General features: G+C 41.7%; 4 protein-coding genes across 4 annotated transcripts; 3 read left to right on the forward strand and 1 right to left on the reverse strand.

Moving 5' to 3' along the window:
- Positions 1-2,799: 2,799 nt before the first annotated feature.
- LOC137272324 (scavenger receptor class F member 2-like) lies at positions 2,800-12,666 on the forward strand. Its single transcript, XM_067804690.1, has 2 exons — positions 2,800-2,903; positions 7,777-12,666. The coding sequence occupies exons 1-2, from the start codon at positions 2,834-2,836 to the stop codon at positions 8,946-8,948; spliced, it is 1,242 nt and encodes a 413-aa protein (XP_067660791.1). The 5' UTR covers positions 2,800-2,833; the 3' UTR covers positions 8,949-12,666.
- A 5,862-nt stretch (positions 12,667-18,528) lies between these two features.
- LOC137272325 (uncharacterized) lies at positions 18,529-28,274 on the forward strand. Its single transcript, XM_067804691.1, has 4 exons — positions 18,529-18,632; positions 21,618-21,725; positions 24,375-24,491; positions 27,389-28,274. The coding sequence occupies exons 1-4, from the start codon at positions 18,585-18,587 to the stop codon at positions 27,878-27,880; spliced, it is 765 nt and encodes a 254-aa protein (XP_067660792.1). The 5' UTR covers positions 18,529-18,584; the 3' UTR covers positions 27,881-28,274.
- A 4,354-nt stretch (positions 28,275-32,628) lies between these two features.
- LOC137273363 (phenylethanolamine N-methyltransferase-like) lies at positions 32,629-41,453 on the forward strand. Its single transcript, XM_067805977.1, has 4 exons — positions 32,629-32,808; positions 37,102-37,266; positions 38,313-38,517; positions 38,743-41,453. Exons 2-4 carry the CDS (start codon positions 37,107-37,109, stop codon positions 39,167-39,169), a joined length of 792 nt encoding a protein of 263 aa, XP_067662078.1. The 5' UTR covers positions 32,629-32,808; positions 37,102-37,106; the 3' UTR covers positions 39,170-41,453.
- LOC137271620 (A disintegrin and metalloproteinase with thrombospondin motifs adt-1-like) lies at positions 39,897-53,185 on the reverse strand. The gene is made up of 15 exons (XM_067804058.1): positions 53,126-53,185; positions 52,537-52,672; positions 51,611-51,758; positions 51,273-51,366; positions 50,773-50,838; positions 49,953-50,104; positions 48,560-48,606; positions 47,490-47,604; positions 46,726-46,896; positions 45,878-46,013; positions 45,042-45,158; positions 44,622-44,673; positions 43,374-43,523; positions 41,083-41,235; positions 39,897-40,090 (listed from the first exon to the last, which is right to left on the reverse strand). The coding sequence occupies exons 1-15, from the start codon at positions 53,183-53,185 to the stop codon at positions 39,897-39,899; spliced, it is 1,791 nt and encodes a 596-aa protein (XP_067660159.1).
- Between the last annotated feature and the right edge of the window lie 2,390 nt (positions 53,186-55,575).

Below are 55,575 nucleotides of genomic sequence, written 5' to 3' on the forward strand. Positions count from 1 at the left end.
CGTATCAGGATTCAAACTTTAATATAACCAACATGTTAAAAATCTGATTTCTCCTTCATTAGCAATATCTAATCTATCTTGGGATTTCTTTTATGACAAACAAAATGACCAAATACTTTTTATTTTATCCCTTTTTGTAACAAAGGATATGCAATTTGTCATGTATCCGGGTTCTGAAACCTAACATCAGGTATCTGCTGTGCACGAAATTTCATTTAAGAAAGAGTTGAAAAGAATAAACCTTTGTCCCATTTCTGGCAGATGTTTGTGATTTTCAACTGAATTTTGAAGTAAAAACTCTTTTTCTCTTGTATACAAGAAAAATGTCTTTCCTGTAACAGTTCCATAAAAGTATGAAATAATCAGTGACCTCTCATCTTGTGAAAGTGGAACTCTCTATCATCCTCATTAACAACTTCTGGTTGAGAGTGATAAACATGCGGCGTTAAGTTCAAGACAAAATTTTTAAGAAAACAAAAAATCAGTGAACCATTCATTTCTGTATGTTTTTCAGAACTGACAAAATGGGTATGGCAAATACAGATATTAATTTTGTTGATTATTTGTTATTTTGACAGCTTGAGGCAGATGATCAAAACTTTGATACTTTATTAGAAGAAAACCTGTTTACCAGTTTGAGGCAGATGGTCAAAACTTGGATTCTTTTGTTAGTTGTAAACCTGTTTGACAGTTTGAGGATGGTGATCTAAACTTTGATGCTTTTGTTACTTGTAAACCTGTTTGACAGTTTCATAAATTCATGACAAATACTGTCAAACTTGTCATTAATTTTTTTCTGAGTTCCTAAAAGAAACAAATTTCAAGATGGTAACTGCTACTTCAATTGTTGTTTATTTAAAGCACGAAGTCTAATTTTTTAAAATTCGTCTTTGTCTTTCATTAACTTGTTCTGAAATGTCTTTCCAGTAACACTGACATGCCTTTAGGCTAACAAATAGACAAAGTTCTAAAATATAGGCTATATATTTTGGTCTACAAGTATGGTAAAAGCAATACTTTTACAAACTGATTGATATGAACCTAGCTTATCATCAATGTCACTGATGTATTCTTATCCTAACTAAATATACAATTGTCTTCTCTGTAACAAACATGTCATTGTTAGCCACCTTATTTTGGAAATATGGATATAACATGTATAAACTTACTATACTTCTGAGGGTAACACGCAAAGAACCCTTTCTTTCATCACAGATAGATCAAAGATTTTCGTTACAATAAAATAGTTTTTCAAATTTATTTCACATATTTTCTTTCCAATAACATAGAGTGTCTTTGGCATAACGATACTGTCTTTCATGTAACAGGACTTGAAAGTAAATGTTTTATGATCTAAAGAGTAAGACATTGTCAGAAATCAATCAGAAATATCAAAATATTCTCTTCAAATTGCCTTCAGTGCAATATTTGTTTATGACAGACAGTTGAGGGGATATCAAGAACATTGAAAAGTACCAGCAGATTTCACTTTTTCATCTGACACAGTATAAGTCAGGTTTATTTCATAAACATTCAATCATATAGAACTGAATTTTTAAGTGTGTGTAACAAAATAACAGGTAAAGTGGAATTTACAATGCAATATATTTAGGTATCAATGTATTTTAAAGAAAAAACATCTATTACTGTCGTTACAGGGAAGACATTGTGGCTTTGGCCTAATTAGTTTTCTTCATGACAATACTGAACATAATCAAGCCTCAAATATTATTGATATGTGAACCTTGACAGTGTTGTTTGCCATTTGTGAAAATAGTGATTGATTATTTTGTATTTGAATTATGTTGTCTTTTGTACACCAAATAGCTGCACCTTTTGAGAATGACTCGTATATGTGACGTATATTGTGCGTATGTGATGCATGTGGTGCGCATGTGATGTATGTGGTGCGTATGTGGCGTATGCGGTGCGTATGTGATGCATGTGGTGCGTATGTTATGTGGTGCGTATGTGATGTATGTGGTGCGTATGTGATGTATGTGGTCCGTATGTGATGTATGTGGTGCGTATGTGATGTACATGGCGTGGTGTGTGTGTTGTTTATATGTTTCAAATATGTTGTATAAACTGTGTATGTGACGTTGTCATGTTGCAAATGTCTTGTATATGGTGCGTGTGTGTTTTTCATATCTGTTTCAAATGTCCTCTATATTCTTATATTGTAAATCATAATACACTCCGGGGCTTTCTTTGAAGTTGACTTCGGAAATCAGTGGAGTCCATGAATAGCAGTTACACTCCAACCTGTCACGTGATTAACGCTTTGGAGACACTTCCATAGTGATAAACTGTGAGAGTATGTTCAAGTTAGACTCGCATCTCAACACCAACCTATGCCATTCCACGGCTGTACAGACCCGAAAGCACTCTGTGTACACTATGTATTTCAGGGACAATACTGAGTCAGTTTACTTATACTCCGCACTCAGCAATTTCCAGCTACATTGCAGCGGTCTGTATAATCGGACTGTGATCACACAATCCAGTGATCAACGGTATGTGTAAGGATGGGTTACTGAAGATCAGTTCTAACGTGGCTCATCACGGGTTATCAAATGAGAATTCTGCCGACGTTGCAGTTAAAGGTTAAAAAATTATAATTCGATATGTAAGACATTTCACTGCAGTCCTTTGCCATATTGTGCAGTGATTACACTGTTCCCCGATAACACTGATATTACTACATTCATGTCACATTGTTATAAGCGTCCACGAGCGTGATATTACTTCATCATGTGACATAGTTACCGCCATCCTACCACATTGCCTTACCTTGCAGGTTGTCATCAGTCATCGATCGTTTCCCGGAACAATGAACAGCGGACAGATGATGTTGCTTGTGGTGCTGATCCCTGCTCTGCTGGTGCTGACATACTCTCTAGGTAAGTACACATACGGAGTGATGAAATAGAATCATATTCAGCATAGGAATGTATTTTTTAAAAAAGAAAAAAGAAACTGAAATTTGTGGAAATTCATTTTGTTTCATTCATATACATTCTCAAATCAATGCCGGGTAGTTTTGTTCTGACACTTTGAATTTACCATAAAACATCAGCAATGTGTTTTCTATGGAATCCGAGAAGGGACATTGTCGCGTTGTCGCGTTGTCGCATTGTCGCGTTGTCGCCCTATCAAAAAACAAGCAATTCCTCGCCCATTTGTCGCATTGTCGCATTGTCGCGATGTCGCGTGTCGCGTTTCGAAAAAAATTTTCTCTGTTCCTCCAAAGTGCGACACACGACATAGCGATACTTTTCAAGGTCAAAATATGTCGCGTTGTCGCATTGTCGCCCTATCTAACATATGTAAGAATTCACTTAAACGCGACAAGCGACAAGCGACAATGCGATGTCGCACTGTCGCGTGTCGCGCTTTATTAAAATATTGACCATAGTATGCATTTAACAAATTGACTAAAACGCGACACGCGACACGCGACACGCGACAATGCGACAAAATATATGTTGCATTGTCGCGTTGTCGCCCTTTTCTGTTACCGGTGCGCATGTGTAGAAAGTCAATTAATCTACGCATGCGCAAAAATGTTATACTCTATTCCAGACTTCACTGGACTTTCGTTACCTCCAACGGTTTTTAAAATGAAGTAGTGCTCGAAATGGCAATGGGCCTTCTCTTCTTGAACTTAATGCAAATCTTTCTTTTTTGCTGTATTGTTTTACACATTGCAAATGTATTTAGGCAGTCAAGTGTGTTCTAGCAGCAAAATGGATTATTAGCGCAACTTTTCATTGTAATCACGGCACACTATGCCTCTGTCATTTAAAGCGGGGCAATTTGCTGTTCAGGGTTAGTCTTTTAGTCACCAGATAGCTAATTTCATAAGTTCGAATCCCAGTACCATACACATTAATTACTTTAGACATTTCGATGACAGGTTGTGATGGCAGGTTGTGATAAACTGAAATATTGTAAAATTCAAGCCGCATCGACAGAAACATCAGGTGATGTCCTCGAATGGGTCACTATGTTCCATAGTGTAGCTGTTGACAGTTTCATGGTACAGTCCTATCCGACGCTCCCTCATTCCTCTCACTCCACGACGCTCCACTACACTCCACTCCACTCGGCTCCTCTCACTCTTCTTCCACCGATCCACGACACTCACCCAAGGTGTATTGGTAAATAGCAAGGTATTTCATTACAATAATGTACTGTGATGCCCGATTTCCTTTCTGTTTGAATCCTATATTATTAATCCTGCACATAGTCTGATTCACAATATACTTCATAATTTTCTCATACGGATACTATATCCAGCCATACACATGTACTTGTATCGTTTCAAACCTACGGCTGCTATATCATAATAATTTTCAGCAAATAGTCAGTCTGAATAGAACCATTCCGTTAAGCAACGACACTCAACCACTCTGGACTTCACGGCTATATATACATTCATTAAAAATATCGAAAAATAATCATGCTTGTGATAGTTTTACATTCCGCCATGACTAATAAAATTTTGATGAAATGTCGCGTTGTCGCATTGTCGCGTGTCGCGTTTTGTTAAAATATTGACTACGGCATGTATTATAAGATATTAACCAAAACGCGACGCGCGACAATGCGACAACGCGACATTTCGTCAAAATGTCGCGTTGTCGCATTGTCGCGTGTCGCGCTTTAGTCATTAAGCTACAATACATACATTGGTCAATATTTTAACAAAGCGCGACACGCGACAAAATGTCGCGTTGTCGCATTGTCGCGCGTCGCGTTTTAGTCATTAAGCTACAATACATACATTGGTCAATATTTTAACAAAGCGCGACACGCGACACGCGACAAAATGTCGCGTTGTCGCATTGTCGCGCGTCGCGTTTTATTAGTTACGGCGGAATCTAAAAAGTATCGAAAACATGATTATTTTTATGTGCTTTTTAAGAGCTGAGACACCCGTGAATGGAACTCAGAACAATGATAAATGAACGTCCATGTTGCCGTGTACTGTGTGGGTTAAGAGTGCGTGGTTAATGGAATGGCGTATTCAAACTGTCCATTTTGCTGAAGAATATTATGATTGAGTAGGTGCATGTTTGAAACGATACAAGTATAAAGGTATCGCTGGATATAGTATCCATATGAGAAAAGTATGAGATATATTGTGAATTATCTCATGTGCAGGGTTAATAAGAGTGAGTAAGTGAGTTTGGTTTTACGCCGCTTTTAGCAATATTCCAGCGATATCACGGCGGGGGACAGCAGAAAATGGGCCTCACACATTGTGCCCATGTGGGGAATCGAACCCTGGTCTTCGGCGTGACGAGCGAACACTTTAACCACTAGGCTACCCCAACGCCCCAGGGTTAATAAGACAGGATTCAAATAGAACTAAAACAGACATCGTAACACATTATTGTAATGCAATACCTCGCTAATTTCCGAAGCTTCCTAAACCTTGAGAGAGTGGAGCGGCGAGGGAGTGAGGAGTGGTGTGGAGCGAAGCGCAGAGGAGTCGGCTAGGGTGGAGTGGAGTAGAACGGAGCAACGGAAGGAGTGAAGGGGGACGATGGGAGAGGAGAGGTGTGGTGTGGAATGGAGTGGAGCATCGCAGAGTAGGAGGGAGGGAGAGTTGGTTTCTGGCACTTCAAGGGTACGCAACACTACCAAGCGATTTCATCGTTTCTAATAAACCACCCCTCCAAAAGAAACGCATAGGCGATTTGTATTTTTACAACTCTAGTAATTACCTATTGTGTTCACACAATCGTCAAAATATGTAACAAAAGTGTTGAAAACATGATTTTACACAACTTACTTACTGGCAATAAAAATCCAGATTACTTTCCGAAATTGGCATTCGTTTTAAAGGCGTTTCAAGGTCAAATCACTACGTGATCACTACACTTGACTCGACACGGAACACTGCCATTGAGAGATGCTGGAGATTACCAATCTTCTGTTGCCAGGTGTCTGAATATTAGTCAGAGCAAGATATAATGACTTGCAGCTCGTTGCAGCCAAACAGGTATAAGAAATCACCGGTCCCGTGCAGGCAGAGTGAGTGAGTGAGTTTAGTTTTACGCCGCACGCAGCAATATTCCAGCTATATGGCGGCGGTCTGTAAATAATCGAGTCTGGACCAGACAATCCAGTACATCGATCTGCGCAATTGGGAACCGATGACGTGTCAACCAAGTCAGCAAGCCTGACCACCCGATCCCGTTAGTCGCCTCTTACGACAAGCACAGTCGCCTTTTATGGCAAGCATGGGTTGCTGAAGGCCTATTCTACCCCGGAACCTTCACGAGTCCCGTGCAGGCAGACCTCGAGTTACCACTGTAGCTCAAGATTTGTACATAAGGTACTACAGTTGAGTGATCGTATTCCCATGGGTGAGAGCACAACAGCCAGGGCACCTGGACTTCAGAGGATGTCAGGTCAAACTTACGGGACAGCTTGAAAAAGATTCGTTTGAGAGACAGAAAACCCGACGTCAGGGTCGTGCTACGTCGTCATCATCGTGCTCAACGTCTTCGCTATCTAGAACTATAATATTTGTTTTATAGACATTGCCTTCTTCTAAGCTCATGCACTCATTACTCATGTAAAATTTCATGCACTGAAGTTTATTTATGGACGAGTTATACATGTTTGAAAATTTTAGCTACAGATTTCCCGTCTATGCGTTTATTTATTGGGATAGTATATCACAATGATAACAGTCCATTTGTATGGCGTTTCCCTATTATCACGTTCAAAGCCGACCTAAGGTGTCATTGAGGTGTCGGGTGGTTAAGTGATATCTCATTCTACTTGGTATCCATCCACTGCTGGCTGAACAGAGGTAGACCTCAAACAAATTCATCAGCGTCGGATAGGACTGTACCATGAACTGTCAAGAGCCTCACTATGGAACATAGTGACCCATTCGAGGGCATCACCTGATGTTTCTGTCGATTCTCACAACCTGTCATCTTGATATGGGCGAAATGTCCAAAGTGATTAAATGTGTATGGTGCTGGGATTCGAACTTATGATAATAGTTGTCTGGTGTGACTAAAAAGACTAATCCTACACAGCAAATTGCCCCGCCTTGAATGACAGGGCAACCCTGCGCCGTGATTACAATGAAAAGTTGCGCAAATAATTGTCTTGCTGCTAAAACACACTTCACTGGGTAAATACATTTATATATGAACTAATTTTCAAACCAACCATGAAGATTTGCAGTAAGTTCAAGAAAAGCAGCCCAACTGCCATTTCGAGCACTACTTCATTTTAAAAACCATTGGAAGCAGCAAAAAGACCATTGAAGTATGAAATAGAGTTTAACTTTTCCTGCGCATGCGTACTATAATTGACTTTCTACGCATGCGCACCGGTAATCGAAAAGGGCGACAACGCGACAATGCGACATTTCAATATGTCGCATTGTCGCGTGTCGCGTTTTAGTAAATGTTTAGTTTTTTCTTTACACATCTTAAATAGGGCGACAATGCGACAACGCGACATATTTTGACCTTGAAAGTGTCGCTATGTCGCGTGTCGCACTTTGGAGGAACAGAGAAAATGTTACTCAAAACGCGACACGCGACATCGCGACAATGCGACAAATGGGCGAAATGTCGAGTTGTCGCGTTGTCGCATTGTCGCGCTTTGGTTAATTTTCACCTCATTTTGCTTGGTTTTGAGAGGGCGACAACGCGACAATGCGACAATGTCCCTTCTCGGATTCCATAGTTTTCAGAGCACCCAAGTTACGACTTATGTAACATTATTTTTTTTCAGAGCACCCAAGTGAGGAGTTATGTAAAACAAGTGGGTGCAGACATGGAAACGGTCATCTTAGATGCCAGTCATGTGAAGTCGGGTGTCACGGATCAAACTGCAGTTCTACTTGTCAAGGACATTGTGATGGAGGCGGATGTGACAGGTGCACCGGAGAATGTTTCAGATGTAGGCCGGGTTTCTACGGACGACACTGCGACACACACTGTCCACCACGATGTTCCAGAAGTACGGTAAGTGGCGCTGTCTACTGTGACCAACATACGGGTGCTTGTTCTGAATCTTGTGGTTCGGGACGGACTGGGTCACACTGTGATGAACGATGTCCTGACAACTGCAAAGCATCAGTCTGTCACAAATATACAGGACAATGTCTTGATGGGTGTGATGGAAGATGGGCAGGGGACTTCTGTAACATGTCATGTGACAGCTGTCTGATGGGAAGGTGCAGCAACACCGGGTACTGTCTACTTGGATGTGAAGCAGGTTTCTATGGACAGAAGTGTGAGATCAGATGTCCAAATTGCTATACTACGGGTTGTGACAGACGAACTGGGGTATGTGAACAGTGTCAACCTGGTTACCATGGACACCGCTGCAATAGCACGTGCCCCGACAAGTGCTACACAGGAAGAGATGGACACAGGCGCTGTAACAGGGATACTGCAGCTTGTCTAGAAGGATGTGCGACTGGGTGGCACGGGTCACACTGTAAGACCCCGTGTAGTGCTTCCTGCCACTCATCCCTGTGTTACGGCCGTGATGGATCGTGCGTGGATGGCTGTGTTCCTGGGTACTATGGCAAACACTGCCACAAGAAATGTCTCCATTGTAGAGACAATGTATGTGACACCCATGGACGGTGTTCAGCGTGTAGTGATGGGTGGTTCGGAGAGAGATGTGATGAAGCTTGTGGGTCATGTTTGGACGGCGTATGCGATGTAGACGGTAGTTGTGGTCGTGGGTGTAAGGACGGGGCATACGGGAGTCACTGTCAGCATACATGCAGTAGGGATTGTGTAGCGTGTGATCAGATGACAGGGTTTTGTAATGATGCAGAGGGTGTTGACGCCGTGATCAAACTTGATGTGCTTGCTGGTACAAGCTCCTTAATGTATCCAAAGTACCAAAACATCATGTCAGTGGCGTTTGTACTTATATACACACTCTAAGATGCGAGTGATAGTCACAGACACATATTTAGATATACATGGTAGTTAGGTTATCAACAGTGTTGACATTTCATAAACTATAAGACACTTTTGCAGTTGGACGATATGTGGTAGATACATCAGATGTTACTTTGACTTCTTGCTTCTCGGCTCCAGGCTTAAAACACTGCAAAGAAGTTGTAACCGTTCTGTTGAACATGTAATAAGATTTATCAGTTCATTTCAGTATTTTGTTCCGACTACAGTCAAACTGTAGCTCAAGTGGGGTTGCACAGCATAGAGAATATTAAACTAGTATGCGAGCGAAGCGAGGAAAGATTGGCAACGTACTTGACTTCGGTTAGAAAAATATTTTACATGTCAAAATGAAATATCGCCACCATCATAGGTGCACCCCCATTTCCTCAGTTGGTTGTGCTCTCAGATTTCCAAGCCACGTAAAAGAAATCGTATTCCATTCATCTGCAGCTGGTAAATAATCCTGCTCTGTGGCGCGTGTCTTACAACTGTCTCATTTGCGAAAAAGTAACACATCGTTTCACGTCTTTCGTTGGTGAAAACCAGATAAACCTCTCATTGGTCTCCCAAGATAGCACACCTGGCAACTAATTGTATGATGTCAACTATTCTAAGTAATTTAGTTAACCAATAATGGGCAATCAATCAACGCAAGGGTGGTTAATTCTTTGAAGGGAGGATGTTGTTTTTGCACTCACTCTTTACGACAGGGTGTACGACATCTACACACACTGCCTTTTGACAAATCCGCTAGAAGATAAAAGTAATTAATCAATCAGTGTGTTCTCGGTTAATCCTTTGATCGATGTTTGTTTTTGTAACTCAGCTGATAAACCCTCTTGCATCACTTACATGCACATATTACATAACACACAATACATTTGCCATTACAGGCCTTAATTTATAATGTTGAGTATTTACTCCAGACAGGAGAAATGCCAAATGGGAACCTTTGTTGAGTAACCGAAGTGGTGCTACTACTAATTATACCTGTTATAAATTCATTAATTGCCCATCCAGAGAATGGTGACAAATAACACGTGTAGGTTTACACCATCAAACGCAAGGAGGATGTAATCTCTGTGTCGCATGCAGCCTGAAAACACTCATGGACCGAAACTGTTCTGAGGATACCAACGGAATTTCGTTACATAAGGAATACACACAGGCATTTGCTGTGTACTTGGGTAAATAGGTGAAATAAGGGTTTTTTTACGTAAGAAAATTTTCAGATTTCTCTACCAAAGGCAAAGTCATCGTTTTTTGTTTACGAATTCAAATAAATCAACTGTGTGTTTTTATTATCACAAATAATAAACCATTGTAGCTACCATAGCTACCAAACTTTACGTATGATATTTGCTATCACAGCTGAGCCAACACTCAAAACTACCTAAATATAAAGCTTTGCAATCTTCCGCACTGAAACAAATGGCTTGCTACGTGCCTGTAGACATCATATTTTTATGTAACATGATTAAGTATCGAGGTTAAAAACACAGAAATAGGATCAAATTGGATCAGTAACTATACCATCCAAGCATCCGAAAAGAACTACACTGCTGGGATATTTGGTTACGATCGGACAAGGAATACCATGGGTATTTTTTAACAAATGGCATATGATGGGCATCCGGCCTCCTGACTGTTAAGGTGAAGACATTCTGCTAATATGGACAGGAGCCCAGTTCCTTTGTCCGTCACGGTCGAAGGAGCGGGCGCTGACCAATTTGCGGTTTGGTTTCGTAATTCGACCGTTGGCGAGAAACATTATTCGCTCCGCATCAGTGCCCCTTTAAGAGACGAGTAGTTACGAATGCACCGAGGGACTGTTTAGTGGTTTTGATGTTGTTGTTTTTTTTCTCATCGTGATTACTATACCGAAATTAATAGGCAGGTATTTTTAGATTGGTTCGGGCATCAGCTTTTACCGTAACTGGAAGAACTTTATATTTTCTACGTTTGAAAGATGAATTAGTAGGAAATTGTTTTCTCCTAGCGGTGTGTATACCGAGAATTAGCTGCCCATGCGGTAACGCATTTAGTATATAAAAGGGTTACTCAATTTCCATTGGAAATTCTCGCTGAAGTAAATCACGACAACTTTCAAACATGATTTTTTTTCTTTTCCTCATTATATTTGTATTTCATAATAAAACTATGTTCATATGTTGCAGGTGTTGGTTACTCGGATGATAAATGTAAGATGCGCATGTGTTATGGTTGCATCCCGGCTGGAGAGCCATGATAATACTTACAAGTTTGCATATTGAAATGAAGCGAATTTGCACATAGTATACCATTGTTGAGCTCAGGAAGAGCCTTGATAATACTTATATTTATGTATTGAAATGAATTAATCACAATATATACATATGTGTGGTAGGCTGAAGGTAGGCCATTAATGGCTCTATTCATGTTTGAAATTATATGAATTACAATATATTTGTATATATGTTTGGCTGAAGAGCCGTCATAATACTTCTAATCATGTTTGGAAATGAATGACTAACAAGATATTTGTATATATGTTAGGATAAGAGCCAATGCTCTTCATACATTAACATGTATGGCGTATCAGCTACAAGAGCGCCTCAGAACAGTCACGAATCGGGCAAAACAATCGCAAGCCAGAAACGGAGATCTAAGCATGAACATAGGTACGGAGATTAGTTTAGTGCACGAGGAGGTTGATGCACTACATTCCAATATCAAATTTTCAAGATTAGACTCATAGTGACGAAAAACGTTATTGACCAAACCCTGTTCGTCTCCCCTCACCACCATCCTTGACGATTATTATGAATGTTTCTGGATGCTATGACTGCTTTTATGTACACTCGGCAACCCTTCTCGAGCGCTCTTGTACCTGATACGCCATTTTTGTTTTCATTTCAAACTAATAGTTTTCCATTACACTTTGCTTGTTTCGGTTGTAGATGATATTGTTCCAGTTTGGGATGTATATGTTCCAATTTTGGTGAACCTTTTGTAATACCGCTAGAGTCCTCCAACGGCAAGCCTTGGGTGGGGAGGAGGCGGTGTGAGGATACTGATAAACCTTTCTGATCTGTAGGTTATATCGTTTATACTTTTTCCTAATGGAAATTGCATAACAGTTTGATAAACTGACTTTTTGGTACACTTCTTACATGTGAGGAGATACTGATTATGTGCTTATCATCATGTGCTATTGTTATATATAATATACATCATGTACTATTGTTATATATAATATACATCATGTGCTATTGTTATATATAATATACATCATGTGCTATTGTTATATATAATATACATCATGTGCTATTGTTATATATAATATACATCATGTGCTATTGTTATATATAATATACATCATGTGCTATTATCAGGAGAGCCACATCAGTTGAGGCTCTCTGTTTCGGAAATGTGGCTTTCCCGGCCTGTAACCAGTGATACTGCCTCTTGATATTTTGAGACGGTACCTGATATGTTCTACCTGTGCTTCACATGAACGCTGTCACCCTGTCTGCCTGCCGGGTGGGTCACAGTATATACAGTCCGTTTGATTCCATTTGAGACCGATGAATTGCCCACTAACACAAATTCTAATAATTGCAACAAAACCAAATTTTGCACAGCCGCATGAAATCGACAGACCAACTCTGATGATGTGTCTCATAATTTGGGACAACCGAATAAAAAAGTTGTTTAACAAGCGATCATCATTTTCTTGTTACCTGTCGCTATTTTGTACGAGGGGGGCCTCTTGCTGGTAGAATAGCCAGGTGGGCAAGGTGCACGTGTGAAATTGATAAGTGTGATTTGCTCGGCAAACCAGACATTCGTGATTGCAGTACCTGAAACAATGAGATTATCACACGACGCTAAGTCAATTATTTGCAAAGTATTTAACTTTTTTTAAAAAAATACCTAGGTGAAATATCACCCATTATCAAATAATTGCCCAAAACTACTACTACTACCGTTTCTACTACCAACACTACTACTACTGATATTACTGCTGCTGCTACTACTACAACTACCACCACTACTACTACTACTGCTGCTGCTACTATTACTACCGGTACTGCTACTACTACTATTACTGTCACTAGCACCACTAATACCTCGATTTTGATGGTTATTGTACATTACCTGACAATACCAAAAACAGTAACAAAATTGATGATAGTAACGAAAGAACCGCGACAATGTGTCAGTCACACTCTCTCTCACTCCGAAAAGTGGGACCCACGTCATGACTGCGGCCAGCACACCATTTATTTACTAAATGAGTTTATACCAATTCTGTGCACAGACATTTGAAGCTATTCCTGTTCTCGTAAATAAGATTTCCCTGAAGTCCCCATAACGTAAATCTTAACGTCCGTTGCGTGGCTTTGGAAGCAAATATTTCCTATACACGGTACACACTTGAAATAAAATTAACAAAGATTAAACTCGCAGGGTTAATGCTGATTTACGAGTTACCAGTGAAAGTACGGTTATACACGGCGGATTTAAGTGTCAGCTATCACCTCGTAAACCACCCGGTCCCACCCGAGGTTGACACCAGGTATAGTGTGTAAGTCAGTCAGGAAGTAAATTACCCAGTTACATTTGTCTCCCGGATTCGATGTATCCGTGACCCATCAGCGATCAACTCTGAGCTCCCACTACTCTTCAAGGAATACATCGACGACTGGAAATAGCCTCTATCCCGACTATTTTTCATTTCGATTTGTATATAATTCAAATCTTCTGTCCCCAAAACGAACACATAATGAAAATTGCAATGTCATGTAGCAATGAATTAAAACGTGATTCATTTTACAGAAGGGTTTGATCTGTTTATGAGTCGTTTATGATCTGTTTATGGTGTTTATGTCTTGAAACATCACAACAAAACGTTCACCAAAGCACCATTTCACGGCTCTGTGAGAGATATCACTGGCAGAATTCGGTAGCAGATGCTCCTCGTAGTGGGCGACCTCGAGCGACCGCTACGTCCGGGTACATCACCTGCGTCATCGAACAGCTACGACCACCTGTACCGCTCAACAAATACCCGGATTGATGAGGCTTTCTGCACAGACAGCCAGGAACAGGTTAAGAGAAGCTGGTTTACGTACAAGAAAACCTTATTTTGGCCCTGTGCTTCGACAGCAACATCGTCGACATCGATTTCAATGGTGCACCAACGTTCAGGCTTGAATCGGCGTAGAATCTGGTTCGGTGATGAATTACGATTTCTAATGGAAAAACGCGAAGGAAGAAGACAGGTGTACAGACGTCGACGTGAACGTTTCGCCGACTCTTGCGATCCCCATGTGGACAGATTCTGCCGAGTAAGTGTTATGATGTGGTGAGCAATCACCTGCCGTAGAACAGATTTGGTGATGATCCAGTGCAACCTAACAGCTCAAAGGTACTGTGGCGAAATCCTACGCCCACACCTCCTTCCAATCAGTGATTGCCAGAGGGAGTTGTTTCAACAGGACAATGCCAGGCCCCACACAGCACGTCACACTAGAGACTTCCCCCAGAACCACAACATCAGTGTGCTCCCCTGGTCCTCAAGATCACCAGACTTAAAGCCGATCGGATATCCTTGTGGGATGCCCTGAACAGACGGGTGCGACGCCGTAACCCTCACCCGCAGGCACGTCAGCAAATCGCACAGGCACTACAGGCACTACAGGCACTACAGGCACAGTGGGGTGCGATTGGGCAACGCGAGATTCTGAGGCCGAGGCGATACCGTGCAGTTCTGGATGTTCACGGTGGTCACACGATGTATTGACTTCAGCGCCACCACACATCTCCATGTGATACTAAAACTGACTTTCCTCGTGTTCGTGCCAAAGACGAATAAGCCTGCATTCCCAGATTGCAATTCCGCTATACACGTATTTCATTGACTCATAAAGCCTACAAGATGTTTCAAAATAAAGATTTAAATACAGCGGAAATCCTGCATGCGAATTTTTTTTCATCTATTTTTATTTATTTATTATCTTATTTTATTTTTAAAAAATTATTTTTTTGAGTATTTGATATCACTGTCTGGCGCTAGATATCAGTCAAAGGTCATCCCACTATCAATGCCATTATCCAGTAATGGTAGGCGTTATCTTTATGTATCACATTCAACACGGAACCTGGTGTAATCGTTGTTTTTGTTTTTGTATCATTGACGTGGTCATGTGACAGGTTAGCTTATCACTCGTTGACTCATAAACACGCGATTTCTCTTGCGTCATACACAGAGGGTCATATCCGAGCACCTCTCCTTCCTGAAAAATACTGAGAAGAGGCACATAAAGTTTTTAGGAATGGGGAGTTACGAGGATATTACCTTACTTCAATACTATTAGAAGTATGGGTAATTTTACAAGACAAATGTAATGCAAAGGGTATCGTGGGTATCTTACAATTAAAACCTACGAGGGCACAGCCATGAGATTGAGCGAACCACCCCATTCTTCTTCTAAAACCAACACACAAAAAACAGAACAAAAACAGAACAAACAAACAAACAAACAAAAACATTCAAGCAAATGCGTTAAGTTGAACCCGTGAAGATTCAGCACAGAATTGGTCTTCAACATCTTCAACAAAGGGCGACTAAAAAGATCGACTGGTCAGGCTCGCTGACTTGCTTGTCACATGCCATGGTATCCCAGTTTGGTAGATCGGTATTCATGCTGTTGATCACTGGATTGTCTGCTAAAGACGCGTATTTTACAGACAGTCGCTATATGGCTGGAATATTGCTGACTGCGGCGTTTAACTGTGAGTGAAGATGCACTACCCTAGATACGGTGATGTCAGATCAGAGTACATTCCTATATACCGATCAAGCATGAATGCAGATATGCTCATGAAAGTTCAAGTGTCCGTATACTCTTTTCCAAGTTTTTTCACAAGGTATGTATTGCACTGTGGGTGAAATAAATAAAGAAACACTTGTACCCTCATGTGTTCCCTTATTCGTGTCAATGAATATATTTGTTTTAATGTTTTAAACGATCTTATCATCCTCATCTAACCCTTCACATCAAATGATAGCGTCACTGTCGTGTGATAACCACTTGTGTAGAGATTGTTGTACGAGCGCAAGTGTCATCGTATGTTTCAGCATACCGTAGTATTTCTAATACCGAAAGACGTCTGCACAATAAACCTACATTTTTATGCACAAGGTTATTTCTATCATTATGGATCCTGTTGTTGAATTCTTGTGGAAACAGCTCTCGAATTTTTAAACTTTGACTTGTATGACACGTCACAGTATCCCAATTACGTAGGTCGACACTCATGCTGTTGATCACTGGATCGCCTTTTTCAGACTCGGTTATTTACAGACCGCAGCCATATAGGTGGAATATTACTGGATGCGGCGTAAAACAAGTATCAAAACAACAAAGAAAACCCATTCCGGTAGCTTTGGTTCATCTTTTTATCAAATAGATGAACAGGAATGTTAAGTATGTACACATTGTTCCATATACCCGTAACAGAGATAACTGTTTCAGCCCCGTGACATATTCTTAAATATATCTCAACACCACATGGGATATCTGCCCTCTGGTAGAGTTAGGTTACACTGAAGTTCCATTCAACGGATCGTTGTGCTACAAAGGGTAATCTGAAAGGTTCGGGACGTTGTGAAAATGTTATGATATGGTATACATTAAAAACAAATGGTTTCTAAACGAACCCCTGAACATTTGAATTTGCCTTATGCAACACATGCTTTCGTCAAAAGGAGGAACAACTAACTTAAAACGCGCTCACGGAGGACATCGGACGCTTGTAATATTTACCGAAGCGAGAGTAGTTGCGTCTAATGTTTGCAGGCTGATGTCCTGTCCAGGTTTACAAAGTGCATTAATAGCATGTTGCTGATTGACTAATAGTATTTCTGTCAGTAATCGTATACCTGGCTATCTGACCCTTAACTTCAACACACACACACACACACACACACACACACACACAGAGAGAGAGAGAGAGAGAGAGAGAGAGAGAGAGAGAGAGAGACAGAGCACAGACACATGTGCGTGGAGGTACGTGTTGCGCATTAACTAAGATCAGCCCTTGTTGTTCTCTGTGTCTCATTTAATGTGCATAATCCCTTAAAACACAAAACCATTAATAACCATTTCAAAGTATGTTCGTTTTTATAACAACTTTGATCCTACACTGAATTAATGTCTGAGATTTACATGTCCGGTCTTATTTTCACTTTATAGGATTTATTTTTTGTGAATATTGAAATTCATCGGTACGTTTTCACTGCAAAAAGACTATACAAGTCCAATCCGTCGGTTATATTTCCATGTTCGCTATATGAATATTTGTTTTGTTTGGCGTTAACATAAACAACGATTTTGTAGCATTAAGATGCATTCCAATACACCCACGTACAGTAACGATCTAGACGGACAACGTCGACTTTTCTTCGCTGGTGACATATTTTTGCAAGCAGTTGAAAATTAAATTATGCTCATATTAAATGCACTTTGGGTATCTAATTTTTTTTCAAACCACTGTTATTAGCGATATGAAGAACGGCGTTAGGCATAGCTTATTTTCAAGATGAGAATGCAATAAAGACCTGCTTTCCTTTAGGAATAGATACGTTCAATAACGTTTTTTGTCATCAACATTTTTTGAAAAACATTAATTGCCATTGTACTTATGAGTTGGTTGTTTCTCTTATCGCAGAGTAGATAAACTGAATCTGACACTAATCCGGCCATTGCTTTTGTGTTTGATTAAGACGCGGTCGATGTGTGTGGGGTGCTAAAAAGAAGATTGTCTATAACGGATATTCGGTTTCAATACACAGCATTGTATCACACGTCAAACAGAAAATAATCAGTCATCATTCTAATGAGTGAGTGAGTATGGTTCTTCGACACCCTTAGCAATATTCCAATAATATCACGATGAGGGACACCAGAAATGGGCTTCACACACTGTACCCATATTGGGAATCGAACTCGAGTCTTAAGCGTGACGAGCGAACGCGTTAACCATTAGGCTACCCCGCAGCCCCCCATTCTAATGAATAGTAAGAGAGTGAGTTTAGTTTTACGCCGCTTTTTAGCAATATTCCAGCAATATCACGGCGGAGGACACCAGAAAATTAATAATTAATAAAGGGCAAAATGGTGTTGAAAGCCACGACAACAATATACGATGGAGTCCTGCCAGACACAGTGGAAAGACTGCAAATAATTAAGCATGAGTCTTCAAATGAGAGGTTGATATCACGAACAACAACTGAATCGTCGGGGTTCGATGACAAGCATTTTATGACCACGACCCATTTAATTCTCTAGGTTTATCAGAACATTAAGAAGGCTTCTTCTAAACGTCTAGTATATGATGTAATTTATTTTATTTTAGAAGGAAAATCGATAGTAAACTTACTTACAATTAAATGAGTTTACAAAAACATCTGACAATAAATGAAGTCCGCTCCCGGGTGGGAGGGACGGCCACCTCTGTTTGGTTACTTCATACTCACGTAGATTATAATTAATGAGGGTAGCGGTATAAAAGAGACTTCGCGGGGCAAAACGAGAAATACCTGTGTAGTTTGCAGATACGACGGACGTTATGCTGCGTTGTGTGGTTGCGCTGTTCCTGTTGGTGGCGTATGTGGGGGTACGTAGTTGCGGGTAGTAGTCGTGTAGGCAGTTACAGTTGCCGCCTTTAGTGCCATTGGTGACTTGCTTGAACAGTTTGGTTCCCATGTAATTGTTGGGGTAACGTGCAGCATAGATTATGACTTAAAGGATAAGCGTAAAGAGAGATTAATCAACCTCATTTTCTGGATTTTGCTGCAATGTGAGTTAATAGACTGTTAAATGCATTGTTGTGAAGCGATGATTTATTGTTTTATATTCTCTTGCGAAACACATCTGTGAAGTCATTCCATGGGTTGAAAGATGGTTTACGACCTTATTGTACATAGTTGGACATATAGGAGTTCACTTATTAAACATTTTGTCAGTAAACGTGCCAGCTGCTTGAAATTTAGAAATACAGTTTGTATCCATATTTGATTGTGGCTACGGAAACAAAACTAACAAACACACAAAATGTTTATTCATGTGACTACCGATTTAATCTAGTTACATTTTGGTAACGGTAAAATTTGTGTACTAGTGGTTAGAAACACGCGGACTGGAATCTAATCATAGGTGCTGTTCCTTGAAGTTTAAAAGTGATCTAGTGTTTACTACAGTTTAAATTCTAAATTTCAAAATTCACATACTTGTTTTTTTTCTATTTGTTTCGACTGTATAAAGTAAATTTGTAAGAGAATGCTCATAGCAATTTCTTACCATGTATACAGGTGTTTAGACAAGGACAGTTTTGAACCTGCATTAATCTGCACGGGTCTGTCATCGTGGCAGATTTTGGAAACATAATTAATTTGGAACTATACGGTCGTTATGATAGTTATTGGCCTTTCGTGGTCAGTGAATTAGTAAGGTCATATTTGGTTTTGCCGTTTTGTTCACAATAAGGACGTTATTCCGCTATTCGAGTAAAGGGTCGTCAGTCCAAACATTTATTCAGGGTAATCGCGCCGTGATTTATAGCATCTTGAGCTTCACCAAATGTAATATTATAGGGTACACGTTAGGAATGGTACATGCTTCACCCACAATCAGGTGATCAGGGGGTCACAGAATCGCCGTTGAGTAACTGAATCCAACACAAGTAAACCTTGTACAGGTCCCGTACAGGTAAAACTAGCACAGTTGATCTAGTACAATTGATTCCAGCTCAGGTGATTCTAGCCCAGCATCCAGCACATGTGTTTCCAACTTTGGTGATCCAGCTGATTCTAACACAGTTGTTCATACACTCTTCACATGAATGGCACAGGCGTTTTCAGCAATTCATTTCGATGTATTTTGACAGTAATCGTCATTAAGACAGTTACTCATTTTAAAACCAGTTAATCATATCGTGGTTATTGTGTATCATGCCCAAAATGTGTTTCACAACATTTCTCATAAAAGTGAAAACAATACATGGAACGCGTATGCTGAAAAGGACGTAATGCAATGCAATGTAATGTGTCGAAAACATGAGTAGAGACATCAACTATGAATAACCAAATTCACCTTTTTTTTGTAAACGATAATCCGAAATGCCAGCAATGAATGTTGGCTACTGGCCGAAACAGTTCCATCAGAAATGGTCTGAGAGAAGTGAGGATTCAAGCATATCGACCAAATGTTGGACACTCCTAACACGATTACACCAACGACGTGTCCAGTGGTGGTGCAGAAGGGCACATCCATGGAACCTGGGAAACTGGCCACACATTTGGTTCAGCGAGGAATCACGTTTCTTCCTGCTACGACGGGATTGGTGACAACCTGTCTATTGACGTCGACACGAACGTTTTGTGTCGAACTGCGTTTGGAAGGTGGACAGATTAGGATGGTAGAAGGGTGTGGGGAGCATGTCCTGCAGGGGTTGATCAGAGCTAATGATGGTCCAAGGCAGTGTTACTGCAAATCGTTACATTGACCAAATCCTGCGATCTCGCCTCATCCCCGTTTTTAACCGTCAGGTGGCAATGTTTCAACACGAGAACGGTAGACATCACGCAGCTTGTGTATGCGCATCCCCACCCATTCCCCACCCCCTATGGATCCGTCTTTGAGCTTACCACATCGCAAAAGGGGACATTCGCCTTTTGAACTTTTACCTCGAAAACGGTTGTGCCCGAATGATTCTGAATGCTATTTTCCGTACGATCGTTTTCGTGTGAACATTGAGCACGCTACATCACTGTCAGCAGTGACTAAATAGTCGCTGAAAATAGTGTTTTTGTCAATATTCAAGAAGGTTAGCTTGCGAAAATATCAGCTAACCATGTCATCGGATATACAGCAGGTCAAGTATCTGTGTTTTATGCGGATTTCCGTTTGTTGAGAGATAAGTGATAGTGACTGGGGAATTTCGTAAGTCCCGCCAAACCCTAAACAATAGCTGTTGTCTGATTGGTTAAATCTGATAGGTCGCGTTGCGTTTGATTGGACGGTCATAGGTCGTTCACAGGTTACATGAGGTTACGTCTTACTAGACTCACATTCGTAACTACTCGTGTCATTCCGGCAGGCCGGATGGCGTCTCGTACTCCTCTCGTGGCCATAGTTACGACTGGGTCCGGTCTATGCGCAAACGGGCACGGAGATGAAAACAGTTTAGTACCATTATCAAGGAGAGATAACTCTCACTTTCCAAACATGGCTCTAAGATTATCCTACATCCCGCAGGCAAAACAGCAATACGGTCATTCCCTTTACAAACATGTTTCACTGTTGAAGGCTGATCACAGTTTATGTTTACATTCCGCCATTTTCATGTTTTAAAATGCACTTTACTACGCGCAATATGATTGGTTTGCCACGATTCTTGGCAATGCTGGCGTACGAGATGGATAAGAGTCTTCTTGCAGGTCACGGAAAGAGACGAGTAGTTACGAATGACTAGACTCAGTGTAGGAGTGTAACGTGTAAGACTGAGACAAAATATTCTTAGACTGAGCACTGATGGTTCTAGCCCAGAACAACATTTTTTCTTCTGTCTAAACAGTTCTGTGATTTCGTTGGATTGTTTTAGAGTTTCCGAGCTCCGCAAGTAGAGTGGGCCAGACCGAGGCTAAACAACATCCAACTGGACGAGGGTGAGCGGAACTACATCAGCCATGAAGTCAGCGACCCGGATGTGGTGAGTCGTGAAGACGCTGTGTTATCGTTTATATACGATTGTGATGGGCTGACATTGGGTGAGGTGGGATTGTGCTGTACTGAGATTGGGCAAGGTTGGAATTGTGATGGGCGGAGATTGGATGAAGTGGGATTGTGTTTGGCTAAGATTGGGTGGGGTGGGTTTGTGATGGACTGATTCGATTAGGGTAGGATTGTGTTGGGCTGGGATTTGGTGAGGGTAGGATTGTGATGGGCAGATACTGGCGAGGGAAGGATTGCTGGGTTGAGACTGGGTGAGGGTAGGATTGTTGGGGCTGAGGTTAGGTGAGGTAGAGTTGTGTTGGGTTAAGACTGGGTGAGGGTAGGGTTGTTGGGGCTGAGGCTGGGTGAGGTAGAGTTGTGTTGGGCTCAGACTGGTTGAGGTAAGGTTGTTGGGGCTGAGGTGTTTTGAGGTAGGATTGTGTTGGGCTGAGACTGGGTGAGGTAGGGTTGTGACGTGCTGAGGTTGGGTGAGGTAGAGTTGTGTGGGCTGAGACTGTGTGAGGGTAGGGTTGTTGGGGGCTGAGGTTGGGTGATGTAGTTGTGTTGGGTTGAGACTGGGTGAGGGTAAGGTTGTTGTGGCTGAGGTTGGGTGAGGTAGGGTAGTTGGGGGCTGAGGCTAGGTGAGGTAGTATTGTTGGTGCTGAGGTTAGGTGGGGTAGAGTTGTGACGGGCTGAGACTGGGTGAGGGTAGGGTTGTTGGTGCTGAGGTTGGGTGAGGTAAAGTTGTGACGGGCTGAGACTTTGTGAGGGGAGGGTTGTTGAGGCTCAGGTTGGGTGAGTAGGGTTGTGATAGGATTAGACTACTGTTGCTTTACCCTCGTAAAACGTCGCACGGAAAATTAAACCAAAATTATGAGAATTTGTGAAGAAACCGCTTTATTTGGAGACAAATGTTATAAAACACTGGTGTTTTCATTACACTCCGTGTGGAAATGAATGTTTGATCACTGACCGATATTTGAGGTTGTGAGTCAGCGCTATCATTTTGACCCAGACAACATGTAGTCTATTGCTAACACGGACCTATGACCAGCGGGACTTTGATAGTCTATGCGTACCTGTGGGTTATCCCAATTCCATTCTCGGACCCCGTATTGGGATTTAGCTCACAAACACGATAGAGGTCAAGTAGGTGTATGTAAACCTCCTCCACTTCTCAGGCAGATGTTATCAACCATAGGCCATGAATTACACCATAACCTGTCAGGTGATAACGACCTGGAAATAATTTATCATCATACAATGATAAACAGTGACATAATGTTCCAGTTAGACTCGCACCTGAACACCAATCTATGTACGTAAGCACTGTACGTACTCTATGCACTTCCCGAGTCAGGGACAATAGTGAGTCAGTTTAGTTTTACTCCACACTCAGCAATTTTCCAGCTGCATGACCTGTATGGCCTGTATGGCCTGCATGGCCTGTATGGCCTGCATGGCCTGCATGGCCTGCATGGCCTGCAAGGCCTGCATGGCCTGTATGGCCTGTATGGCCTGTATGGCATCTATGGCCTGTATGGCCTCTATGGCCTGTATGGCCGGGTTTTGATCAATGTTCATACAATAACATGTGTCAACCACGTCAACGAGCCGCCCCGTCCCTCTACCAAAGCTGGACTTGAAACAGACAAGCAGCAATTTTGGTACAGTCAGATTCCGTCATCCGAGAAAAATGGATGTAGTTTGTTTGCAACCCACAGACATAAAAACATGCCATGTGTACAAGTATCACTCTGCCTAAGTACATAATGTGGCATAGACAGAACTCTGGTGCACGAGTCATAAATCAATTTATTTTGTTTATGGCGGATAGCCTGATAGGTGTTAAGTTCAAATTGCATGTGGTCAATCATTGAAGCTGTGTATTGCAGACATATAGGGGTCACTAAACCAGACATTGAGCTTTCTTTGTGACCACAATCAACAAGTTTTTTAATGTAACGAGTAGATTATTCACTTGTTTGTGTACACAACCAAGATTAGACTACTGCTCACGACATCATACTCCGGATATGTATACTGTTTCAACCTCCGCGAACCTATTCACTGCGCATGCGTTATGGGCGCAGCGCAGCACAGCTATTGAAACCACTTTTTCCCCCAGCTCAGGGGGAAATTTCGCGGGCTTTTTTCATCGCGTTTTTTCCGGCTTTATAGTTTGAATTGGCATTTTCGATGATCTGTTTTGGTAAGTGCATACCGAAAGGTATCAGAATCTGCCAAGTTGTGTTTTATGTTACATGTGATCTTTAAACGAACTCTTGATAATAAACGTCTATTAAGCTCCAATGAAGAAGACTTTTTTGGGGAAAAAACGCTTGACGGACATTTGTTTTAGACACTTTGGATGGCGTCTCCGTTCAAGACTGTCTGTTTACGTACGTCATCGTCATCTCTCTCTCACACACATCCTTTAATGTCACACATCCTTCAATGTCACACATCCTTTAATGTCATACATCCTTTAATGTCATACATTCTTTAATGTCATACATTCTTTAATGTCACACATCCTTTAATGTCATACATTCTTTAATGTTTATACATTATTGTAACATTGATAGTTTATAAGATATTTGACTTTGTTTTGTTGATTACATTGAAATCAATCTAATAATTCCAGGGTCCTAACGGTATCACTGCCCTGAAAGACCCGGATCTTCGGTCGTGTTTTATCTACCGGTACATGAAACCCCTCATCATACCTCGAGCTCAGAGGCACTTCTATACCAGAACAAAGGTTTGTTTGTTTGTTTGTTTAACTTAGACTTAACGTATTCACGCGGCACAGCAAGTGCCACTTGGAACTTGGAACTTACAAGGTCTCCCTGTTGTTGAATACTGACAGTTGTTTTACGTCGCACTCAGCAATATTCCAATCATATGGCGGCGTTCTGTGAATCATCGAGTCTGGATCATTCAATCTAGTGATCAACAGCATGAGCATCGATCTACGCATTTGGGAACGATGACATGTGTCAACCAAGTCAGCGAGTCTGACCACCCAAACCCGTCAGTCTCCTCTTACGACAAGCATGACCTGCTGAAGACCAACTTTAATCGGCAAAATTACCGTTATCAAAACCCTAGCAGTTTTCAGTCCAGAACATATTTTCTATGCAGTCCCTATCCCACGAAAAACATTCATCCAGTAAAATCATCTACAAATTTATATCGAATGATAAAAATTCTAAGACTAAAAGGTCGAATATCACTAAAGCCTACGCGGATGGAGACCTCAGAATGGTTGACATTTGGGGGTTCATCAATGCTTTGACATTGTCATCACTGAAATCATCACTTAAATAGAGTCTCAACCTTTAACAACACCTTTCCCATAAATCTTTTACACTCACTTTGCTCTAATGTTGTCGATTGCCTATCTGGCAACGACAATCCCTATCGGAGAGATGTTTTATGTGCTTGGAGAATATTTTATAAAAAGCACACCTTTGACAGTGATGACTTATCTTGGTTCAGCTACTTGGTTGAATCATTTCTCTAAATCCTCATACGTGATAAAAGATTGGTTTGATTTTGGTATCTATGATGTTAAAAATATTTGTAATGCCAATGATGAGCTATAACAGAGGTACAAAACAGGAGGAACCGTCTTGGATTATCATCATTTGTTAAGTAACGTTCCAGCAAACTGGAGACAACATTTAGGTAACAGAACTCTGTCCTTAAATCAATTAAACATTAATAGCGTATACTAAGATGAGATCTCAAATGTTAAAGGTTCAAGGATGATGGAGGAAAACAATACTCATAAGGTACTAGAGTATTGGAATACTGTCTTTCAGCAGGATATAGTTTGGAGAGATGTATTCAAATACTACAGATTTATTTACAGTGAGTGAGTGAGTTTAGTTTTACGCCACACTCAGCATTATTCCAGGTATATGGCGGCGGCCTGTAAATAATCGAATCTGGATCAGACAATCCAGTGATCAACAATATGAGCATCGATTTGCGCAAATGGGAACTGATGACATGTGTTAACCAAGTCAGCGAGCCTGACCACCCGATCCCGTTAGTCACCTCTTACGACAAGCATAGTCGCCTTTTATGGCAAGCATGGGTTGCTGAGGGTCTATTCTATCCCGGGACCTTCACGGGTCACTTATTTACAGAATAAAGTATACAAAGAAAGAACTAGTGAAGATGAAATTAGTGGATACTGATACATGTAGTCTCTGTAAAAATATCTCAGATGGCATATCGCATGTTATCATTCACTGTGACTTAGTTGAAGGATGTAGAACAATTTCTAAATACCCACCTCCAGTGTAATGTCTTTTTCACAAAATCCTCTATCATGCTTGGAATATATTCAAACAATACTAAATCATATTGTACTTCTAGCCAAAACATTCATTTATGTTTCAAATATTAAACAACATGCGTCATCTTGATACCTTAGACTACTAAAAGACAGATGTACAACCGAAAAGTACATAGTCAGGAGAAACAATAATTAGATCCCTTTATAAGGAAATGGAAAACTTTATCTGCTGTTTTGTGTGAGCAATGAAGCGCTCTTATAATATAATATCAATTGATATTTCCAATTTCTTCCCAATGTATTCGCTTTAAGTAACCTAATTTCTTCAATCATATATAACCTCTACAGAAAGTGAGACGATATTCTATGTATCTATATGCATGTGCGTGTATATCTACTTCAGAGGTGTGATATATATTGCCTTGCCATGTGTTATGTGAAATGGATTTTAAAAATGTAATCCGGATCTTAGTTCATTTACTTAAGGCAAAGTCCGGTGGATTTTGACTTCATCACATGTGAAAATCATTCTTGGGAGAATGAGTGTTATTTTTGTGTTTACTTCTCAGACTTTGTTCCGAGGTAATCGGCCACCTGACTATGTAAATCGGTCGCATTTATACAATACACTTATACAGTAAGATGCATTAAATACATGATGCATATTTCGTAAGAGTGTACACCATCGAGGCTGTTTCACTGAATGGTTTTAGTTCAGCTTCTCACAGTTGAACCGCGGAATGAAAGAGTGTCGTTTTACTCCACACTCAGCAATATTCCAGCTATATGGCGGCGGTCTGTAAACGATCGAGCCTGGACCAGACAATCCAGTGATCAACAGCATCAGCATTGATCTGCGCAATTGGGAACCGATGACATGTGTAAACCAAGTCAGCGAGCCTGACCAACCGATCCCGTTAGTCGCCTCTTACGACAAGCACAGTCGCCTTCTACGGCGAGCATGGGGTGCTGAATGCCTAGTATTCTACCCGGGGACCTTCACGGCTCTGAACCGCGGAGTCAGATCACATTAAAGAAATACGGATCATAGGCCCGTTATCAACCAAGGTTAATGCACAACATAATTTATGTTTTTAAACAGTGTTGGTTGACATATACTCGTGGAAACAAACAAGGGAACGAGTGAAAGTGTTCCTATATTCCTTTTTCCACAGTTTCACCCATAGTGCAAAACAAAACTTGTGAATAAACTTGGAAAGAATAAAGAAACACCTACACTTTCATGTGTTCACTTTTTCGTTGCCGTGAGTATATTACTTTGGCAGAGTTCGGAGAGATGGCTTCTGTTGTAGCAAAACAATATCAAGATATGTGTTTTTAATCCACAGACCGCAACTGTTCTCTTGACCTCAGGTGACAAGAGGCACTTCCGTCAGTCCGTGGGTCCTGCTGTTGACCATCTTTGCAACTCGGTCAAATCCTTCTGGCTTGACGAGTTTATGCTATACCAGTACATGAACAATGAGCTCCACCCCAACAACGCCCCACCTCCTCTGTCCCAAAGCGCCGATGAGCCTGAAAGTGACGACGAGGACTTGCCCCCTGCTATGATCTTCCCAACCCCTCCCCCTCTTCATGAGACCCACGTGATTCGCACGCCTCCCCCTCTTCCGCACCATGACGTTAAAGAGCCACCTGCGCTGGAGAAAGCGGATCGCCAAGGCTCTCCACTGAACGCGCACAGAATGAGAATCCCGCCTCCGCTTCCTGAACTGAAAGCCCCACCTGCACCAAAGAGTGAAGCGAACGACGAACTCCCACAGACCGCCCACAGAATGCGAACTCCCCCACCTCTCATGAAAGTCCCCCCTCATCTGTAACGCACTTCCAACATACATACTATGTTGATTTTTTTTCGTAATGTCTTGGTTTACAAATTCATCGTTCACTATCTCGCAAAAGTGATACAATTAAATTTATTTGTTGTTTCGAGGCTTTTTTGTTGCTGTTGTCTTCTAACTACAAAATACGTTTACAAATTTCCACCAACTCAAGGCTTTTTTATGAGGGAAGTAAGTATTTGACATGTCATCCGCAAAACATTTTATTTATCTGTCTATTTGCCTCAGTATCTCCACCGTAATTTAAATGGAACACTGAAAGTAGCAAAATTGTATTTAAAATTTCATGCACATATTTGTCTCGAACTCCGAAAACCAAGAAATTGGGGAAAATCCATCTAAATATGTGAAATAAAAATATTTGCAATTTAAACTAACTGTGTTTGTTCTTATTAGAGTGAGTGAGTGGGTGAGTGAGTGAGTTTAGTTTTGCGCCGCAATCAGCAATATTCCAGCTATATGACAGCGGTCTGTAAATAATCGAGTCTGGATCAGACAATCCAGTGATCAACAAGATGAGCATCGATCTGCGCAATTGGGAACCCATGACACTTGTCAAAAAGTCAGCGAGTCTGATCATCCGATCATGTTAGTCGCCTTTTACGACAAGCATAGTCGCCTTTTATGGCAAAATGGGTTGCTGAAGGCCTATTCTACCCCGGACCTTCACGGGTCTGTTCTTATTAGAGATTTACACGCTTCATAAGATGATATTACTTTATATTTTCCTATAAGCAGAAACATCGAGAAACATACACCAGATCTTCACGCGAACATGAGTTGTGATTAGAGAGTGAGTTACATTTTACGCCGCTTTTAGCAATACTCCAGTTATATCACGGTGGGGACACGGGAAATGGGCTTCACACGTTATACCCATGTGGAGGTCGAATCACTAGTCTACACCCCTGTCCCGTCACCCACAGGATGACTGTTTGCCCTGTCGGTCACCATTATGTGCTAACAAATGTATACAAATGTTCATTAATTAAGCACAACCTGTATCCGAGGGCGTTATAGTTTATATTTCGATTGAAACAGACATCAAACCGTTGTATATTGGAATGCTCGGCCAAAAAGAATACTAGTAGATCCTGAAGCGGAACGCCCAGGTGCCTCTATGTGTCTGGCTCAAAGAATCTCTCATATGATAGATTTGTGTTTATAAGTATGATTTGTATTTACAATATCCAAAGTGAGGGAGTGGGGTTTTACACTGCTTTCAACAATATTCCAACAATTTCACGGTGGGAGACACCGGACTTAACACATTCTACCCACACGGGGAATCGAACCCAGGTCTTCTGCGTGACTAGCTAACGCTGTAAACAATAACCATCATGCTACCCCCACCGACCCCCATATACAGAGTGAGTGAATGCGTTTGGCTTTTCACTAGTCAATCCAGTGGTCAACAGCAGGAGCATATATACAAAGAGAAATATAATATATCCTGATCGATAACTAATAATAATTGAATAATTCATCATTCAATAAATAACTTTACCAAAGACAACGTTGAGATGTCATCTTCTCTTCCACCGTCGCCATATTTTCTGTGTCCTGGTATTCAGCGCGATTCTGCACGTGATATAAGCAATATTATTACGATAGTACTTATGATGCAGTCAAGACCTTATGAGTCCCTAAATATCATTCATTCACTCATTTATACATTGATACATACATTCATTATACGATGGATAGTGTTCTCGGCAGGATAAAGCCAACCGATCTTTTCGGTATCCGTTGGGGTCATATAAAGATATCGATGCAAATTAGAGAGGTCATGTGCAAATTTTAGGGACTACTTTCACAGTTGAACAAAATCTTTTATGGATAAATTTTCTTTTAATCTTTAACACACAACGTTTCTGGGTCATTTCAGATCCCCCCATCAGTGAACTTCGGCAAGACTCGCTATTCCTAATGCAAGATGTTATCCAAAACACACTCGCGTGATAACCTCTATTTATTTATCGCCACGTGGAGCAATATTTCTGATAACATGAAAATAATAAGATCTGATTTCAGTGAGTGAGGTTAGTTTTACACCGCACTCAGCAATATTTAAGCTATATGGCGGCGGTCTGTACATAATCGAGCCTGGACCAAACAATCCAGTGATCAACAGCAAGAGCATATATACAAAGTGAGAGTATCTTATACTTCATAAACCTGAACACAAAGTAGTAGATAGTGGTATGTACATGTAGATATCATGCCTGAATCGACGGATATATTTGCTGTTGCTTAGTTAATTCCACATCGTCATCGCACCAGGGAGACTGTTGAGCTCTACTTAAATAGGATCTAGGCGATAAACCTTTTCAGTGTGTCAGTTGTGTTTTGGTAACTGTCTACACCGGTTACTGGCGTATTATGATTAGTATCGGCCAAGATATACTGGAAATGTTCTGGCAATACATGCTCAAGCTACCCGGGAAGATCCGGGTTAGAACTGCGTAGATCGATGCTCATAATGTTGATCACCAAAAATATTATGTGTCACCTGAGACTTTCTTTTTCTTTGGCATGATCACCATCATCATCGTCGTCGTCGTTGTCGTCGACGTCTGTAAAATCAATACTGTCACCAGGGATATAGTCAAGGAAAATCTGTCTCGGTCTATATGGGTTACAGGTCCGAATACATGTTTTCCTAGAGTAAGAAACATTGGGTGTTGCCGTTATCAACATTGGGCGTTTGGGTTATCAACATTGCCAGTAGCAGTTATCAACATTGGGTGTTGCAGTTATCATCATTAGGAGGATGTGGAGAATCGAACCCGGTCTTCAGCGTGACGAGCTAACGCTTTAACCACTAGATTTCCCCACCGCCCTAGCCTTCTTCCACTGGGGTCAGAGTTGAAGAGCATCTGCAGCACACATGGGGCATTTCTCCCAATCAAATCCGTTCCACTACATGCAGCTGAGATCTGTCAGGTATTCGGTATTCGAAAGCTTCAAAATGGTCATGCACAAATATAGTATGTTCTATTAAAACCAATATTTGCACTGATTTTATGTGCTGAACAGATAATACGTGGTGCTCAGTTCCAGCTCTTTCAGTACAGCCAGTGTTTTCTTTTTCAACTGGTGTCGGAGTTTAAGAGCGCCTGCAGCTGGGTATGTCTCCGAGTGGTTTGGCGCAAGTAGAACGTACACCCCATACACAATTTTGGTGGAATTACGGGCACGCTGCATAGCGTCCTTTATACTGCCTTGAAACTACCTGTTGTAGATTCACCTGACATCTATATACAGTTACAACAGTAGTGTCAAGACACGTATAAGTTCCATGGTGCTCGGCGTGTTTGTGTATCATGAAATTTCTATCGTTTGAGATGGGTGAATAAGATAGAGACTGATTTCTCTTTTGGGACAAACCAGTGGAGGTAATCCGGTGGCAGGTAATCCGGGCTAGAGGACGCTATCAGATATGTTTGTATATGACGTCATAGCCCGGTATGTTCATTCTCGGCTGGGACGGCCAACAGGCAACATATTGTTACCTTTGTTCCACGTGTGTGTATTCTCAGTGTATGAAACGCCCTAAATACCCAGCAAGCCCACAGGGCTGATAACTGAAAATGTTGCAGACTCTGTAAATATGTAACCAGCCCTGTATTTCAAACATGAAGCTGAGATAAGGTGTTAAAATAATGTAATTAATGAATCGATATGTGGTTGTTACATACTATGAGAAAAGAACAACACTGTTCATTGGCTGAAGGCATTCCCTATACCAGTCACATTTAGTATTAGATAAATGGGTAGGCTGATCTGTGGAAGTTATGGTTTCGTTGATCATGAACTATACAGACATCGTCGAGCTGCCACGTACATAAATTATTTTCAAATACATTTCCCGTAGTCAGTGACATGGTCAAACGTTTACTCTTGTGAAATGTATTGGCTAGACTAACAACTAGTCTCGGAAAAGAACATTTTGTACTGAAAAAAGTTCATAGTAAAAAAAATATTATAATGAAATGGAGCCCAGAGACATTCTTCATTTCAGAAGCTGAAGCGAAGGCCATCTAGACTTGCCACATTTCCTCGTCTTGCATGGGCTTTCTTGGATATATTTGCTTCAGGGTCTGCACGACAGACTATGTATTGGCCTACAGGGCCTACTATGAAGTAAAGTAATAGTAAAGTTTTAAGTCCGCCATGTAACTAGCAAGCGGCGGACCACCGGGCAGACGCTATATCATACACTGGCGTTCTGTTTGCTGACAGTGTGTGAACAGCCAGATATTAAATGAAAAGTTGGATAGTATTTTAATGAAGAATGCAGCATCTAAAACAGATATTTTCCGGTCTGTCGAGGCAAAGTTTGCTGGTCTGAATGAAACTATGCACGCTCGTGTCAATAACTTTTAGTTGATGTCTGAAAAGGATATGTGTGGCAGCATGAAGGACACAGAATTTAGTATTCTTTAACTCAGACACAATCGATGGTTAAAAGTTTGCCTTACAATACGGAAAACAGATTATCTAGGAGATCTTTTGGAGTCTGAGATTGATCGAGTTGAGAGGCGGAACAAACTCATCAGGACTGCCGATAAATCAGACGGCGATGGGGAAACAGAGCCAACGTTCTTGCCAATAATTCTGATGTGAGGAAGATTTCACGCGGGGACACCAGAGCTGTTAATAAGCACGAGAAAAAGAAATCGAAAACCACCCGATTTGCACCTTATTCCAGGCCGTCAGCGACTGTCATCCAGTCTACCCTATGTTCTGGCCTTAGCAGTCTGTCTTCTCCTTCCCAGCAGCCATTTCGTGTTCAGCGACAAGGCACGTGCTTCACGTGCGAAGACCCTACACACTGGAGGAGAGATTGCCCGTCTGTCACAGGGAGACCTCAGTGAGACAGCTGAAGACAAAGCCAAATCACGGTAATTGTGACCATTTCTTATTAACTTATGACGAATATTGGCAGGGTTGTGCTGAGATCAGGGTAAGAGGGCGTCTTAGAATGTGCTGTCAAATTTGGCAGGAAATCTGACCTACTGGTTCGTTTTTTGATGTGATTGAAACGGGATGTAAGATTCCATTTTACTCCACGCCCCCAACCATGGAACTGAGAAATAACAACTTGGCCTTTGCTCACTCCAGTTTTGTTTGTGATCTTGTAGTGGAATGTATTGAACCTCCACGTGTGGTGAATCCATCCTTACCCGTTTCCGTTCCAACCTCTGGAAAGAAAAGACTCATTTTGGATGTGTCCGTAATCAATAAGCATATGTATATACATTAATGACTGGATTGTAAAATTTGATATACATTCTGTTTTAGTTTTACCTTTCGGGCTGACTTCTGCCCCTTACATATTTACCAAAGTGACTCGACAGTTGTGGAAAATGGGGAGACGTGCAGGTCACACTTTGGATGACGGTATCAGGTCTGAGAGTTCACAATCGAAGTGTATGTGGCAGCTACTAGGGTTATGTGTGGTTTATTTAGATCAGGCTTTGTTCCGAAAGCGGTAAAATATTTATAGTTTCCATCACAACACATAGAGTGGCTAGGTTTTTGTGTTGATACCTCTCTGTTCACGCTTTCTGCCCCTGACCAGAAGATAGGAAGGACACAAGAAAGTTGAAGGACACTATTGGTAGGGGTTTTTTTGTTGTTCAGGTGTAAGGGTTCCAGTCAGAAACTAAGCTTCAATTGTGGGTCAGATTGTGGCCATGAAACATGTTATTGGCAGCGTATGTCAGTTGATGACTAGAATCATCCCTATAGATATTTTGAAGGCACAGTCTTGGGGAGACAAGATATATTTATCACAGCAGAGCATCAACCAACTTTAGGTTTCAAACATTAGCAGCTACAACTCGAGGACGTTGTGTTCAGATGGCTCACCTAGCCGGATCGTTTACAGTGATCCCAGTAGCACGGGTATCAGGTGTTACTGTGTACAATTCGCAGGTAGAGTCTCATGGAGTGTGGTCTTAGGAGGAGATGGAAATGAGTTCGACGTGGAGGGAGCTGAAGGCTGTAGCTATGGTTCTCGAGAGTTTTCTGACTTTTCTAAGTTCTCATTCTGTGAAATGGTTCACAAATAACCAGAATGTAGTTTTTGTTCCGAAGGGGAGCATGGAAACCCTTTTGCAAGTAGTGTCCATGGAAAGCGTTAACTTCCTTCCGTTCCCCCTTATCTTTTCTTCCGCAGATTAACAGAGGTAGCACAACGTAGTTCAAACCTATATATTGTATTTAATCTGGAGGCTTTTAGCTATGTTTGTGGGTTCTTAGTAATTGTTGTGTTAGGCTTCTGATATATTCAATTGATAAATATTATTTGGGATGAGGGAACGGGAGTAATCCTTACTTGGATATCTTTCAGCACTGTTTGCGTTATAACGTGCAGCTGGAGGTGGCATGGGTTCCTCGTGAAAAGAATGAACTGTCTGACTTACTCCGTAAGATAATTGATACGGATGACTGGGGTTTTGTATGAATGGACTGATGTCAAATGGGGTGGGTACCCATACAATTGATAGGTTCGCTTCGTACTATAATCAGAAGGTTGAACGTTTTGATTCTCGTTACTGGAATCCAGGCTCTGAGTCTGTAGATACTTTCACTATTGGAGTGGTGATACCCAGGGTATTGAGGCATATGTGAAGGTGTAAGGCTAAGGGAACAGTCGTTGTTCCTGGGTGGTACTTGGGTAGTCTTGGCCACTGCTTTGTCCGAGTGTTGAGTTCATATTGGCTGTGGAAGACGTCTTGTATCTCCCTGTGGTCAAAGGGGCATATGTGCCGAGTCGTTGTGGTGGATTGTTTGGTGTTGTAGATCTGCATTTTCCCATGTTAGCATTATATGTGAATTGCAGTGAATGATTCAATCCATATATTATTCCTTGCTAGCAGATTTGTTAGATGATACTAGGGCAGCTTCCACTTCAAGAGCCTATGCTTCTGGTTTTCCGAGTTTTAAGTTCTGTGCTCAGTCCCATATGGGTTGCCGGTTGTTTTCCCCATAGATCGTTTGCATTGTGCATTGTATCTGTTGTCGCTTATACAGAACAGTTCAAGCATTTCTCCTATAGTAACAGCGTTTTACAGTATATGCTCACGTCATAGTCTGTATACCTAGCCCCACAGACAACACTCTAGCGAAAAATGTTTTAGAGGCGGGTAGGCGAAGACTTTCAAAGTCAGTTGTCAAACTTGCTATGTACAGGATGACTTGCTTGCGAGACAGTGTGTCTCAAAGTCTCCTGGTTTGTAATTATGACTCTTTGAAATAAAATATTTTCAATCTCCCCCTTTCTTTTGTTTTAGCAAATGTCGCAGGGGACTTGCAAGAATGTTTGTTCTTTTATCAGGTTTGTGTTGGTGGTAGAAAGAGAAATGAAATTTGTCTTTTAGCTGTGTGAATAAGATAGACATTGGTTTCTCTTTTGGGACAAACCAGATAAAAGGGACGTAATCCGGGCTAGAGTGCTGTATCAGGTATGTTTATAAATGTGACGGCATAGTCCGGTAAGTTCAGCGACGACCAGCAGGTAACATATTGGTTTGTTACATTTTAATACAAAGGTATTTTGCTTTGTTTATCAAGGGCTGCAAGAAGAGCGTTTTTGGAAATGCAATCAAATGTGAAATGTAAAGCACTGCTGCAGTATTGTCATACCTACCTTGTAGGTGGAAAAGATGTTACTGTAGCATCTGATGTTTTACGCTGAGAATATGCTTACAGAGAATATGCTGTCTTTTAGGATGTAAACACAAACTGTCTTCCGGGAATGCTGTGAAGGTCGGTCTGACGGCTTGTATGCGTGGAACAAGATGGTGAGGCATAAATCATCACTGATGTGATGTGTTATACCGTGTACAATTGTAACAAACGCCTCGGCAGTTATCACAGGGGGCTTGCAAGGATGTTTGTCCTTTTATCTGGTTTGTGCTGGTGGTAGAAAGAGAATAGCTGGCTGACAGGGATGTGCAGGCAAACGAGTTTGCTCACAAGCTCAGTCGTATCACGCGGAAGACAAGTGAGATGTTATCGTTGCCGAGTAAGTATGCGTGTTTCTCGGTTTGCGTGAATTTAAGCGAAATGGGGTTTAATGACCTTTTCACGTTTTCACGTCTTTCGTGAAGCATCTGAATCCCCCGCCCTTCGTGAAATCCTCAGTCCTTCGTGAAGTATCAGAATCTTCCGTCCATCGTGAAGTATCAGAATCTTCCGTCCTTCGTGATGTATCAGAATCTTCCGTCCATCGTGATGTATCAGAATCTTCCGTCTTTCGTGAAGCATCAATCTTCTGGAAAGCCTGCGTCAGTAAATAACGTGCGGTTCATGGTTATGTTTCGATGGTTTTGTTTTGAATGAAATCCAACTTGCAGTCATGCAAAACGCAGCCCCTGACCATCACTGAGACACCACTAAGAGTTCGGCTGCACGGATCATCTCCGGGTTATATCCCTACGACGCCTGCTTACCACACGCCGACAACCTGTAACGTGTAGAACTTCAAGTGGTGATGGACGTTCTTCAGACCACTGAACTCGACGAAAACTAATCAGGTTACGGAGGTTTTCATCATGCCGAGCGTTACTCTGCGTATCTATAAGGACGAGACGCCTGATACAAATGTATCAACAAATAGGCGAACTCATTTCCACTGTAAAACATGTCGGTAGGGTAGTGGTTAAACCGTTCTCTCGTTACGCTGAATATCTGGGTTCTATTGTATGAAGTCCATTTCTGGTGCCCCGCCGTGATGATACTGCTGGAATATTGCTAAAAGCCGCGTAAAATATCTAACTCAGAATATAAAACTATACACCCGTGAAGGTCCCGGGGTAGAACAGGCCTTCAGCAAGCCATGCTTGCCGTAGAAAGGCGACTATGCTTGTCGTAAGAGGCGTAACGAGATCGGGTGGCCAGGCTCGCTGACTTGGTTGACACATGTCATCGGTTCCCAATTACGCAGATCGATGTTCATGTTGTTGATCACTGGATTGTCTGGTCCAGACTCGATTATTTACAGACCGCCGCCATATAGCTGGAATATTGGTGAGTGCCGCGTAAAACTAAACTGACTCACTCATATAAAACTATACAGAATACAAAGCGAGTACAAATTTTGTTGCAACTCATTTCATTGAATAGTCGTCTAAATGTTTCTTTCTGTATGTGTTCCTGTTTTGTTAAAGGGTTCATTTAATGCACAGGAACCATGTCTGCGAAGAGTCCAAAGTTTGGCAACCATGCCTATCAAGAAGCCTTTGACGCGGAGGTTTATCTGGATATGTACTACGGCAGCTTGAGAAGCGAGATAGCGGCAGGAGAAATGATACCTTTCATGCTCCGGTCCTTTCATGACGTATTCAGCAAAGGTAGGATTAGCCCTGTAAACATCGCTGTAATGTTATAACCTAGTATTTCAACATGATGAAGCCACCAATGTTAAATAAGGCTGTGTTTTTCTTAACCCGTTTTATATTGTACGTGTGGATTGAGCAAGAGGTAGCGGTGTGCTGTAGCGAGACTTGTACAATATTTAGACAGTGTTGGAATGTATTAGAATCCCCTTATGATGCATAGATGATATACTCATGGAAACAAAGGAACACGTGAAAGTACAAGTGTCCCTTCATTCTTTTCAGGTTCCTTCACATGGTATATATTGTATTGCACTGTTGATGAACTTCTGAAAATACGGGAACACTTGTACTTCCATGTGTTCCCTTATTCGCTTCTATGTAGAATTATCTTACCTCGCACATATCTGTCGTTTTCTAATTGCTAAGTCAGTCAGTGTACCCAGGTACTAAAATTTTATATGTTACCCACTGCAAATGCCGAACTGTGGAAATTTGTTTGGTCCTTGGTGTTAGTAGTGTTGGGGCTTTTGCCTAACTCCGATACTCTTATTATGATCCGACATACGTTTCAAACCGTTCACAATTAACATTGGGGTGTTCGGTTGAAGCCCATGGGTTGATACACCCTCTATTTGCTCGCTCTTAAACATAGAGGGTACCTCAACACGTTCCTCTCGTGACCATTGAACAATTTATAATATCTTCTTGGATTGGGACCCTTAAAGGTCCGGGGAAGAATCGGCCCTCAGCAACCCATGCTTGCCATAAAAGGCGACTCTACTTGTCGTAAGAGGCGACTAACGGGATCTGGTGGTCAGGCGTATTGACTTGGTTGACACATGTCATCGGTTCCCAATTACGCAGATCGATGCTCATGCTGCTGGTCACTGGATTGTCTGGTCCAGCCTAGATTATTTACAGACCGCCTCCATACAGGTGGAATATTGCTGAGTGCAATTAGTGCTGAAAACTAAACTCACTCACTCGCTCATTGGCGTGAGCATTTCTAGCAACATATTTCTGTGCATGTTGCAAGAGACATTTTGTTGTTTAATCAGGGGAAATAACCGGGAAGAGACTTCTGGACGTCGGAACAGGCCCGTCTATCTTGAGTATCATTAGTGCCTCCCAGCACTGTGACGCCGTCTACCTGAGTGACTTCTTACCCCAGTGTAGGAATGTCCTCAAAGACTGGGTGGATGGTCAGCTGGCAGACAAATTCAACACTTTCTTAGAGTACGTGATCAACCTTGAAGGGACAGGGTAAGTAGCTTGATTTATGCATACTCGCGTTGAACCGATTGTTAACAAGCTTTTCAGAATTACACCCCTTAGGCGTGGCAGGATGGCGGTGGTGATGTAGACCCCGGTTCAGTTCCCCACATGGGTACGATATGTGAAACCCATCTGTAGGGTGCCCTGCCTTGATATTGCTTGAATATTGCTAACAGCGGCGGAAAAAAATAAACCCATTTGCTCGAATTTCAGGGAAACAGTACAATGTCGTGAAAACAAAATCAGAAGCAAGATAGCTGGAATTTTGCCAATCGACCTATACAAGGAAAAGCCCTTTGAACCAAGTCACTTGCTGCCCTTTGACGTCGTGACAACGTCACTTTGTCTGGAAGCCGTCTCTGAAGACTTCACTGCCTACGGCGTATTTGTAAAACGTATAGCTAAGCTTGTTGGGAAAGGAGGACACGTGGTATTGTATGCAGTGTTGGGAGATACCACTTACTACGTAGGGAAGGAAGAGTTCAAGTCCCTTACTATCTCCAGGGAGCAGATTGAGAAGATATGGATAAATGCTGGCTTTGTGATCACTTATAGTAGGGAGAATGCCCTTCCTGAAAACGAGAAGACCAGGTATTGTGAGTTTGAAGCGTGGTATATCATGGCGGCAAGGAAACAGTAGCGGCCCGTGCTATTTTCGAGGGGAAGTCTAAGCGATTTAGAAATTATGGTCATGTCTGATGGTTGTGAGGGACTCGACGGCTGAATATCCAGGTTAGAATTGATCTTCAGTAACCCATGCTGGGTTACAATAGACGGCTTACTGGAACCGGTGGTCAGGCTTGCTGTTCTGGCCATGCTGTTGATCACTGGATTGTCTGGTCCATACGTGATTATTTAGACGGTCGTCATATAGCTGGGATATTGCTGAGAGCGTCGTAAAGTAAACTCACTCACTTGTTCTCTGAAGCCACTCAGCTATAATCCAGCTATATGATGACATTAAATATCGAGTCAGAATCAGAGAATTCAGTGGTCAATAGCATGAGCACAGGTCTACGCAACTTGGTCTTCAGCAACCTATTCTTGTAAGATGCGTCTAACATGATCGGACGTCTTCTGAGGTCAATTCTTTGGCTGTTTGATTTATCAATCGGTATTTACAGACACATAGATGAAATATTGCGAAGTGGCGCAAAAAACCCTTCCAACAGTTTTCTTAAAAACTTCACTGAAAAATATCAACTAAACCTTTCATTCAAGTAGACGTCGTTTTATTGATAATATGTACAGTTAGACATCGGGGTCGGGCTCATGTACACATCAGCGCATGTATGTAGAAAACACTACAAACTACAAGCTGCCGTAGCTATATACAAAAGTTCGTTACATTCAGCAATGGAAGACGGTCATATTAACAAGCCGAGAGACAACACAACCAATATCAATGCTTGACGCGGTGACCTTGACCCTGCGCCGTAGCCGCACATGAGAGGCTGGGTATCTTCACGGCATGTGGCACAGCAGTTTGACAGGTGATCGCAGCAGGACAGTCTGTCAATGGTGCGGCACCAAGCCGGATCCCGGTCCCCGAACTCGCAGCCTGTAAAAATCATCGTTTTCATTGTTTGCTCTTTGTTGTTGTTGTTGTGTTTTTGTTTCTTTCTTTCATTTGATCCAGGAAAATTTGCCTGGGCATGTATACCGAACAACAAAATAATCGCAATTTTCGCGATTATCGCATGTTTATGTCTATATAAAAACTTGACAAAAAGCCAGGTCGCTTTACATTTGCTGTTCACTACAGACATAGCGTGTGGCACCCAGATGAAATAACTCTTCGAGATCTTCAAGATCTGTTCAAGTAAATGGTCGACGCTGAAACACAGGTCCTTATATCACCGGTTAATAGCCAAGAAAGCTCTCAAACATGCAGCATTAGTCATCAATATATACTGACCAGCCAGAAAAAGAAACGCAATTCAAGAAATCCAAACCATTTATATCCTTGATCAAATCCAAACTCGTGCTGAAAAAGTATAATTTTCATGAATTCTGAGTTGCGTTTTCATTGCTTATAAGTATATTATCCATGAAAGGGTGACTAAGCCGTGGGTGTCAGTTTGCTTGTTTAATTGTTTCTTTAATACTGTTGACGTTGTACATTCTTGTTTATTTTATACTGTGCCATTGTTGTTTAACACCGCTCTCAGCAATATTGCAGCTTTATGACGGCTGACTGGACCAGAAAATCCAGTGACAGCATGGGCATCAATCTGAGCGTCAACAAAGTCTGTTATCCCTTTAATGGCCGACTGTGGAATAGTATGGGTTGATAAACACCAATTCCTGATCTAAGTCGGGACTTTATACGGGAGTGGGTTACCGTGAGTGGTGGGGCTTGGGGGAAAAAAGGTCCCCACCCCACCCCGACACCTTTGAAAATTCGTGGATATTGAGGCTCGTGTTGTTGTCTTGTCCAGACTGAAATATTTACAGACCGCCGCCATAAAGGTTGAATATTACTGAGTACGGCTTAAAACTAAACACTAAATTGCGAGAAAAGTATACTTTATATACAGTCAAATGTCTCACCTGTGACGTTAGTGTGAAATACACGGCATGCCGTGCAACACCTGTTGTAGTAGGCGATGTCGTAACACTTGGTAGGTGTTGCTATGGTTTCTGCAGTGCAGGATGCATTTGAACTGTCATGGAAGTCTTCATCGTCGACACAATCACCAAATACTAAAACGTTAAAAGAGAAACATGCGACATTAACACGGTCACGGAGAGTGCAGAGTTGTTGCGAATGTACAGGAGCATGTAAAACTAGAAACAAAGAGCGGAGCGAAGCATGGTGTTAAGTGTTAACATTGTAACTTAATGCAACATTGTTTTATACGTACTGAACCATAAACTACCAAAAATGAATCACGAAATGCCAATAAATTGATATATCCCTATTTCACTGTTTTTCTGTTAATTTGCATCACTTTTGAACCCGGCAGCAGCAAAGCTAACCATTATACAATGCACGTTTCCTTCTCTGCCTCGTGTACGGGCGCATAAGTTGCCGAGACGCCGCAAGTTACGTTTCTTGCATTGGCCGAACCATATTCAGGCTGATGGGTCTTTAAAAAATGTCATAAACGACTGTGACCCCTCTTTACTTCAGTCCGTCCTCCACCAAGGCTCCAGATAAGTTTTCAACATCAGGAGCACGTTTTCCTTATTTGTTCAATGTACGATTATTGAAAAACCTTTAGAGTACGACCCGTGAAGGTCACAGGGTAGAATAGGTCCTTCAGCAACCCATGCTTGCCATAAAAGGCGACTAGGCTTGTAAGGGGCGACTAACGGGATCAGGTGGTCAGGGTCGCTGACTTGGTTCACACATGTCATCGGTTCCCAATTGCGCGATTCGATTATTTACTGACCGCAGTCATATAGCTGAAATATTGTTGAGTGCGACTTAAAACTAAACTCACTCACTCATTTTTACTTTTACACATGCCGATACGACCCTTTACTGGAGCCCAGCTCCACTCCACACCGAACGCTGATACAACTTAGTTACTGTTTAAAAAACCGGCTCAATATGTGTTATAAAACAACAAACACGGGCACCTTTCCACTAAATTTCAGCAGTGAGCAATACTCACACGATAGGCCTAACTGGGACAATCCACGCTCACTTGTGTCGTCTGCAGGTGATGGGTCAGTAATTGGTGAATGGTCAAGATAACGTGTAGACGTGGATTTCGGCAATTCACCTGTTGTCCACGACGTAACTGTAGGGTTAACTGACGTGGGGAAAGGTGTCGGGGGCTGAGTGTGCGTTGCGCAATGTGTGACAGACACAGTGCGTGGTTCCCTTGATTGCGCGAGCTCAGATTTTACTGGCCTTTCAGTCCACTCTCCACCCGTTCCCTTGGTAACTAATGGCGTGGTTTCGACTGTATTAGACTCTGGGGGAATCGTATTGGTGTTCGAAATATTGATGCTTGCTTCTGTAGATATGAACGAACCTTCAATCGTAGAAGGAGCGGAAGAAAAACTCATCGATGTGTCTTCGTACAGGGCCTTCACAGATGATGACACCCCGTGAACCGGACCATCAGTGCTATTCGTAGACATATTCTCCGATGACGTAGTCGGTACTGTCCCGTCGATGGTTGTCTCATTTGAGTATATCGGTTGATTTCCACCGATGGCAGATGGAGTGTATGTTGTCGATGTGTTTAGGTCCGATGTTGGAGTAGTCGTTGGCGTTGGCGTTGGCGTTGGCGTTCGACACGTGTCACAACATAGCCTGGAATACTGACTCCCGGGTTCGCCACATTTGTCGGCACTACACGATGACACATTCCAGTAGTTGTTTCCGTACTCACAACCTGGATAGAAAATAGTATAAAAGGCGGTTTTAGAGTATGTGAGTGAAAGTATGTCATTTTCACCTACATAAGTTGAACACTCTCGAGATGTTCACACTAGATGGCGCTGGTAGAAAAGCGACGGTGTAAGATTGAAACATACCCACGTTGAAAAGGTACCCGGTGGTACTTTTCCAACATTGAAGTAATACTTCGACTCACCTTTCAACACGGGTATGTTTTCAAACTCGGGCACACACTTCAGGTGCAACTCAATACAGTCCTCTACTAGTCAGGAAACGACTGGCACTGATCTCTTGTGAAACATTTTTTTAATTATTATTAAATCCTTATGCTTAAAATTAAAACTTCACAAAGGCAGGACAAATATAAAGCACAATGCCAAATTAGAAAACATTTGCACTTGCAGTTTGAGTCACAAAAAGTTTTCTACCAGATTATAAAATGCGATTTCAACTCGATGACAGACGTATTTACACGTGCACTCACCAGGTGGCCCTGTGGCCATTTTGAGACAGGTCTCACAGCACACCTGCCTGTTCCGCTGGCTGTAGCACAGGTGTCTCTTACTTCCCAGCGTCTGGTCGCAGTCTTGACCCTGGTACACAGGCCCGGGGCGGTTCCCAAATACACAGTCAGCTGACAAAGTGAGAAGAACTGTCATTCGGGATTCAGCATTGAGAGTTCATTGTTTAAGCCTGTTTACTTTCTGCCGTATGCACACATGTACCCTACACGTAAAAGTCCGAGTTATACTGATCTTCAGTAGCTCATGCTTTTCCTCACTGGATTGTCTGCTCCAGAGTCAATTATTTACAGACCGCCGCCATATAGCTGGAATTTTGCTGAATGCAGCGTAAAACTTAACTCGCTCGATCCTATCATTGAGCAATTTATATCAACAGTTGCAATCTATCGACTCAAAAGATACAATTCAGGGTGAAAAAAGATTATTGCAATAGTTTGGTTCAATAGACACTCGCTGCCGCAATAGTATGTTGCAACTGACTGTCATTATCGCAATATTATGCTGAAATAGTCTGTCAGAGGAGGCGGTGGAGGCATAGGGGTGCGCACTCCTCCATTTTGTCCTGAACGTTTATTAAATGACCATTGAAAACGGGTGAAAATGAAGTGTACGCTCCCCCCTTTCTCAAAAGGCTGTATCATGCTCTGTACTATGTCTAACAAGAAGAGAACAAACTCATCAATATCCCCAGCAATGGCAAAATATTTTACTTTATATAAATGTCAACCAACTTTGACCATGTCAGATGTTTTGCTGTGTATGAAACAAGTGGAAGGAGAGTATTGAAAGGTTAAGTTCCGCTCCGGAAAGGAGCACTACCACCAATTTCAGTCAAAATCAATTTTTGCCATGGAAACGCAAAAAGTAATTTATTCAGAAATGCAAAACTACCAGAAGCCAGATCACTACCAGACCACGTGCCAAGTGTGGTGAATAAATATAGAACAGGTTTTATGATCTGTTTGGGAAAAGACGAATGAGCACCGGCGGACGGTGTCCATTGTAATACCTTTGTGATGAGTTAAAAGCCTCTGCAGTTGCAATCACTATCATATGTGATGCGTACCTTCTATTCTGAATCACAATATATGTAACGTACTTGTTGAGAATCACTATATTTAACTTATCTATTGATGCTAATTACTATATCTAACGCACAAACTATTGTTGTACGTACCAGTTAACCCATCTGCTCTCGAACTACGTACCGTGTTTGGCTGGAGCGTTGGTAGAATGTACACATGCCCCGGCAATGCACCACTGTAAACACCACCAGAATCAGGGGGTTAATATCAGGTTAGATCACCTTCCAGAGGTTCGAATTGAAAAACGTTAAATACAACATTAACAAAACATACAGTTCTCCCAAGTCTAACGCTTAGTCTGTCTGTCTGTCTATTGCGAGAGACAGATGGATGAATGGATGGATGGATAGACAGATAGATGGATAGAAGGATGGGAGATTCCTGAACCTGGAGAAATGTAGGCTTGCTTCATTTTGGAGCGTTTGCATTGCAGGGAGGGCTAGACTATGGTACGTAATGTGGCTCATGGACTGTGAGACAGACAAAATTCTTCCTACCACCGTGTGTTTTAGAGCTGATGGAGAGTGCTTCAAACCAGCCTACCTTCCTGTTGCCGCACGGAGTTCCCTCCCCAGCTATGTGGTAGGCACAGCGTCTGGTCCGGGGGTTGTAGCACGGCATCCTGCTGCACACATTTTCAGACCCCCCTATGTCGATATGCTAGGGAGAGGAGGAGAAGGGAGTCAGGGAAAGAGCCAGTTAATATTCAGAGCAGGAGCTGGGATATTTCTGCATTGTTTCAAACAATGTACGATTGCATAAAAAGGACCTGCAAAGGATGGATTATTATAAAGGCCCCTCAAGGCTCACCATAACTGTCAAATTTTTAATATTTATTTATTTATTTATTTAGTGTTAATTAATCAATTTAATTTGTGTTAGTCATTTATTTATGTTACATATTTATTTATTTATTTATTTATTTATTTATTTATTTATTTAGTGTGTGTGTGTATGTGTAAGGAGCAACGTTTGCGTGCATTGGTGTGTACTGCTTGTACTAGCACGGACTAACGCCGTTATTACCAACTCACAGAGATACCATGCTAAAGCTCAGATACTCCACATGGACAGACCCAGGGTGGAGGAGTAGCCTCGTGGTTAAAGCGTCCGATCATCACGCTGAAGTCCTGTGTTCAATTTCCCACATGGGTACAATGTGTGAAGCAGAATTCCGGTGTCCCCGGAACATTTCAGTGATGATGGAATATTGTTTAAAGCGGCGTATAACCATACTCATTCAAGGACAGACTCCGAGACTTCTAGACCCTGCTCGACGAATGGCAATAACAAGTACCAGTATATAAACCTCTTTAGTATAGCACGGCCGGGGATCGACCACTTATATTCCAGCCTGTGGGTCAACGCTGTATACTTACACAAAAGAATGAGGAAGGGGAGTAGAGCATCTGGCACTGTCGGTGGACATCGTGAAGCTGTCCAGGCAGGGAGGGGAGGAGGAACGAGACGGACGGCGTGATAGTGTCATACAGACATGACACGGTATTACTGTCGCTGAAATTAACAACTTTGCTACTGTAGCTCACCTGGACGTCGTGGGTCTATGCTCATGATATCAATCACTGGAGTTTGGTTCAAACTCGTAAAGTTGCAGTACTACTGAATGTTGAACAAAACATACATCCTACATTCTAAACATCCCACATTCTAAACAAACACTTTTCAAAACACAAATTTCAGATACGGATTTGACCCTAATAGGCTTTCGTATAAACATCCTCATGCTCTGTAATGACGTATTTCGAGCCTCACCCGGAATTCCAGGTACTGAGCATTTAAGTCTCGCGAGACGCCACTTCCGGTACTTAGCTGGTTTCCTGCTCTCTTTGCGCGCGCCAACTTGCATTATGCGAGATGGGGCAAAGTTTTCTTCTGGTACGAGGACCCTTATTCTCGAAACGTTCGTAGCCCTAAGGACTCTTAACTCCGACCGTAGCCCATGTGTTAATAATGGGCTTAAGACGTTTGTATGCTTGCGAACGTTTCAAGAATAACCAGCCAGATTTCTGGAGACAAACGTATATTCAAGACTCTATTCAGGTTCCAAATGGTGCGACCACCAGATATGACTTTGCTCGACCGGACGTGAACGTTGTTTGTCACCGAGCGTACTAAGGTGTCGCGAAGTGCCGTGATCTTAAGTCTGAGACAGTCGCACACTGTGACCAGCCGTTCGTCATAGTATTGGCCCTTGGGATGTACTTACCCTCGAGACTCAAGTGAGGTCACGTGTTTCTGGAAAGACCTGGCTGAGCATTCGGAGAACGTATAGTCGTTGTATTGCGTCACGTGATCCTTGCCACCGTGGGCTTCGGACATGATGTTGTTCTCTGATGACGTACAGCTGCTGTCAATGTCGTCATGGGTTGCTCCAAGGCTAGAGTGATAACAAAAATATATATTGTAAATTTCACGAGCGCAGTTAGGGTGGATCATTGTTGGATAATATTCTATCAGGACGTGTATCTCTGACCGTGCGGTATCTACATTTTGATACTCAAATTAAGCCATGACTATCGAGTATTCTCAAACTGCATCAAGGATTCAAATGTATGACGATTCCATTCAGTGATTCCATTCAGATTCCGACGAATTTCCACTACACCCTAGATGCATCTACAGCTCGGTCCGAAAATTTATTACCTACCTTGGCGGGAGGTTTATCCAATCAAGTGAATGCGCTGGGAAATTGAGCGAACCAATCACAACTCACTTTCGCTTTTTAGATGTATCGAGGGTATGGTGGAGACGTATCGGAACGTATACCCTGGATATATTGATGATGATTCAGTTGTTTAACAAAAATTATGTCGAGCATAATTAACTTAATTCCAATGTTACATGCCCTTTTCATTGTTGGACCAGATGCTGTAATTTGCGCTTGTGTTGTCGTTACTGGTACACTGGTAACAGTTGCTGGTTAACATGAGTTAGTGCCAATCTGTACTTCCTTGTTTACGCTTCGTTTACCTGTGTCCTATTTCATGTGCAGCTGCAATGACGTCGTCGACGAGGTTGCCTCGATATCTGGTCAGTGATATACTGTAACCATTGGGATGGCACATCCTGCCGTCATAGGCGATACCTAGGGTAAATTGGAGATACGATGGAATACGATGTTAATCAAGTCAGCGAGCATGACCACTCGACCGCGTTTGTCACATTTTACGACAGGCACGGATTGCTGTAGACCAATACTAACCCGGATCTTCACGAATGGGATAGTGGTTGATAAACGCATGTTTGTGATATGGTCTGAACCGTACCATGGCAAAGATTTGCTATGATGGAAATGACTTTGTCATCTATTGATAAACTGTATCCTTCAGGACTGGAACTTGCTCCGAACGAAAGGAAACCGTCTCCTGTATGCTGCTTCTCCGACCCCTTCGGAATAGTGTGTTACTTTAGCATGTATTTCATATGTTTAATAGGTGGTTGATTCGGGCCATCGCTTTATCGCCCTGAAAATCTAGGCGATATCGCGACAAAGCAACAGTACAAAACGATACGGCGATACGATATAGCGATGTAGCGATACATGCAAAACGAAACAGCCATGTCCCTAATCAGCCACCCCTGAAAAGGTTGATCACATTAATTGTTAGTTGGACAAGCCTCTTCTGATCTGCTTGTATTATTCAGTTTGCGAAAAGAAATTCAAGGTTCATCAATATTGTTAAATGCAATTATAGGTATCCGTTCCTCGTACATGGATTCGTACTGACGTAATACCCTTCCGCATTATCAGCCTGGTCAGCACAATGTATAACAAGACAAATGTACTGGAGAAAATAAGTTAGTGATATTGGTATTTTTATGATTGATATTTTATCAGTGTGTCAATGAATGGATAGATCATTATTCATAATTTCAACTATTTTGTCCAGTATATATATCGAGCAGAATGGTACATAGGACTGAGAAATAAAATTAGTTATTACAAGTTAAAAATAGTATTCATATTCAATGGAAAGGCCGAAATCGTGTCCATCCGACTGTCCCATTCATGTAACACAATATCATGTATCCTTGCTTACCCAGTATCTCCGAATATATACCCTCCTGGACCGTGTACAGGGTATGTCTGTAAACAAAACCAAAACATTTAGTAAAATCTATGTTTAGTCAAATCTATGTTTATTGGGGGTTTTTTTAAAAAATAAAATAAAATAAAATAAAAATAGTAATTGGAAACAAAACAAGAGTGAGTTTAGTTTTACACCGCTTTTAGCAATATTCTAGCAACATCATGGTGGGTGATTTCAGGTGATTTCAGAAATGAGAAATAATCGGGCAACGAGCGAACGTTTCAACCAAAGGGCTATCACCCCAAAGAAGACAAAAAAAGGAGCTACGAAATCGTGATTCTATTTCGATTGAGTAACATGTAGTCCATGAAAATAAGCCATCGTATTTACAAAATGCAGCCCAGAGCAAAGCTAAGGTCTGGACGAGGTAATTTAGACTTTAGATTTTGTATTCACTTTTTAATCTTTTCTCCAGCCACGATAAGTCAACAATATTGCCGATGACTCATTAACTCACACACTCTGTGGTCTGTGTAAGTAATGATGATGTTGGCTGAGTTTACTTCCAAGTAACAAGTATTTGGTTAGAAATTCAAACTTTTTGAGTCAAGGTTTCACTATCAAATAACGGGTCAAGTCACTCCAGAAATTTTACGGCGGTAGAATATTCAAAATGGCACTCGTTCCTTGTCAGTATGTCAGTGCGACGATGCTATTCAATACAATATATTTACATACAGCTTTCAAGCTTTACTCACTGGCACTGACTCACTGGCACTGATGAGGTTTCGTGACTTGACTGGCAGCATGGCCTTGTACCAGAGATTCGTAATTACTCGCCTTTTTCCTTGACCGGGCCATTCGGCTCGGAATGACACGAGTAGTTACGAATTTGTACCAGAGCGACACGAATCAAGCGACACTGGTTACTGGACTGTCCATTGAGCCGGTCATGCATATACTGGTGTTAGCACAGATTTTCAGGGATATATTCTAAAAGTTTTCATTTATAATTTGACTTTTCTGTCCAGTAAATCTATTTCGATAGTTTAAGGAGAATTAGTTTTGAATTTGGAGGCACAGTTATTTTTCACTAAAATTGCATTCATTTGACAGATGTGTTTCTATATCTCAGTGCTGTCGCATTGTTTGGTCGCACCAGTTATGATATTGTACAGGATAGGTCCTGCATATATATACTACTCAAGATTAGTTAAGGACCGCCCTATTCTTTCATGTCACCATAGTTAATCGGTAGATACACGGTCCTTAACCTCTTTTGAGTAGGATGATAAAAGTGTTAGTGTTATAATTGTCTACAGTGAATTATACCCTCGTAAACCGAATCTTTTGAACGATCACATGCTCCTCGTCGGATATGTTTGGAAAACATCAAACTCACTCTGTGAACACGATAACGTGGTCATTAGCGGGGAACCCGGATGTTCTGGTGGCCAATGTCCACGCGCTGTCCAGTAACCATTTGCCCTCGACCTCTGTCCGCGTGCTTCCAGAGCCCAACAACCCGCGCACCATGTCTTCCGCGACGGACGTCTATATATGAAGAAAAAGGAAAGAGTGAGTGAGTGAAGGTTTAACATATTTTTGCAATATTCCAGCAACACCATCGCAGTGGTACATAAGAATGCTCTTCATGCATTGTATTCATTTGATTAAACTGAAACCGGTTTAATAAATCCGACAGTACAATGGTTCCAGTGAAGTGCAATTTTCACTTCTTCTGATACTTTCCCCACAACAGCTCATTAAGTCATAGTATTTCACGGTAATCCAATAATCACTCCGGATGCTCACTCTCTTAAAGACTAGTATAGTTGTCCCTGAGTCAAACACACCGTGAGTGAGTGAACGGATTTTGTTCCACGCAGCAATATTTCAGCTATATGTTGGTGGTCTGTAAATAATCGAGTCTGGTTCAGACAATCCAGTGATCCAGCATGAGCATCCGCACCTAGGATACGATGACATTGTCAAAGGCCGTCAGTGAGCCTGACCACCCGATCACTTAAGTCTCCTCTTACTAAAAGCATGGGTGACTGAAGATCAGTTCTTACCCGCATCTTCACGGGTACTTCAGTGGAAGAATGACTGACCAAGAGAAAAGGTGAAGTAGGGTAGAACTTTGCAGTTAGGATGTTTTCACCAGTGCAGCGTATACATATGTACAACTCGTAACAAAGTGTTACTCGTTCACACGTTACCTCGATGACGTAACCAGCAAGGTGGACATGGTATCGGGGAGACGCAGTCTTGAAACGGAGGTCAACCTTTGGAGAAGAAACAGTCCTATAAACTCAGATTATTTATGTCTTAAAGTGCCTCTGTGTTCTTGCCTTATCCTTCTTTTCACTTATGTTTCACTTGTAAAGATATGAATGTATTTTTACATGAACGTCACTTAAAACTTTAAAAAAGGCTGCGAACAAATGTTGAATGGACTAGAGGAAAATATATACATCCCTTTTACGTACACAGCTGCATTAGAGCAAATATATATTAAAGTCAGTCGCCTCTTCTGTGTGGTGGAGTAGCCAAGTAGTTAAAGGGTTCGATTCCCGACTCAGTCTCACCCACTCGCTCTTCTGTTTCAGTTACTAAAATCAGGAATGAGTGTTTTGTGATTGTTCGTGACCTGTGTTTCGGTTTGAGTGCATATTTATTTATTTGGTAATCCAATCAAACACAAGTAAATCTTGCTTACTGCATTCATCACATGACCAAAATAGCGCCGGATGTTCTCAATGGTATCCAATTTTCTCTTCCCATGACCTGAACCTGTCGATCTGTTGTACCATCTACAATACAAATACAGGTTTCCTAACATACCTCCTGAAGTACATTTAAGTGACACGATCAGAGGTCATTTGATCACATTTATAGCTACGAAATATTGCATTTTAAAAAAATATATAAAACCCTATCTATCTCTATTGAAATTAAAGAGATGTTGATTTATATTATTATGCTTTCCCTTAACTTTTAACGTTTGGTCAAACACACCGTGTACTTTCTTTTCAGCTCTAGTACAGACACTCTTACCGCTGATACACGGTGTAGTCAACAAATATGACGATGTCCAGGTGGACGTCGGGAGCAGCACTAGCAGCATCGGGACGGAGACACGATGGATCTGTTGCAGAAATGACCGGAACTGCCTCGTTGGTGGCAGATCGCGCGGACGGATGATCTGGGACAGGTACATCTGTGCACAGGCAAACCGTTGCGCAGAAAATGACCAGTCTTCTTACATGCGAGCGAAGCGAGCAAAGGTTGGCAACGTACTTTCCTCGCCTCGGTTCAAAAAATATTTTTCATATCAAAATGAAACATCGCCACCATCAAAAGTATACACCCATATCTTCACTGGGTTGTGGTCTCACATTTCCAACCTCATTTTGAGAAATTACTCACGTGAAATATGTTTTATTCAACATTTTAAGCGCAACTAGTGGCGTATTAGACCGTTCTTCGCCTCCATTCCCCCTTCCAGCTTCCATGTCAACGGAGTGGTACAGGAGGGTATTATTCCATATGGAATCCTTACAGTTACCTCCCCTGCTTCATTCACCCATTACGCCAGAAGCGTTTTTATGCGGAATAAATGTTACGAAAATTCTAACAATAGCGACGACAGATAAGACAAATAAACTCCAACAGGTTCATGATAAAATTAGGCGATATGGTATTTCGTTTTAATTTCTGCTTATTCTTGTTCCATCACTCCGTTGAATCGGAAGCTGGCAGGGGTAATCGAGGCGAAGAACGATCTGAATACCACGAGGGGCATCCCACGAGTGAATAAACATATATAAATAAGAAATAAGTATATTTACAAGAATAAGAAGTACCGAACGTCGTGTTAATGAAAAGTCCCTATGTCTAGTAGCCCAGCTTAGTCGGCATGTAAATAAAGGCGCACGTGCAAGATACACACATGGTTGATATTGTGAGCACGTCAACTTTACCTAGAACAGCATAGTCGAGCCGGAAAGGATCGAAGTCTGTGTCTGAACCTTCAGTCGCTCTCTTTTTGTCACCCGAGAATCTCGTGTAGGGGTCCAATGTGTACAATCGTCCGTCCGGCATGGAAACAAGGCCACTCTGTGAAAAGAAACACGATGAAATATGTCATAAAGTACGGTCGCCGGAATAAGAAATACATTCCAAACTATTACCACCATGTCAATTAGCAGTTACATTGGCAAATCATTCTCTTGACTAAAGAACCCGGGAGGATCCGAGACAGAACTTCAGAAACCCATACTTGTTGTATGAGGCGACTAACGGGATCGGGTGGTCAGCCTCGCTGACTTGGCTGGCATATGTCATGGTACCCCAATTGCACGGATTGATGCTCCAGCCGTCGATCACTGGTTTGTCTGGTTCTTATTGCTATCGCAAGAAAACCCTAGCTTACCCACTCACTTTGGGTGACGTCTAAAGGCGACATAAATCATACTCACCCATTCACTCACTCTTCAAAAATAAGAAACATTGATCCTGATCGATAACTAATAATAACTGAATAACTCGTCATTCAGTAAATAGCTTTACCAATGACAAAGTTGAGCTACCATCTTCTCTGTTGGTGCACGTCACCTCCACCGTCGCCATGTTGTCTGTGTCCTGGTATTCGGCGCGATTCTGCACATAATAAAAGCAACTGTGATGTCCCGAAATATAATTCACACACACTCGCACGCACGCACGCACGCACGCACACATACACACATTTGTCGGTACTTTGAGCAATAGTCCTGATACATGTGAATAATTAGATCTGATTGTCACTGATACCTTCAATCTTTCTGCAAAGCAAAAAATGAAATCAGGGAAAATCAGGGATTCGAACCCTGAAGATAAAAGATAAAAGGAATAACTTTAAGCATGACAGAAGTTCTCTCAACAAGTCGGGTATGTCCTTCAAAATGGATTTGTAAAGGGAAATGTGATTTATATTACTTCACTCGTGCAGGCACCAGCCCTACATATGTGCAAAAGATTGTTCCTGTTTGGATTTCTTGACATCAACTGTTCTACAAAAAAAACATGAACACTGGTACTGAGCAAAGATGGCATAAATATGTGTATGAAAACTGGACCTTGGCATAACCTTGAACATACATAGTGAGTGAGAGTGAGTTTAGTTTTACGCCGCACTCAGCAATATCCCAGCTATATGGCAGCGGTCCGTAAATAATCGAGTCTGGACCAGACAATCCAGTGACCAACAACATGAGCATCGATCTACGCATTTGGGAACCGATGACGTGTGCCCCGTTCAGTCGACTTCAACAAACAAGTGGCTGACATTATGGATAACTTGCCCCGTTATTCAAACTCGATAATCAAATGTCTTAGCATTGAAGAAAGGCTTGTCAGGAATAGAATATATGAGACAGACTAACATGGCATACGTACGTGTCTATACGGTGTCATGTGCTTCTCTAACACTACTTCTCTTGTCAACAGAAACATTGTGACGCTTGGGTCCACATCCAGGTTTCTCACAAGACTGAGCACCAAGGATTGATTTGATGACGTCACTTCCGCGTAGAGGGTGTTTGGGAGGCAACAGTTTACTTCTTTGGCAGTAAGGTCGTGGTTGAAATCTGTGTGATAGGTTCAAAACATTTATAAGGAGGAATACTTAACGTTTACCTTTCATGCTTAGCAGTTTGTGTTTATATTTGTGAATAATTTTGATAGGAATATTTCAGTGGAAAGTGAAAATTTTATGCCACATCGACAGTTTGAATTCCAAAGTAAACATTTCCATGAATAAAAGTGACGATGTGTTTGTGTGTTTAATCTGGGTATTGATTTAAGCCACAATGCTAAGCAAATTAGCCTTTGCGCCTACACCCTGTAGAATCTAGTGTTTAAACTAACGTGAGTCGAATATTTCTGATTGCCATTCGACTGGATCCTGCCTTACCTTTCCGAATGAAACGATGCTCCAAATATCCATGTGAATGCTCACATGTGAAAACAGTACTCACCCGGAGAAGCGCGCAGTATTGAAACAACAGTTAATATAGCAATACAATTCGAAGACGCTGTCATCATGGCGTATAACTCAACTTTTTCACGAGGGAGTTCTACAACCCCGCCAATGCTCTGTGAAACCGGTGTTTACCGTTATATACGTACCGTTATCATTACTGCGCTGACAATCTCCTCGTGCTTATGCTAATAATGCAACCGCCCTACCGTTGCTATAAATGATATAATATTATCCTTACCTATCTATAAGTATGTATCGCGCCCTGGAAGTGGAGAGATTAAGTGTTGTCATAACATTTATGTAGCTTCTATCCCGTGTGAATATGAAACGTGAAAGAACTGGAAACATAGATCGATCCTCTGTCGTAGCTCCGCGGTCACTTAACTAGGCCGTTGTACAACAGGACCGTTGAGGTACGTATGAAGCGTGAGAGAACTGGAAATATAGCTCTTATGCCGTAGCTACGTAGTCACTAAAGGAGTCCGTTGTACAACACTACCGTAAAGGTACGTATAGGCGTTACGCTTAACGTAACAATTAGGTCGGTCTATAACGGTACCCAGGAAATAGCGCTTGTTCACAATGAGCATCGAACATTAGTAAGGTGAGGTGATGTTGGGTTTAAAATTGAATATCGCTCATATGACGACGTGCATGAGTGTGTATGTGTGGCTGCTTGTACTAGTCCAGGTTTGAGGATGTTTATAGTTCCAGCTCACTGGGATACCATGCCGCAATTAAGCATGAATAACCCACTCACACAAATTATACTCAGAGCCGACCAGTGCTTGTTGTATCCGTTAATGCCGAGTGCCAGGCAGGGATCAGCAAGTACCATATTTTACCGTCTTCTGGTATGAATGAGTTCAAATCTAACGTCACACCGGCTCTTTTGGAATGACGCCGACGGGGATCGAACCCGCGACCTTCCGATCTCCGTGTGGATGCTCTAACCACTACGCCACGGAGGTTCAACATTAGCAAAAAGTCACAAAGT

This window comes from Haliotis asinina, chromosome 2, assembly GCF_037392515.1.
Source record: "Haliotis asinina isolate JCU_RB_2024 chromosome 2, JCU_Hal_asi_v2, whole genome shotgun sequence".
In the NCBI taxonomy this organism is placed as follows: domain Eukaryota; kingdom Metazoa; phylum Mollusca; class Gastropoda; order Lepetellida; family Haliotidae; genus Haliotis; species Haliotis asinina.

Coding starts and splice junctions, on each gene's coding strand:
- LOC137272324 (XM_067804690.1), top strand. CDS start 2,834: ATGAACAGCGGACAGATGATGTTGCTTGTGGTGCTGATCCCTGCTCTG. Junction 2,904..7,776: donor GGTGCTGACATACTCTCTAG/GTAAGTACACAT, acceptor ATTTTTTTTCAG/AGCACCCAAGTGAGGAGTTA.
- LOC137272325 (XM_067804691.1), top strand. CDS start 18,585: ATGCTGCGTTGTGTGGTTGCGCTGTTCCTGTTGGTGGCGTATGTGGGG. Junction 18,633..21,617: donor TGTTGGTGGCGTATGTGGGG/GTACGTAGTTGC, acceptor GGATTGTTTTAG/AGTTTCCGAGCTCCGCAAGT. Junction 24,492..27,388: donor ACTTCTATACCAGAACAAAG/GTTTGTTTGTTT, acceptor TTTAATCCACAG/ACCGCAACTGTTCTCTTGAC.
- LOC137273363 (XM_067805977.1), top strand. CDS start 37,107: ATGTCTGCGAAGAGTCCAAAGTTTGGCAACCATGCCTATCAAGAAGCC. Junction 37,267..38,312: donor TCATGACGTATTCAGCAAAG/GTAGGATTAGCC, acceptor TTGTTTAATCAG/GGGAAATAACCGGGAAGAGA. Junction 38,518..38,742: donor ATCAACCTTGAAGGGACAGG/GTAAGTAGCTTG, acceptor CTCGAATTTCAG/GGAAACAGTACAATGTCGTG.
- LOC137271620 (XM_067804058.1), bottom strand. CDS start 53,185: ATGGCGACGGTGGAGGTGACGTGCACCAACAGAGAAGATGGTAGCTCA. Junction 50,105..50,772: donor TTGCTGGTTACGTCATCGAG/GTAACGTGTGAA, acceptor CTTCATATATAG/ACGTCCGTCGCGGAAGACAT. Junction 45,159..45,877: donor CCCCTTCCTCATTCTTTTGT/GTAAGTATACAG, acceptor TCCTCTCCCTAG/CATATCGACATAGGGGGGTC.